At 38.2% G+C, this 71,724-nt stretch overlaps 5 protein-coding genes and 2 pseudogenes across 7 annotated transcripts in view; 6 read left to right on the top strand and 1 right to left on the bottom strand.

Annotated features, from left to right (window-relative positions):
* LOC149044766 (uncharacterized) overlaps positions 1 to 1,376 on the top strand; it is a 4,450-nt gene extending 3,074 nt beyond the window's left edge. Inside the window, exon 3 of the mRNA XM_089206781.1 lies at positions 1 to 1,376. This exon is cut by the window's left edge and continues 367 nt beyond it. Within this exon, the coding sequence (XP_089062907.1) occupies positions 1 to 232 (232 nt within the window). The 3' untranslated portion in view covers positions 233 to 1,376.
* An 8,187-nt stretch (positions 1,377 to 9,563) lies between these two features.
* LOC149044765 (uncharacterized) lies at positions 9,564 to 22,740 on the top strand. Its single transcript, XM_089206155.1, has 16 exons — positions 9,564 to 11,430; positions 11,625 to 11,945; positions 13,155 to 13,284; positions 14,068 to 14,140; positions 14,636 to 14,703; positions 15,216 to 15,294; positions 16,052 to 16,071; positions 17,123 to 17,210; positions 17,967 to 18,004; positions 18,791 to 18,932; positions 19,236 to 19,475; positions 20,424 to 20,655; positions 21,027 to 21,118; positions 21,418 to 21,594; positions 21,809 to 22,033; positions 22,467 to 22,740. The coding sequence occupies exons 2-16, from the start codon at positions 11,632 to 11,634 to the stop codon at positions 22,712 to 22,714; spliced, it is 2,166 nt and encodes a 721-aa protein (XP_089062281.1). The 5' UTR covers positions 9,564 to 11,430; positions 11,625 to 11,631; the 3' UTR covers positions 22,715 to 22,740.
* Positions 22,741 to 24,983: 2,243 nt separating this feature from the next.
* Positions 24,984 to 29,838, top strand: LOC149044764 (uncharacterized; annotated as a pseudogene). The gene is made up of 4 exons (XR_016186655.1): positions 24,984 to 25,186; positions 25,943 to 26,290; positions 26,994 to 27,101; positions 27,544 to 29,838. The product of XR_016186655.1 is annotated as an uncharacterized LOC149044764 (transcript).
* Positions 29,839 to 34,878: 5,040 nt separating this feature from the next.
* LOC149044763 (uncharacterized) lies at positions 34,879 to 36,425 on the top strand. Its single transcript, XM_089207457.1, has 2 exons — positions 34,879 to 35,138; positions 35,235 to 36,425. Exons 1-2 carry the CDS (start codon positions 34,955 to 34,957, stop codon positions 35,528 to 35,530), a joined length of 480 nt encoding a protein of 159 aa, XP_089063583.1. The 5' UTR covers positions 34,879 to 34,954; the 3' UTR covers positions 35,531 to 36,425.
* A 7,374-nt stretch (positions 36,426 to 43,799) lies between these two features.
* Positions 43,800 to 57,181, top strand: LOC149044762 (uncharacterized). The gene is made up of 16 exons (XM_089208261.1): positions 43,800 to 43,930; positions 45,955 to 46,275; positions 47,492 to 47,621; positions 48,408 to 48,480; positions 48,972 to 49,039; positions 49,552 to 49,630; positions 50,387 to 50,406; positions 51,458 to 51,545; positions 52,304 to 52,341; positions 53,127 to 53,268; positions 53,572 to 53,811; positions 54,760 to 54,991; positions 55,351 to 55,442; positions 55,742 to 55,906; positions 56,121 to 56,345; positions 56,762 to 57,181. Exons 2-16 carry the CDS (start codon positions 45,962 to 45,964, stop codon positions 57,007 to 57,009), a joined length of 2,154 nt encoding a protein of 717 aa, XP_089064387.1. The 5' UTR covers positions 43,800 to 43,930; positions 45,955 to 45,961; the 3' UTR covers positions 57,010 to 57,181.
* Positions 57,182 to 59,241: 2,060 nt separating this feature from the next.
* On the top strand, positions 59,242 to 63,993 carry LOC149044761 (uncharacterized; annotated as a pseudogene).
* A 1,426-nt stretch (positions 63,994 to 65,419) lies between these two features.
* Positions 65,420 to 71,724, bottom strand: part of LOC113676956 (uncharacterized) — a 15,100-nt gene continuing 8,795 nt past the window's right edge. For both annotated transcript variants that reach the window (XM_027193698.2, XM_027193697.2), the window contains exons 7-9: positions 67,570 to 71,724; positions 66,763 to 66,815; positions 65,420 to 66,168 (exon numbers count right to left, since the gene is read on the bottom strand). The exon at positions 67,570 to 71,724 is cut by the window's right edge and continues 414 nt beyond it. In XM_027193698.2, coding sequence (XP_027049499.2) covers positions 66,057 to 66,168; positions 66,763 to 66,815; positions 67,570 to 71,724 — 4,320 coding nt within the window. In that variant the 3' untranslated portion in view covers positions 65,420 to 66,056. The remainder of the gene's footprint in view (positions 66,169 to 66,762; positions 66,816 to 67,569) is intronic.

The following is a 71,724-nucleotide window of genomic DNA, read 5'->3' as shown; positions in this document are numbered from 1 at the left end:
TGAATTAGTGCATTGGCCAACGGTCGAAATTTCAAACGAATATTTCCGAACAAAGATTTCGAAAATTAAGAACGCATTTCATGAACTCGGCTTACGAGAACCTGAAATCCCGGGACCTGAGATAGGGTTCTCACCGGAAGAGTTTATAGCTGCGCTGGAGGAATTAGGTGACATTAAAAAGAAGGTTGAAGAGTTGGAAAAGAAATTTGTACGAAAATTAACCACATTTTAGATGATGAGTGACGAACTTCGTGAAAAAGAGGAACTATATGTTCTTAAAGTTCTGTTTGAGGCAGTACAGTGTTAAAAATTTGCAGCAGAAATTTATGTCCTAAAGTGCAGACCTAATCATATTGATGTGACATATAGCCAGCATAAATTAGTTCACTTAGAGCGAAGGGTGGAAAGAGATGAGTATTTCCAGCTGTTTCTCAGGAGAAACGGACAAAACATGTACATATAACCGTAATGACAAGCGTGATCATTCAAAAATATGATGAGTTTTCAATTTTTTTTGATCTCTCTGACGCCTGTGCTTAGTAACTTAAAGGGGAGATAACGCTATCTAACGGATAAATCGCTATTCAGCGGATAAGAGTAGACAAAATTTACTGCACTAAATACCAGACAGAAATTTATCCATTGGATTGCGTTATCTATCCTTTAAGCAAACGCGGCCTGCTGGATCGTAACACCATATAAGGCAAGTGCCTTGTAATAGGCATTTCTGTTTGTATTTGTTAATGTTGAACTGATTGTAGATTGAGTGGAGACTAGGACAAAGACAGAGCGAATTCATCATTGATCTGAGTTGAAATGTTTAACGTTTTTCTCGTCGTTTTCTCCGTGGCTACTAAGCATGCGTAGCTGTGTGACAACTTGAATGGTTTTAGACAGTTTTTCCTTAGAAATAACCAGTCGGTCGTGGGGTAACACTAGTTAACTTTTATTTGAGAAGAATTCCAAAAGACCTTTAAAGTTTGAAACAAGGGTCTTAACTATATTGCTACCATTTTATCAGGTTGTTCTCCATTGACAATTTTGTGAAATAATTAGATCTGATGTCATTAGAAAAGAGAATCAGCTCATTTATTAGAGAGCTTTTTTACTGTTCTTAACCCGAATTTTTTAACTGGGTAAATAAGCAAGGCGGCTTAAGTATTTTAAGTATTTTTAAGTAGCTGAAGTATTTTTCAGGTATTCATGTAATCAACATGTAATTGTTTTTATCACTAATTTTTGTAGTAGGTAAATAATCAAGGCCTATTTTAAAGGAATCTTCGTGTTCTGTTTTAAGCTGTCCTCAAATTGATTGAATTGACTTGTTCAATGTAATTAATTTAGAATTTGTATTAAAGATAAAGACTACCCCTAGACATGAAGGCATTGAGAGAAGGTAATTCAAATTACATGATCTAAATGGAGATTCCACACATCATGGAGTTATTGGTATCTTAATACACCATAAAAGAAAAAAATGTATTTTACACTGTACTGCGTGACATATTTATTTGTATGGATATCTTTTTTCTATATCGCCGGGAGAGGGGGGGGGGGGGGGGGCAAGAATTCGAAGGATTTTGGTCGTCACATTCTGATCCTCCTTTAAGGCTCTATTGTACTCTAGTAATCCCACCTCATTGGCAGTCAATTTTCCCCTCCCCTAACCCAACATTAACCCAAACTCGTTATCAATTGACTGTTGTTAAGCTAGGGGAGGGGACTATGTTTGAGACGACAGATCCCTGGTATGGCTGAAGCACAAATTCTACAGGACGAAATTTGATGAACACGACGAATACGAAAGTCGTTCTCTTAATAACGTTGCTTGAAAGCCACCCTGGTTAGTGCATCAATTTACGCGCATCTTATTCTTTAAAAATGCTTCACAGAGTACTCAACCTCAAATTCCTCCTAACATCCGGTTGAGAGTAGTCCTGAGGACGTATTCACAACACGAGCGGAAGTCAACATCAGAATCAACTGAAGAGTGGTTGTCAGTCCAGTGTAATAAGTCTGCTTCGTGCAAACTGATTGGGCAGTTTAACCGTGATATTGTTGGCTGTAAGACTCAACTGACCAATCAGGACGGACTTGCACCACATGAGGCTAAGGTCGTCGAATAGTAGGTCTCTACTACCGACAACAGTCCTTCTCAGGACTACACCCACCCGGACGATCAGACTACACGCTCAAACTATTTGGAATTAGTGGCCCGATTTCTTCCTGCGTTATCAAGCGATGGTAATACTATCTTTACAGTCTCGAGAAACAAACAAACAAAAACAACAAAGCAAAACAACAGGGGAGCCAGCCGCGCGCCGATAGAGGCCTTTGAATACCGGCCAATCACAGCTGACCATGATGGTTCATAATATGGCGGGTAACCACTCGACCTCATCGCCTGAGGAAGACTCTTAGCATGCTGAGGGTGTGCGCACTCTGATTGCCTCGCATCATGGTCGTAAAAGAGAAAGTAAGTCATTTGCATCCAAGGATAATTTGGTATTAGCAACCGAGTTGATAACGTAAATTGGCTACTGTAAAGAGTTTCAAAGCAGACATCTCGAGTGTTAGCACTTCGTCAAAGCGAAAGACGTTCCTCGTAATGACATGATTTTTCTCGTGCAATTTGGAATAAATAAGCACAAGTAAATTTTTTCAGACCAACAAAATTGCACTCGCCCTACGGGCTCGTGCAACTTGTGGTCTTTGAAAAAAATTAACAAGTGCTTATTTATTCCGAATTGCACGAGAAAAATCATGTGATTACGTATTAATAATATACATGAAAAAATACGAGATAGTTTATCGTGATTATGCAGAAGCAAAGCGCGCGCATCAAGTGCAAAAATGATTTATTTTAAACCCTGCAAGTGAATTTTGTGCGTTCGGTCAAAACAACCGCGTACGATCAAAACAATAATATACAATGATATTGTCACATCTTTAAGGCGCAAAAAGTTCAAAGTCCGGCTAACAGGTTAAGGAATTGTTCAGTCTGTGTCCGAATCACTTTCGATGAAATGGAATCGTCGTTTGCGAGGTTTAACCATGTTTGTTATTTATTTCGGCGTAGAATCGCTCGAGTAAAGTGATAAGCTGGGTCGGCTCGTAATTTTCGATTTCCTTGGCAATTCCCTTATCTAAACACCACTTTTTCCAAACTGACAATTAAAAAGCAGTGTTTACAGTGTTTTTGTTGTTAGAGCTGTTTTTCAGCTGCTGAATTGTGATTGAGGTGGCGAAAGAAAACTTACTTGAAACGCCGGCCACTGTTTAACTCGCAAATTTTCAGCGTATCCAAATGTTGCGACATCCAAGGCTCGCATTTGATTGGCTATCTGTGAGTTTCTTTGATTATTGACTAATCAAAATGTCTGGTTTGTTACTTCTTTGTACTGAATTGACCCTCTTCTGCACTGAATTAACTCTCTTCTGCTCTCAATTACCTGAAAAATGCATTCTTAACCAATCAGAACTGAGTAATTTTTTCATGTATATTATTAGTGCTCCAATCGGGTTGGTGATAACTAATCACGTCCGAGAATTTTGTTTTAGTTTTGATTAGAGTCAATAATTCTTCGTTCCTCTTTATTTTCTAAATCATTGGTGAGTCGTGAACATTGGATACTAAATGTGGTGTCTTTGAAATGTTCTACCAAAGTATTTGGAACATTCATTCCATTTGAACGTTTGAATAAAGCACAAATCATGGATTCAGTTTTTGCTTTGTGGGAAGAAGTCATCGAGAAGTTTGAATGAGTTTAAAACGGACTTTTGGAACCAGTGAATCTTGTGGCGATCTTATTACTTGCATATCGTTACTGTGCATATTTCACACGTTACTAGCGCGCACCCAATGATTAAAAATGGCGGCTTTTTCTCGATAGTGGCGGGGCACAATGACCTATCATTTTTCCTCTTTCTTGTTGTCAAGCAATGAGTTTTTTCCGTAAAATAGATGCAAATTAATTTTCAATTTAGGAAAAGGAACAACTCTCGGAAACGCGAATTAAGCAAATACTCGTAAATATAATTGTCATGATATTCTTACATTATTCAACTGAGTTGATAATGTAAATTAGCCACCGTAAAGAGCTTAGCCTTGAAAGTCTTTACTGAGACAAATTTACGTTATCAGCTTAGTTGATAATACTAAATTACCTTGTTATACTCAAATAACAAAGCGCGCGAACTTGACATGATTACTCTTAGAAATAATGCACCGCGGTCATTCATGACATGATTACCCGTTACCTTGAGTTTCCTTGACATCATTATTGTATAATCTGCAGCAAGATGACGTCCCAGGTGCTGATTTCGAAAATCCACCGTTCGCTTTTGGCCAAAACGTATAATAATGGGAGTTATATGAATATCTATACGATACTTCAATGACCTCCTTAACGAACACAGGGACCCTCCTTTTTTATTGCAAATTTACTTTCATGACAGGACGGAAAAACGCGTGGACTGTAAGTACCTCCCGTTGTCCCATACAAAGCCTTAGAAAACTTTTCTAAGGCTTTGTATGGAACAACGGGAGGTACTTACAGTGCATGCATTATCCGTCCTGTCATGCTATAAGATAAACAACCAATGGATAAAGTTTGAAAAGAATTTCAGCGCAGGTTTTATTTCAGAGGAACGACCTTAAAGGCGTTTTCGTTAATGAACCTTGAAGGAAATGATTTTCCTTAGCTTATTGCCAACCAATATATCCTTCACTACAGCAGAATTTTAATAAACTATACACAGAAATCGCTGTATCACAGCTACATTAAATATAAGTTCATTCCTTTTCATTTTTTTCTTTAACCATTTCTAGTGACTGTGCTTTGCATATCATAGGGATTTCAACATATCAAACCTTTTCAATTGTTGGTGAGTCGGATATCCCTGTCGTGTTCCTTGATTATCTCTTGCGTAGGTCTGCCACTTCCGCTAATGAAGACCTTCCCGCCCCCACAGGGAATCTTATAGACTACGCCATCCTGTTTAGCCAGGTCGATGGCATTCTTCGGGTGTACTCTCTGACTTGAAAATGGCGCGTATGCCTTGTTGTTGTGGACAGCGGCCTTTGACATAGGCAGGACGCAGGGCCTTTGAAATGGACCAGCAGTATGCAGTCGAAACGTCGCGGTCCAAATCCAAAAGGACCACATCGTGAGACAAACGTTAACATTTCTCTTTCGAAAGTGTTATTTACCACGAAGACTGACCAAACCAGTCACCAGTCTTGCGAGACTGGCGACTGTGTTTGTGACTTCAGTTAAATCTTGCAAAACATTGTGATAGATTTAGTACTCCCGCACAGGTCTTGCAAAATTGACGATTGCGTTTTTGACTTTGGTTCGATCTGATGAAACATCGTGATGCGTCTGTGACTCATGTACTGGTCTTGCACAACTCGCGATTGTGTCTCTGACTTCAGTTCGATCCTGGAAAAAAGAATAGGTCGCCAATTTATCAAAAACTTCACTTGTTTTCTTGTACTGGGGTATGCGATAGCGAGAGAGCGGAACCTCTTCCTGCTATCTTAGAGAGAAGAAAACGAAGATACAGTCTAGAAAACCTGAGCAAACGTTAGCACCTGTTGGTGTTACTAATCTTCACCTCTAAATGTGTGGCTGAGTCAGTTACTGTACGCGCGATTGCGCCCACTCTCTTTCGTCTGCAGTTCATTTTCCTTTCATCCCCTTTCCCCACCCCAGGAGGGGATTTTTTTTTGGGAAGGAACGTTGGCTAAATTCCAAAAAGCGGCTTTTCGTCTAGACGGAAGGTGTTTTATGAATTTTCTCCTTTTTCCTTTTATTTTGAGTGATGTTTAATACGTTTTGAGGAATGATTATGGAGAGACTCTGAAAATAAGCCCGCCCGTGATCATGATCGGTTCTCCGAGATACCAGCTGAAAAAAAAATCAAAGCAAACAAACAAATAAATAAATGGGGTATTTTGGTAGTAGCAAATTGAGTTGATAACGTAATTTAGCCACCGTAAAGAGTTACAAAGCTGACGTTTCGAATATTAGCTCTTTGTCAGAGCTAGCCCTTCTCGTTGGCCCTTCGTCTTTCACTCTGACGGAGGGCTAACGCTCGAGAAGTCTGCTCTGTAACTCTTTATGGTGACCAATTTACGTTATCAGGGAGTTTAACGGCAACGTCAACGGGAACGTCACTAAACAAAAGGTTTAATGAGCATGACAATGGTCGTGCAAGTGCTTTGTAAATCTTTGTAAAGATCTTTGCTTCCTCTGCAAAACAACGTGAAACGACAAAACTTAGCAATATCTGGAGCACGAGAACGAAGACGGATTTCTGATTTTCCGCTGTGTTCCATATCCGGTTTCGAGATAGTTTGGACAGCGCGAAACCAACTAAATGACTTTAGAGTATTACGAGATTCACAGGTAAAATATAAGTTTCTTAACCTTCTTATCAACTCAGTTGATACTACCAAAATACCTTGTTATACTCTCCCACCGAAATTTTTTGGTGCAAACCCTGTACAGAGGTGAAAAAGGTTGTATCAGCGCATAATTTATGATGAAGATCTGAAGTTAAAAAGTAAATGAATACACCATGAGAAGTACCATTCCAGGAGACGTACAGACAAAAACATTTTACAGTTTATTTAGGGCACATCTGACAATGACAGTCTTTCTCACTTGTAAGAAATAACAATTTTCGTACTGTGAGTACTAATTACAACTGACTGATTATAATCTTCGCTCTGGTTTTCGTCTAAAACCTTTTCGCTTAACCCCTGTAACCCTGTTTCTTCCCTTTGTCCATCGTCTTCCGAAGAATCCTCCATCAAGCTTCAAAATAGTAGCAACTCTTTGCCTTCCAACAAACAACTCAAATAACCAAGTGCATTGCGTTAATATACAATGCAAATTACGTTTGCATGAAATTCAATCACACACCTGAAAGATGTGGAAAGTTACATAATCTTTACAAGGATTTAACAATGACTAAATTCCGGGAAATGAAAAGGGTTATGTAATTTGTATAACTACTAGACAATACGTGCTAATTGCATTGTTGGAGAGAGAAAATAGTAGGATTTCATGAGAGTCAATGATTATATCATCTTTGCAAGTAGTTAACAATGGCTGAATTGGGGAATGAAAAAGGATTATGCAATTTGTATTATTACTGGACAATGCTTGCCAGTTGCATTGTTGGTGTACCAAAACATCAATATGAAGGGGCGACTGAAATCGTCGATGTAATGCAGAGAGAGAACAATAGGATTTTATGAGGGTCAATAATTATAATAGTTAATTACTTCGGTTCGCAGCATTATTGGGTATAATGCTGCGAACCTCAGTAATTATCTATTAAATAATGTAAGTGCCTTGAAATAGGTGTTATCCGGTTTCGAGATAGTTTGGACAGCGCGAAACCAACTAAATGACTTTAGAGTATTACGAGATTCACAGGTAAAATATAAGTTTCTTAACCTTGTGAAGTTTATATGAAATAATTCATATTTGTACTGCGGTTGTAGATGAAAGTGAAATGTGATCATCGCAGTAAATTTTCCAATTTAAGCAATTGGAAAGAAGAAGCCTGAAAAAAAAAAAAAATCAGGACTTCAACGGGATTCGAACCCGTGACCTCCGCGATACCGGTGCGATGCTCTACCAACTGAGCTATGAAGCCACACATTGGGAGCGAGGTCAATTTATTGACTTCATATCTTCCCGTGCAGTGAATCTACGTGCATCTACAACCGCAGTACAAATATGAATTATTTCATATAAACTTCACATCATTTCACTGCACGGGAAGATATGAAATCAATAAATTGACCTCGCTCCCAATGTGTGGCTTCATAGCTCAGTTGGTAGAGCATCGCACCGGTATCGCGGAGGTCACGGGTTCGAATCCCGTTGAAGCCCTGATTTTTTTTTTTTTTTTTCAGGCTTCTTCTTTCCAATTGCTTAAATTGGAAAATTTACTGCGATGATCACATTTCACTTTCTTAACCTTCTTATCAATTCAGTTGATACTACCAAAATACCTTGTTATATTCTCCCAACGAAATTTTTTGGTACAAACCCTGTACAGAGGTGAAAAAGGTTGTATCAGCAAGCAAACACCAATATAGTAGGTATAAGTGAGTAAAGGGAACTTATTTTTGCGTAAGATTTTGTACCGCATCAGTCTTCTTGTCTTACGATAATTTCACGATTGTCGCAAGCGTTTGCGTTACTCCTGTCGCTTGTACGGAAAGAGGTCACGCACGCTCTAAAGACAGCGAATTCATCATTGATTTGAGTTGAAATGTGTAACGTTTTTCTTGTCGTTTTCCACGAGGCTACTAAGCATGCGTAGCCGTGTGAAAACGTCACTAATAATTCCTTATATGGCTGAGATATATGATATATGATATATGATGATATATGATGATATATGATGATATATGATGATATATGATGATATATGATGATATATGATGATATATGATATATGATATATGATATATGATATATGATATATGATGATAAGGAACTCGCTGTCAAGATTCTGCCAGATGAAATTCATTACTTGTCTGGCAGTTATGCGCGTGTGATAGGAAGTGGACGAAGTCAGCTCCTTCAAGAGCACTAGATCAAGGGTAGAAAGAAGTAAGTGGGATCTATGGTTTTTGAAAATCTGCCTGATAATTGCTTCGAACACAGTTCATTTAAATATTTAGGTTTTTTTTTCAAATATACATGGGGGTTTGACTCAGCTTAACTTAACTATACAACTGAACTATCAAAATAATCTTCGCGAGAGCTCTCATCCTTTGGACTTGTTAAGTATGCCAAATAATGTCTATACAGTGGCTTAATGCTCAGCAGCGGAACACTTTTGAATGGCGGACATTTAGTCCATTTAAGACCATACCCGGCGGTCGGGCATTTCGCCTCTTCAATTCTGTTTTACGAAACGGTGTATCCGGAGTTTACTTATCGAACACATAGCCCAGGGAGTTTTTCGGTGTCATAAAAGCCTGTATTTGCTGCGGTCTATTTACGATCTCGAAAACTTATTCATCGACCGGTACACGCATTTCTGAAACAAAATAAGAATCGATGAAAACTTGCTTAGCAGAATGTGGTATCAATTTGTACGTGTGTAAACGTGCGTGCAAATTTCAATTTGATACACACCAGAGCAGAATGAGCAGAATTCATGAAGGTTGTATCAATCATCCAACAATGATCCGTTTAAATGGTTAAGAATATATGAAAGTCATATATTTATTTATATATGATATATATGATATGATGATATATATGATATGATGATATATATGATGATATATGATATGATGATATATATGATGATTTATGATATATATATTATATATGATCCGTTTACGCATATCTTTCAATTTGCTCGAGTGGTAGAATAGTATGCAAATATGTTTTGATACATACCCTGTGCAGAGGTCAAAAAGGTTGTATCAGCGAGCAAACATCAATCGGTCTGCTTATTTCTATTGACTCTTGGAAACTAAACCGCGTCTCCTTACTCTCCATTAATTAGCGGCGGTCAGATTAGTTTTCTCCGAGAAATTAGGAAACCCGTGCGAGAAACAAAGTGAGTATACTAGGACTATTTTTTTGTCCAAGGAAATTATTTCTCAGAGGCTGGTTATTAAATTGAGAACTTAATTGTCTAAAACGTCAAGTTTCATATCTTTCACACATGAGTTGTATTTCATTTTTTGGGGAAACCTTATGCTCGACTTTTTTGTTATTTTTTTTGTTTTGTCTTGTACTCTTTTTTTCATCATCTACAGCTACATCAGTGCTGTATTTTTTCCTGGATTACTCGTTGTACACATGCATGCATTTATTTTCGGCACGATTTCTCCTTGTATCAAAGTTTTTTAATAGCTCACTTTTCCCCCAGCTCCCGACCACCCCAAAAGCCTCACTATTTGTACTGGCGAGTGAACACCAGGGCAGTTCAAGTTTTGCTTGTGATCTGTCTGTGACTATTAATTGATCGAAGTTAATCTCTGGAGAAAATCACTACAGAGGAGGGGGCTTACTAGGACCGTCACGATACCATCAGTACGTGGTTGCTGTATCATGGATCACGAACGTCGTATCAATATGACTGCGCGCGCATTATAATTTGCTGACTTAGTGTTTGTCTGTCCTTAGTTGTTTGTTCCTCGTGCGTGTGTGTATATTTATGTTAGGAATTATACATAACATTTATTTGGATGGTCAGTTCATGGGAAAGAACATAATTTAGGTTTCTAAGCTTGACTAACACGCTTACTGATAAATTTGAAATTTTGATGTCATCGAACGGAGAGCTAGACGCCAGCAATGGAACGCAACAAAACGACAAGGAAGTAAGAGGCTGACTTATTTTGTGCCTGCGTTTTTGTTTAAAACCATCTAGTATTTTTGTGATTGCGTTTATCGATCGATCTTTTCAGTGAAACGCAGAGATTAGCGTCGCACGGGAAAATGCAAATAAGCTAGAAAAGAGAAAGAGAGCATGCGTAACTTCACGCAGGCCTGTCAATCCGACTGTCAATCATGTAATCCCCCGTGTACGCAGTGTTCGAAAGTATTGTTTCTTGTGCAGACAACCGAAACGTAGCGCTTTTCATCGAAGAAGAATAGACGTAATTAGTGGCGTTATCTTGATTAGGTTATATTGTTTAAAAATCGGTCAGATGTAAAATTAAATTACCTTTCAAATGCCGGGTTTTCAATTTGTGTTAAGACTCAAATTCGGCAGATTTGCGAGGTTCGACCATCAACTTCGCCAAGAAAGCAAAACATCACAGAAATATTCCTTTTAGTAAAATTTCCGTACTGCCCCATACTATCATAAAACAAATCTGTTTTCCCAATGGTAAAGTATTGTTTTTGTCACTCTATCCAAGAACTGAACGTATAATGTAGTGTGGGGCTGTGCGGAATTTTACCTTCCTTTTTGGCCCGTTATTGCCGTCAGTTTCAGATAACACGTCGGTAGTCTAATTACTTTTCGAAAAGCTTAAGTATACGTTGTAGATTCCCGCTCCACATAGGTGCACGCTCACGCTCATAAGCTTACGGATGAACACTTCACGCTCTTTTGATATGCAAACGCGGCCCTCGCTCTTTACCGACGAAAAGAGCATTTCGTCACTTTGAAACAATGCTAATTGCTCCAATTGTATCTCCATTGTCTCTAAACGGACGCAAAGCGAAATTTTACAACTCCCGTTTGGGAATTTGTCAATTCAGATCTAAAGCGACCGAAGTTGGCGGTGAGCGTTTGCAACCTCATTCCTAGGTCATTGCGCCCGCAAAGCATCATGGGTACCCCACTTTTCTCGGGCGACGCTTTTCAATGGGCGCGATTCCGTAAGTGGTGTCTTCACTGAGAACTTTGTTGCAAGGAAGTTGATTAGTATGTTATCTCCTCACTCAAAAATTAAGATTTCTTCACAAATTGTTCTTACGAAGTGTTAATATGGGTTTGATTTCTACACTGTAGAAAGTTTAAGATTTCTTCATTGCTTGTTGTGAAGAAGTTGAAATTATGCAAGTTTGAACTTTAAAGGTTTTCATAGGTTTTTGAACTTCTTTTACTTTAATTTGCAGTTCTAAGATGGAGCGCTCTCGAAGTGGAGAAGATGTATCAAGTAGCAACGAGTCAGATGCTGAAAGGCACATGAGTGATAACTCTGGCTCTACAAAACCAGAGACAGAATCAAACTTGAAAAATGTTATGGTGTTATTGCGCCGTGATGTGCACGAAAATCACGGTAAAGTCTACATGCCGAAAGCCAAAGAAATGACTCAATTAAAGAGGCCCGAAAAAGAGCAATATAAAACGGGCATCAAGCTCACATGGAATATGACAGAAAAGAATGTGGACGAAGAGCTCCGCCATCGTTTCCCGATTTTAGGAAATAATGGAAGGTAAATTGTAATGGTTGTCAGTTATTTATGCAGCTTAACGGTTGAGGCGGGAATGGGGTATGTATAAAATTGGTATTGGATCAACTAATAATCCCCTTAGTAATATTTTTGCTTATTCTTATCACATGTGTGGTTGATATTGTATTGATGACGATACTGTCAGGAGAAATTTTATTTTGTTCACACACGGGAGTTAAGGGAATGAAGGACCCATACAGCGAAAAATTAAAGTGATAAGGGAGGAATAGATTTGTTGGCAATTCTTATGGATTATTTTAGTCCTTCCAAACATGACTATGGGGAAATCCATTTATACTTTAAAATGATAGACAAACAGTTTTTCACATGTATAAACAACATGGCTGCCTTTATTTTGACGCAAAATTATGAGAAGGACAACGGCATTTTTCAAGTTAGCCACAAAATTTATTGCTCATGGGCTATCATTTCTGATCTGAGACAGATATTTATCCTAAAATCTCAAAGTAGATTTATCCAATGGAACTGCAAAATTTGGGGTAAAGAAACTGCTAACATTTGCGAAACTTTTCGTCATAGTGCGTCAATTTTTTTCTGCTGAATTTGGACATGATAAGATGACAAAGGGCAAGAATATATTTTCTTTTGAAAAAGCCCTTTTTTTTTTTTCATGTTGAGACACACTCTGGTAAAAATGTTCAGCAGTGTATGCAAAATCTTAATTAAGTACTGTTTCCATTATATAAGGTTAATTCTGGAAATTCTATAACCATCAGCACAATTCTGATGTTATTTTCGGAATCTATGATGTATTCTGTATGATCTCTGAAAATTAAGGTTATTTCATTTAAAACCATAGACCACGTCAAATGTTACAAAGCGGAGCAAAAAACAGTCAAATTACACCTTAAGTAATAATGATAGTTGTGTTTTTTTTAAAATTTGAATTATACTCTTTTTTGCAAAAACAAAAACATCAGTTACACAAATTGTCCCACCTTAACCTGCCAATCCAACAAAAATAACTCTTGCATGCACAGCATGCCTATGTTTTAAGGATTGTTCATTAATACTATTAATACTCAACTTAAGTCTAGCAGTTCAATATCTATAGCAGCCTAAACTGATGCAGTAGTGCTCTGTTTATGCTTCAACCCACTATTGTATAATTGATGTTTTTTTTCCTGTTTTAAATTTTTTTTCCAATTCATTGTAACCACAAATTTTTAGATTAAGCTGTGCCACAGCTGCAGATAAAGGAACAAGACTGGAGTTCCACAACAGCCAAGGAAAAGTATGGGATGGAAGCAAGATTAACAGGCTTGTCAGGGGGAATCGTGTCCTTTATGTACTTTTTGAGGTTTGAATTAAAAAAAATGCTTTGCTCTATAGCTGTGCATATGTATAGATTTTCAAGGTAATTCAATAAGTTATTCACATGATAAAATTATGGGATCTCTTTTATTGGTACATTGGAATTATAGCTTAAAAGTTAGCTCTCAAGCCAGGAGCATAAGCCTTAAGCAGCAAGGGGTAGTCAGGTACTCTCCCTGCTTGGGGTGCTAGTTCCTGACAGGTTCTGCCCAATCATATTTATTTCAAAATAAAACTTTTAGTTCTAATTTAATGGTGCAGTCCTCCCTATATAAATGTGACAACTACACCAGAAATGTTAGCCATCAGAAGGATAATTTTTTCTTAGTGATTCCAGAAAACATTCTTATACAACATTGTTTTGGGAGATATCTTGGAATTTTGTGAAAAGGCTGAGAGTTGCTGGTGTTTTTGAATTTGAAAGTTACCAGTTCTAATGAGAGGTAAACTATTGAGGCCACTTAAAAGTCGTAATAGTCCATTTCACAGTTCTGTGCTTGGTTGCCAAGCCTTTAACAAGAGTTAGGCTAAGGGTGACCTTGTTATGATACAAACCTTGCTGCTTCTCAAATGTAAATTGCCTAGTTGTCATGCTAACTAGGACTCTAGTCGCTATCACAACAAGGTCATTATCAGCCTCACTCCAAATCAAAGGCTTGCAACTAAGTATTCAATTGTAAAATGGCCTTTTTGGTATTTGCACAGATTTTTTAGTTCATCTCTTTTGTCCCAGAATTTAATGAAGAATATCTGTTTTCACCCTGACCAGGAAACTTCTGAATCAGTCTTTGAAAGACCAGATTGTTCTCCACAACTGCAGACACCCACAGATGAACCTATGGGTAAGATCAAATACATATACATGTGTAGTTAGACTACAAAATGATTGTAATAATAATTTATGATTATTCCACTATTACACCATTTTACAAGATGGTGGCAATTATAAATTGAACAAGCAAAATATGCTAGAGCATTACACAATTGAAAACACAGGAAATATATTTTCGAAAAAGTGTGCTATGAAATGGCTGCACTTATTGATCCAAACTTTTGTTTTTTACATGTAGTTATAATTGTCTCTTAAGCAACAAAGTTTGAGGTGAAGAGGATTTTTTTAACGGTCATGAGGAATACTTTAGGGTACTCGATCTATGCCATTAATGAGCTGCTTGGATAGAACTACAAGAAGAAGTTTTTGAAAACCAAGTGCTGAAATACTGGAAAAGTATAACTGCTCTTCATAGCAAAAGGACAAGTTCTGAAAGAATATCAAGAGCATTCATTTGACAGTTGTGTTGTAAACTAATACATTTCTTTATTTATTATCCATATAGAGATATTACACAATGATCCCTCCAAACAAACAGCTGCAACTGCAGATCCACCACCCATCTCACATGAGGTATTTTATCTTTGGCATTTGGCTATTTTTGGATGAGTTATGGTTCCACTTTCTTTTGTCAAAAACCTTCATTTTGATAGCAGTGACTTGGGGGCAATTTTGGATATCCTAAATTATCTTTTGTGGGCCCCTCTGCCTTCTTCAGTCATAAATTAAACTAGCTTAAGGACAACTAAATTTTACGGGGTGTGGCTCCCTCACTCTACTATAGATTACTGGTCAGTTCCTCTCATTGAAAGCCCATCTGTTTCTAAACATGCACTTCTCCCTAAAGAACATGTTTAGTTTCAAGCAGCCTGAGTAAGCTGCAGTCTTAGGTCTCAAGGGTAATTTGCTTATAACTTATTCTGTCCATCAAAAAACTGCAGCCCCCTGATTTATAAATTCAGTAATTAAGGCTGCAAACTACACTACCTTTTTCTCAGGTTTTATACTTCAAGAGTTAAAAATGTGCAAGTTGAAATGGTTTTTCTTTATTGATTTCTGAATTTAATCTCTTCTCAATTGTGTAGTCAGACTCTGGGTTGAGTTCAACCAGGAACAATGACGTGGGTGTGGCTATAGCTAGTAACTCTGCTGATCAGTCAGAAGGTAGGGTAATTGGTCATGTACAATGTCCTTTGACAAAGTGGGAGAGCTGGAAGGAAAATATGTGGGTTAAGGTCATGACTTTAGGAAGGAAAGCAGTTAGGTACAACCATCTGACCCAGAGTGAAATATTTCTCTGCCTAGACAGACCAGTCAATAAGTGTTATATTACAAATAAGGCTTGGCTTGTTTAAACCTTAACTAAGGATGAGTATACACATGAAGGAACATTGGATTACCAAAAAAAGGATTATAAATTTGTGAAAACGTTTACTATACGTATGTGCATCAAAAAATGTGACCTGGTCATTTTCCCATTTCTATCATATTTTAAGTTTAAGTCCACAATAGGAATCCATGCTCTCAGAAAATTCAACAGAGTAGTCCAGGTGCCACACAGCTTCTTATGGACCAGCTCACTACAACCTTTCAGTTTAGTACACATCAGATTCCATCGTTGTTTCTAAATAACATTGCTCTCATATTGGCCATTTTAGTCAAATGATGAATTGTGTGATTTTGATAAAGAGCAAAATATAATTTAATGGGATTTTCAGGATGTACATACATGTGTGCTTGATATATTTGCAATGAATTTATTACTTGCAAGTTTTAGCGTCAATGCATGTGTTTGTCCTGATCTTCATTTATTAAGTGATAACGTTTGATTGTTTGGTTATTTTGCTTCGTAAATATGACTGTAGCATTAATTATTTATTTTAAAAATGTATCGACACAGATAATTCTTTTCATCCCATAGATACTAGCACTCTTCCTGAGGTAAGTATCATCCACCTAAAGGTGACTTAACATATAAATTATGAAAGCTCCCTTTTGAATGACACCCTCAGCTTAGGGATTAAGGGAGACAAAATTAGGTACTGGTGAATGCACATTTGGAGGGAAAGTATTAGGCTTTCACATAGTGGTAGGTTGCAAGGGATAAGTTTATGTTTGACTTCTAAATGTCTGCTCAGCAAACAAAATTGTACGAGAAAATGTGCCAAAACAATTTCCTACAACTGCATCCTTAGTCTGGTCTTCATTCTCAGGAACTTAAAGCCTGATCAATTCATGTTCATTTAGAGCATCTGGGTGGATAGAGGTTAACAGCGTGGCAGTTTTCAGCAATTTACATTTTCATAAGAGCTTTCACAATCAATCTTTATGACTTGCAGTAATTTCATATTTATCCCAAGAATGAACATGCAATTTCTTTAATTTTGTTTCCAAATTAAGTGAACTCATTTTTGAGAGTATTCAGATTTTTATTGAGATTTGTACCAAATTTGATCGTGTAAGAGAGATCGAGTTGGAGATTTGTTGCTTACACCCTCATGCCTCATAATGGCACAATTGATATATGGACCTGAAATGTCCTATCTTCTACGGGAAAAAAAGGCAATTCCAACTCCAGGGTCATTCTTAATTTTTTTAGTGCGCATGTATGTTAGTACCGTAATACTTGGTACGGACAACTCATCTTATCTTATCAACTTATCTTCTTCTTAACTGATTATTTCATTAATGAATAATTCTTCAGCACAGATGTAGATAAACAGATAAAAGAAAGATAAAGTTCTTGGGCTTATAATGGGCAAGAACAATACAAGAATAAAAAAGCAAAATAAATAAGTCTGATCAAATTAGCTTAATTTTTACAGTATCTTAATCATCCATCCTAAACAAAAAAACTAGAAAAATGATTCCTATTTTGGGCATGGTATAGCCTTTTGTGCTACTGCATTACTACTCAAACTTGAATAGTGAACTAACTAAGTTAACTAGGAAAAAACTCAGTACAAAAAATTAATCTCTTTTCTTTAAACAGATATTTAGTTCATCTGAGGATGGTGAATCCGCTTTGGAGGAGATACCGTTTGAATACCAGATATTAATACCAGATAATACCAGCGGAGGTAAGAGTTGGATTGAAAATTTACAACAAAGGTATGGTTAAATAGATGAAAATATGATGTCAACCAGAGATCAAAGATGAACATTATATGAACAGTTATCACATGTTTTCCACAACATAAAAAAAAGGTGCTGATGTTCTGATAGTAGCTAAGTAACTCAAAGGTGAAAGGCTAAGTCTCTAAGTCTCTCTCACACCTAGGGGTAAAGCTGAGGAGAAAATAAATTATTCAATAAACATAGTGGCTGTTCCACAAAACTGAAAAATAATGGGGAGTAAGGGTTTTTTTTGACAGTTTGTACTTCTTGATGAGTAATTATCTACCAAAATTAACTCTAGCTAATGGAGTGCAAGGGCTGTACTGGTCATAATCCCATGTGCTGCTTGAGCAAGATACAGCTACTATAACCAATTTATTACGTAATATCTCATAAAGCACTGGGGCCATGCTTGTCCATTTTTGTTGAAGCATGTACAACTAAGCTCACTTGAATTTTAAGGGTTCTTCTCTAACAATTGGTCTGTTGCCTCATGGATTTAAGACAGAACAAGCTACTCTGTTCAAGTTTTGAAATCGACAAAAGGTTTTTTTTATGTTTCCTTCAATTAAATTTCTGATTGGTTCTTTCCTTTAAAATTGTAAGTCCAAACAAACAGACATGATGCCTTTTTTGTTCACTCCCCCCATTAACTGTACAGATGGTGTAAAATTGTTATGGAGATTTACTTTTTAATTTCCGTGTCTTAATTGTTGCAGTGGTCAAAGAAATATTTCCTTCATCCGGACCCATACTGGTAATCCATTGTTGATTTGATTGTAATACTTTGCTTTGAACTCAGGGATTTGCTTGGAACAGTGTAACTAATTTGCTATTAATTTAGACTTATTTTTTGTAACTTTGTCTATGTTGTGCTGGTAAGCCTTGTGTGGAGGTTTTGGTTAAGTTTAACTAACAATTAACCCAAGAAGTGGAGGTGAATAGTGGTGGATATTTACCATTAGCTGCGAAGCGGCCAGGTAAATATCCACCACTTTCACTGACACTGAGATGGATAACTGTCTTAGTAAATCACACAGAAACCAAAACTTACGATCTGGCAAATCAACGCGCACAAAAAAAACTATTTACCTGTATGATACTATAAACCAACATTGGATATTATTAGCTGATTATAAGTTTCTGAGGTTCTACATTTTATTTTTACTCGTACCGGTCTGAGCAGCATTTGCATCATATTTTTATTGGATTCCTTTTTTTTTTTGCCGTGCTTCTAGTGCTTCTGGTTCAATAGATGAGCTTAGACTTGCAGCTGTATATTATATATCATGCCTTCTAGATGTCATCTCCGCCTGTATTTATTGTGATATTGCGTTGCGCATTTAAACCATACTCTGGATGTGTAAGCTTGAATTATTAGAATAACTTCTCTTTGATTTTTCTCTACTTACACAACCATATGCTTTGAAGAGGAAGTAATGTATTTACTATCAATTTACCCTTTACGAAACTATGAGTATTATTTGTAAATATTTCTTTAAATTGAATAAAAGATTGCTTTGTTTTTAATAAAAACTCCTAGGAAAATATACCCTTCTGCATCACTTTGACACTAAAGTTGCCTAGGAATTACAGAAAGTTACAATTTAAGGCCAACTTTGAGGGTATTGGTGCTGTACCTTTGGACATACAAACCGGTAATGCAACCCTCACTGGAAATATAAGTAAGTAAACATTTGTTTATCTATATGTAAAGTTCGAGTGTGTACATACAGTGAATTGGAATAACATGCTCAGCTGTCAGATATATATGTGTAAATACATATCTGCAGAAGAGAAATAACTCAGGCTTGTCGACATCAAGGAAGTTTTTCTTCATTCAAAACTTGTTTCTAACCGGCCCGCCTTTCAAAATAAATAGTACGAAATAATGACGAGACAGTGAAATATCACTTAACTGTAGTAGATAGTTAATCTACTTACGATATTAAATCTACTGACACCTGGCTGCCTTTCATTTTCGTCAGCATCTCATGTGGTTGGAAAAGTGAAGGTAACTGTGGAGTATGAGGGTTCAAATGGAAACTCAATTGGTTTTACCTTTTTCGAATTTACCAAGAAAAATGATCAAGTCATACTTGGAGAGCTCTCGGAAGTTAAGCTGGGCCAGTCTATGATTTTCAATGTGTTAAAGAATGTTCTTGGAAGTATTGAATCAAGTGGCAGTGGTATTCAAGAGGCAACCCCTTGTGGTGCAGGAGGAACAGGTATATAGTTAGTTTATAAATATGCAAGGAATCATGCGTAACTTTTATTTCTATTTCTACTGTCACGAATTCGATTGAAAATTTTGATAAGTAATGGATACCCTCGTCTTAGTATGGTGGTATATCTTTCAAGTTTTGTGGTATCATGATAATCGTTGCTAGTCCTTAATTCACGAAGGGATGGATTCTATTAAAAGATACATTGCCATGCTCCCCTAAAAGGGCTGGCAGGCAGTCTTAACATACGTAATCGCATTAGGGATCTTCTTAAACTAAAGGATTCATAACTGAGATGCAGTTGAATCCCACATGAATCGGGAGCCCCCAGGATGATATTGGCCAGTCGAAAGTACTGTTATTGGGTTGAAAAGAATTCTCTTTTAGGACAATTGGAAAATAATTTTTTAACCTCGCTAAACAGGTCTCTTTTGTTTGGAGAAATCTTGTCAATTACATTTGTAGAGAACCAAAAATTAGAGCTGACTATTTTACGACATACAAGACACACTACTCACAATTCCTCCATTCGCTCTGACGAAGGGCTAACGCTCAAAATTTCAGCTTTGAAACTCCTTGCGTTGTTCAATTTACGTTATCAACTCAGTTGTTAATACTTAATTACCGTATTTTACGACATTGACTTTCTCGTGGAATTCACAAATAGTTTAGTATTCTCGTATACAGTAGGAGTATATTCCGTAGCCTCTTGGCAACATTCTGAGATTTATCAAACTACTCAATTTATACTCTTACCGACTGACACAAGAAAAGTGCGCTTTCTACCGTGAATGTTTTGTGAACTAAGAGTAATTTTGAATTGAGTGACAAAAGGGATTACACTGGTCGCTCATTAATTTGAGCTGGACTAGTTTAGAGAACTCACGACAGTCAATCTCTTTAAAGTACATTTCTTATATAACCATGCATTGCATGTGTTTATTTCACCAGGAGTATCGAATATGACTAAGAGGGGTTACGCTCTACCGGAAAAAATCCTTACACTACTTGTTTACAAAGCTGCTGAAATAAATGGCCGTGAATTTCTCGAAATGGTCTTTAACACGTCAGCTGGAAAAGTAGTATTTAATTACTACAGGAAAAGTTCTACATTACCCGAAGATGTTGCTAGAGCAAATGGACATATCATTTTAGGAGACTTCCTCGAGGATGTGAATGAAAGGTAATAATTTTACAATTCTTTCCCTGGTTATTTAGAGCCTTAATGCCACTCAGAAAATAATGCTGACATTAGGGTTAGGGTTTAGGTTAGGGTTTAGGTTAGGGAAGTCAACGACCTTTATATGCTAAGGTAAAATAAACTTGGACAACATTATAATCTTTACAATGAACTCCAGATCGAAAGATTAAGGCCGCTGTGTCCCCGTGTTTTTTTCCAGTGAACTTTTTACAGTATCTTTCTCCACCCATACGTTATACGTGTAGTTTGTCTAAGATGATCCAATGTATCTGAAATGTCGCACAGAAGTTGCAAGAATATGCAATAGAACTCAATAAGAAAGTACACGGTACATCATTTTGTCATTCTTACAGGCTATCAAAGGAAGTTTGCAGTGAAGACAGCTATGAAACCGTTAATTGGTTAGAGCTTAAGTACGCTGTGGAGAAGAAAGTTTGTCTACCTTGTAAGTTTTCACTTTGATCTTAAGATACGGGTATGTAGCACAGCATATCTCCTGCAGTAGAGGTTTATTGCAAACAGTGAGGACGGCTATACTGACCATCAGCAGATCCTTTAAGAGTCTTTTTAAGGGCGGGTTTTGGAGTACCTATACTCGATCCTAGCCAGTTCCAAACCAGGAGATCATGAAATACATGTAACCCTATTGTCAGGAATTTTTTGAAATTTTTTTATTGGCTATAGAAGTGTGGCAAGAATTAGGTTTTAGCAGACTATAATTGATGTTTTATTTATTCACATCAGGTACCGATGCTGCCCAACTGGTGAATTCTCCAGATGGTGATGATAATCAGAGTGACTACGAAGCAGATGATGAAGCATCACTACTGCCATCACTACTGCCATCACCCGCTGACGCTAATGCAAATGGTGGTGAACTAGATGATTCAGAACATGGAGACATAGGGCAAATTACTTTAGGTAATTTTTGAGGGTTTCTATTCGAGATTTTTGCCATACCAATTCTACTCCCACTTTGTTGTTATGCTATCACTCAGGCTTTCAGAATCATTTCAACATAGCTGTTGTTCATTTTGATTAATTATATATCGTTATACATCTAAAATTCATTTTGAAGACCATGCAGTATCTTTTGATAAGGTTTCTAGCTAACCATGTTGTTCCTTATCACTAGATAAGAATGATTCTCGTGATTCAATCGCGACCGAAGCCGAAAGTCAACGACATCAGACAGGAACAGAACGACAGGCGGAGGGTGGATCTTTATTCACAAACAGAGATGATTCTGAGATGGAAATGGAATCCTTGTCTCATGGTACAGATAATGTGGAGATAAAGAGTAATCCCAGAGTTTCCTACACTGATTATTCCGAAAAATCTGTCGTAAACTCGGCTCAAGGTAAAATGGATCTAGCATTATCTGTTATTATTTGAATTGAGCAAAGATGCTGATCAAATGTACCTGTACTTTTTAAAAGCAACAAAGTCTAAACCTGTTGATTAATCAAGTAACATGAAAGACGTAGTACAAGTTGATTATACCCCAGATTTAAACAATCCATAGGACTTCTAATTGACGCAACTTACATAAGCAGTTCCACCAATAGTTGTAATGCAAAGATTCATCACCCGCAAAAGCTTTATCAAGCAATAACTGCTGTCCCAGATACTTTCAAATCCTCACAGTAAAACTCCTGAAAATGTCCACGATAAGAAATGGCATCTCAGCGTGGAGTTGACAAAGAATGCAAACTTATCTTGAATCGTGAAACTTTTCTCGATAAGAGATTGTCAATTGCATCACAAACAGGAGGTACTTGTGTTTGTTTCAGACGCTGTTACAAATGTTGCATTGCATCCAAACCAAGAAGGAGCAGACCCTGCAGATGACCATTTTGTCAGTTCTGCTGTTATGAGTGTCGCTGGAGAGACTTCAAATGCTATCGAATTAAGCTCTGAAGGTGGAGCAAACAGCAGTGCCGAACGCCAAAACCAAGAACCCACAGACAGTATGACCATATCGCTCCCATGTGAGATCAATACTGGCCGCTCTCATAAGGCGAAAAATACCACCAGCTAGCTAATAAAGACTTCCAAGTCCATGCCGATATTGACAGACTATGCTGATGTGTGTTTGTATTCGAATAAATGTCGAGAAAAGTATTTTTCATCGTAGGCTTTAGGATTACCCAAGCCAATTGGATTTCTTTTACCAAAACCTACCTGTCAATTAAAATTTGAAGGTTTGATTAGCTGAAATGATGTTTAATATTATATAATAAGTCGCTTTTATGAAAATGTCTTGCTATTTCAGTAATGAAGCCAAGAAAAGTGGTCCTACAATAGCAAAAAAGCCATAAAGCTATCCTTTTCTAGAAAATATATAACGCAATAGGAACTGTTTGGTACAAGAGTATTTTTGTAAAATGCTAAGCTTTAAAGTCAGAGGGAAGTTCTAAGATAAGATCAGGTAAAAACTATTTCTTTTGTAGGCCACGGGGGATTCCAGCGGGCCAAAACGTATGGCCAGTTGGGACCGATTGTGTGCTTACTTAGGTCGTGAGGCCATTTGTTGAACCCCGACTCTTTACTGTACCTACAAAAACTTTGAGCACTTGATTATGCACGAAGACTATGATCAGTTTGCGTAAAGCGAAACCGGAGTGATTTTCGCCAAGTGATTGTCGCCGGTGTTTACTGAACCGCATGATATTCACTTCAAACGAAAAGTAAGATAAAGTAGTATATTATGACATTAATAGCGCATTTTGGGCAATTTGAGCACTTGTTAACTCATCAGCCGTCGCCATTGAATTTGGGAAATTTAACAGCCAAAATTTTGTTTTGCGTTTCCTTTAGGGTGTGCTCTTTAATCCAAAAAATCAGATTTTAGAAATCCAGAGAAAGAACCTTTTAACGATTATACTTCCTTCTGCAACGATTTTGATAAAAAATTTCTATTGCGGCCGTCGGAGGGAACATCGCTGACAACATACTACTTACTATTCTAATTAATTCAAAGTTTGATCCGTTTGCCCTTCAGGGACCCCTTGAGGACGCCAAGTCGCTTTCAGCAAAATTGCGCGTACACTCTCCATTTCGCATTATCGACACTAAAAAATTAGTAAAACTTCAAAATTTAGGCTTTCATATTATGTGAGTTTCAAATTCTAATTGTGTTTGTAAGGAAAAAACTCGTGTTAAAGGTACCGTCGACATTCTTGTGCTCTGAAGAATGAAAAGACGCCAGTCCGTTTCTGTAAATATCGCTGAAGTGGTGCGCGCTCTTTGTCGAAATATACTACTACTTCTTGGCTTTTATTTTATGTCAGTTGCACACGATTTCACAAAAATCGGCGAAAATCACTTGGCGAATATCACTATGGTTTCAGTTTACGCAAACTGATCATAATCTTCGTGATATCAACAAGTTTTATTTCATTTAACGGTTTACTTCCCATAATTGAAAGGCTTTACATATCTGCTGTCAGTCTCTTTCCCTTTTCGCAATGTACTACAACATCTTAGCTTTTATTTAATGTACGTTTCATACGAGAGGCTGACGAAAAAGTCAAATCGCCACCGGTGGCGATTTGGCTTTCAGTGATGGCAAGTTTTGTGGAGGCGAGTTTGTTGCGGTGGCGAATTGACCGCAAACCCTAAGCCAATTGACTGTCTTTCACCCAAACCTACCTGTCAATTAATATTTAAAAGTTTGAAGGGCTAAAATGGTGTTTAATATTACATAATTTTAATAAATCGCATTTATGAAAAGTGTCATACCATTTCCGTAAATCGAGAAAAGTGGTCCTACAAAAGCAAGAAAGACCGTAAAGCTATCCTTTTCAGAAAATATATAACGCAACTCTTTCAAATTTCTTTCTTCAAATTTGCTGCGAGCAGAAGATTAAACTAGCTACAATCAGTTATATGAGGACTGTTATAACTAGCGGCTTTGTATTCTCGCCAAGTCGCTAGCAGTCAACACAGTCAGAAGTTTGCATTCACTTCAAACCTTGTTTTGATTTTGTCAATCAGTCTGCATGTTGATTGAAAGAAGTTGCAATTTAGTCAGGTAAGGAAAAATTTCTATCGTAAGGAACTGTTTCAAAGATTAGGCGCAAACTGATAATTGTGGGGGCACACCTGTTACATGTGATAGGGCGAACCTGCAATAAAGCGAAAATTTATCGTTTGTTTCGTATAATGTGGTTAGCTAATCTTTTTTAAAAGACCTGTTCATGGTAGAGGCATTGTAGAAGTTATTTGGTTTTTGTAGTTAAACAGGGTACACTAACATATGAAGAATTGCAAGAATTAGCCAACCATGTTGATTCAAAGTGGAAAAATCTTGGGCGTCTCTGTGGGGTCAAGGAGCCAAAACTACATGATGTGGAGCAAAGGCACTGGCAGCTGTGTGCGAGGGCATATCAAATGATAATGGACTGGAAAGAGGAGAATGGTTGTGCAGCAACTTACCAAGTATATGCTGCATTACAGCATAAACTTGTGCAGCGCAAAGAAGTAGCTGAACAAGTTTGTTACAATCATGGTAATTAATGTCAGCAATAGTAATTGACTGGACATGATTGCAATATATCATACCATCTCAGTGAAACTTGTATTAATCCTTTAACTCCCAAGATCTAATCGTTAATTCTCCCCCCTCAGCTGCTATACGTTTCCTTAAAAATTCCTTGCGAGAATTTGGTGATAGATCAAGATAAAAACTTCTTTCTGACGACTGATCACATCTAGGAGTTAAAGGGCTAAGCGGACACCAGCCAAAGTTTGGTTTTGTCTCGTCACACAGACACTACAAGAAGGCCCATCTGTGACCCAAAATCAAGTTGTCTTCGCTAGATTTGTCGACAAGGCATGTTCAGCTTAAGCAATTATGGAACGACATTTAAAAAAACATGGTAAACGGACAGCCTGTTTTCTCAAAGGCAGCGGAGCATTTAAAACAAATGTCAGAAGAGACGTAGTCATCGTTTATTATGCCCCAAATTAAGACTATAAACAGTTGATAATCACCGCTGTTGCGTGGCTGTAATTACAACTCACCTCCACCCCCCTCCCCCCCCCCCAAAGAAACTTGGATTGATGTTTGTCATAGAATAATATATTGTCCCGAGAAGCTCTATCAGACTAAAACTGTTGTCGAAGTTTCATATCTTTATGTTGAAGCTTCTGAAAGTGGATCCAGTTGACGATGAAATTACAGCTGGATGTTGAGCATTTGTAATGCTGCGGATGATATATATGTTAACTTCAGTTCTGACAATGAAACTCTTCTCTGTTTCAGACAGTGAATTAAATCTCAGTCAGAAAGAAATGGCATTTGCTTCAGAAGGGATCACAAATCTCGCACCCCTCTTCAACCAAGAAGGAGCAGTCTCTGATGGCGACTCTCTTGTCTCGTATGATGTCGTTCCTGGTGCCGCAGAGATTGTAAAGTCCTCAGTATATTTCGGAGGTGCAAAGAACAGCAGAGCTTCACACCTCGACCAAAGGCCCCTTGTTGCTGCGGCATCAGTGCCTTTATATGGAAATAAACCACAGAGGCTGGTGGGTCCTTTTACCCAGACGTCAACTAGTCCTCGCTCTGAAACAGATCGTAAGGAAGCCGTAGATTGCCACGAATGGCTTTTAAGTGAGTGATTTCTCTATAATTATTGACTAATTTGTTGCTTTTGATAGTTAAGTTACTCAATCTTTATTCTTTTAAGTGACATGCAATTTCGTAGTGTAGTAGTACAATTCTAATTGTCAATTCACGAAATGGCATTCTGTGATGCCTCTCTGAGAGAATTTTGAAGTCATACCCGTGTTCAGTGCCCATCCCTGTGAAATGGAAGGCCCTAGGGAGAGTATACAAAAACTTTCAAAGCTAAGTAATTTTTCAGATTGGTTTTCCCTATTTTCATTTCTCGTACATTTGCAAAAAGTGTCAGTTTACGCCTTTAAAGAGTGAGCATGCGTGAGATCGCGTGAAATCGCGTGAGATCACGTGAGATCGTGTGAGATCACTTTTCTTGATTGTAAGGAAGGAGATTCGGGCCTTAAGTACGAGACTTCTAAAGCTTCGTGAGTTGACTGGTATGCGATATCTGGTGATAGTAATGTGTTTGTGGAAAAGTAGGACTTGCTGATCATGGGGGGGGGGGGGGGGCTGTTAGGGTAGGGCTTAGGTCTTGAGGCCATTATTGAACGCCGACTCTTTACTGTCATTTTAAGAACTTTGAGGTATTGATTATGTCTCTGTACATTTGTGGAGGGAACTAGACGAGCGGTTAAAAAGTCAAGGAAGAGTATTACGAACTGATTTCTTTTAACTGACTACGTTGTGTCCACAGGTCGTGGAATAACTTGGCCCTTTATAAAATCAAAAGAACAACAAGATCAATCAGCAAAAACAGTCCAAGAAAGGAATTGGTCTGTTTTCACAAATGAAGTTGATTTAGGTAAGAAAATGTAACATTTGCCGTATGGTGCATACAATGTGAAGAAATTAGCTCTTCACTGGGCTGAACTTGTCGACGAAAGTATGGCGGAAAAACAACTGGCTCACCTGAGTAGGGCATCCACTGTTTGCAGCCTTCGAGGTGTCATTTTGCGGAAAATGACCAACCCAATGGATGGGGCAATAGAATAAGGCTTTTCTTATCTTTCTCGTGTGCGGAAAGTAAATCTTACAGAGAACTTTGGACACTTTTTATCTGTCAAAGAAACATTTTGCTTTAACTTAAACGGAAGCTCTAGTGGAACTATAAAGAATGGTGCGAATCTTCCATCTTTCATAAAAGCGTGAACAGATAACGCTGAGTGAAATACTGTTATTGCTATCGTCAGAAAAAAGTTCTGTTTCTGATTATTTTTCAAGCCTATCATGTCTCTTCTTTTCAGGTGTTTCTTCTTTAAGGACGTTTGATGTGAGCACCTGTAGAAGAAAACTTGCAGAACATTACAGAAGAACCACCGCAGCTCAAACTTCTGTGTGGGGTGGTACTACTGTCTACCTCGACCAAATCTATTGTCGACTCTCTTGGGTGAAAGAGGAACGAACCCCAGCTGGGTCCCTACAGTCTGAGCTGTTTCACTACACTGATCTTCTCAATGAAGACAAGAACGGATTTAGATCCAAGAGGATAGTTGTGCAAGGGCCTCCGGGTATCGGCAAAAGCACTTTTGTGAAGAAAGTGGCTCGTGAGTGGTCTGCAGTTGTCGACGAAAGTGTTATAGAGAAGCACAAAGGTGCCTTGAGAAAGTTCGAGCTGGCTCTTATAATTAATCTGAGGGAAGTAGCCACTTTTCGAAACCTCCGAGATGTCATAAAAGGCAGTCGTATATTTTCTGTAGAAGACAGACCCCTAACAGAACAGCTCCTAAGCTACATTGCCACAAACCAAGAGAAAGTTTTGTTTGTGTTTGATGGCTACGACGAGTATCGCCCAAGGCACGACTCTGAAATCTTTGAGATATTCCAAGGAAATAAGCTGAAAGATTGTTGTGTTATGATAACAACTCGAACTTCCGAAAGGGACGAGCTGGTTGCACATGCAGACACGTGTGCCGAGATCACAGGGTTCAATGCAGAATACAGAACGGTCTTCATAAACAGAATTCTTGGTTGCAAAACAGATGCCGAGTCAGGCACTCATGGATTATATTGCACAAGAAGACCTTGAGGATCTGGCGAGAGTTCCCCTGCTTCTTCTCTTCCTTTGCACACTGTGGAAAAAAGCAAACTTTAAGAGCCTTCCAGAATCCAAAACGAAATTGCATTATGCAATCGTTCAGGGCGCTATTGGTCGTGAGGAATGGAAGCCTTTCCATGGTATCTGTCGCAACGTTGAAGATTTTGAACAGAGCCTGGTTGATATGGGAAAGGTGGCCTTAAAATGTCTTCTAAGGGGCGATATTTTATTAGATTATGACCAATTACCGACTGCCATAATTTTACCAGAAAGTAGCAGTGGTGGTTTGCTTCAAGGCTTTCATAACACAGAATGCTCACAACCAAGGCAGACGGGTGTCTTTATTCACAAAACCTTTCAAGAGTTCTTCGCAGCGTTCCACATCGCCTACAGATGTGTTCCTGAAGGACATCTTGGTGACGTTCAACAGCACATCTGCAACTTGCACGACTGTGAAGCTTTGAGGAATGTACTCCAGTTCGTTTGTGGTTTGTCTGATAATGGAGCAGTGAAGGTATTTGAGCTTTTGAGGTCAGTCAGAAATTCTCACCCAGAATTGGATTTTCGTAAAGCAGTTCCTAAAGAAAAACACCGGACAGTCACGCGTCTGTGCGACTTATCGAACCAGCAGTACAGGTTTATTGACCTAGTTTACAATTGCTTCGAAGAAGTTCAGTCGAAAAATGAACTATTGAAACTTTGTGTTGAATGTGCTGGGGGAATATTCCTGGTTGACAATCGGTTCATTAATCTTTTACGAAAGATGAACGTGAACGTGAAAGAGCTAACTCAACTAAGGGAGTCAGTTTTCTTCGTTGTCATTGTTGATGCATTAAACATTTCGATGGTTCATGACTTGGTAGAACTTCTGGATGTTCTTGATGTCCCTCTAAGGATAACGGAGAACTCTACACCTTTGCCACTTGGAGACTTCCTAAAGAAGTTTGTGAGTACGAGTGGATGCCAAAAGTGGGGATTCAGTTCCATTATTTATTTCCGGCTTGGCAAAACTCAGGCGCACATCACAGAATCGGAGTCGTGTTGTGATAATCACTGCAAACTATTCGCTGGAGACAGTGCTTGCTTCAAAGAAAAGCCCTCAAAACATTCATGGTTCACGGGACTCTCATCATTCGTGAATTTTCATTTACCCAAAATAAGAACGGTAGCACACGACGTGAAGTGGAGGAAACGTCTTCTTAGGATCGAACACTATGGTTCACCTGGATCAGATTGAAACTGGAAGGCCAGAATTCGTCTAGGATATGAAGAGTTTTTTACACGATGAATCATTTGAACCCAGTGTGACCTTTTATTTGTCAGATAGACTGAAACTTGAAGTAATCATTTAAGTTTCAGGATTTATCAAATTACAATAGTCTTGATTTTGGCATGAGTGATAACTGTTCACTGTCAGTGTAGCTCAAGAGAAGAGACAAGAGATCGGTACCTCTGAGGTACCTGAAATGCCGATCTGAGCAACACTCAAGTAGCCGGAGTGAATGTAAGCACTCGGCAGCGAAGGGGAATCAGGCGCTGTCTGGAGGTCTCTTCATTTTCAGGAGCTCTTAACTTTAATAATATGTATTATCAGCGGGTAATCACGTGAAGAAAAACAAACAACAACAGTGAAAATACTTTTATTTATCAATGATAATTTAGTTACACGGACATTTACGTAAATTTACAATAACGTGATCTTCTCTGCTTGCGTTTTCATTTGATTGTGATTTCGATACAGAAATTTGATTGACGCTTGCAAACTAACTTACTAAGTATGTGCCATTAAAGGAGTCTAGGTGTTTTACTACCAAAAAGGAACAGCGCGCATTCTTAAATAGTATATATGTTTCGGGGTGGGCCTGCCTCTTCAGCTCTTGCACACTCTGTCCTATTACCCGCGAGGAGCAACACACAGAATCCTGTAACAAGCTCTCCAATATTTGGTCATTGCTGGAGAGAATGTTTCGCACAGCTGATCATAATCTCTTCTACATCGATAATTATGAGGTACTCCTGTTTGTAAACCTTAAGAAAAAAGAAGAGGTTGAAAAACAAAGCACCATAAATAAATTATTTAGTTGGAGAGGTTAATGAAAGTCGTCTTTTAGATCTCGTCAAACATTTTGAGAGCCACAACTTCTTGCATGGTGTAAAGTTTAACAAGTTTGTGACGGGTTAACTGGAGTGCGCTGTTGAACGGCCCGCAGCACAACTAAATCCACTATAAATGGATTCTGGCTTCCAGCCAGCGAGATCTTTCCTCTCTTTCCTCGTGTCTCTCTTCTTTATCATTCGATCCTTTCAAGGAACGCTAGCCTCTCAACCCCCTTAAAGAGAATGAGTACCTCAGCAAGAACGTTGTTGCTGCACTTTGGCGTACGCATGCGTTGTGAACGTTGTACTCATTTGCTTGCCTTTTCAGCAAGTTGATTAAGTTGACTTTGCTTCCTCCTTCTTTTTCATATAATTAGCTTGATATATCAAGTTACGCTTCGTAAAATTGTGCTAGAGTTCTTTTACGAACTGACCCGCGAGATGGTAGCCCTTCAACGAGATACTATTGGATACTTTTGTCACTGATTTCTTTCATTTAGTTTGACTCTTTAAAAGACAGAAGCTGGTTGACAAGTGAAGTGAAATCTCTCATTTTAACGTTTTTTGGACATAAAATTTGCTTATGGTGTCACATCTTAGTGTTACATTTCGCACCTTTTAGGCAACGCATGATGACGAGCTTTTCATGTTTAATACTTAATCCTTAACAGCCGCGAACGAAAATCCAGGCAATATTACGTTCAAAAATAATCTTTATTGGAAATTCATCATTACTTTGATAAAACATGCCTTACAAAATTACAGCTCATAAAACTTCGAAACTTCGATTGGACTTCCATAACTCAACGATGCTGTTTCTTTTGATTATGTCGCGTATGCGTAACCACGAATAGGGAATACAAAAGCATACAAACCAATCCCAACGCACATGCGCTTCACGACTCTGGGTAAACATTTATTGACCTTTGACAAGGTCAATACATTTTAACCCTTTAACTCCGAGGAGCTGATGATTAGTTTTCCTCTCCAGCTGCCACACATTTCCTTTCCAATTAGTTACGAGAATTTAGTGTTAGATCAACATAACTTTTACCTGAGTTTAAGTATTCTCATTACCTGTTTGCTAAATAATGTATGGATAGTATGGGGAGAAGCTATGTGTTAATCACTCCTGGGAGTTAAAGGGATCAGGCACTGCACTGCACTGAACTGCACTGATCAGGCCCCAAAGGCCAAAAAAGAGCTGTCTGCTGTTAGTTTAATTTTTGTCATTTCTATTGATTTATTTTATTTATCAATGTTTCTTTGAGTTATAATTCATTGACCTCTTTCAATAGTGCAGGTTCGCTCGTGTAACCTAATCCCACATGTATGTATGTACAATCTCAGTTGAAATTTTGAGTGGCAGGCAAGCTGGCAATAGTAATAGGCAGCAGAGGCCAAATCTTGTCCTGAATAGAAGTCTGACATGTGTGAAATTGGCAGCTATTTCATTGTAGGTGGCCAAATTGTTGGCTGCAGCACATTTTGACCTGGCTGATTGTGTGTGTGTTATGTATGTGTTCTTCTTTTTAGGTGTTAAACAGGTGAAAGTACCGAAAAAATCCTCTGTGATAACTTGGTAGTCTAAGATGTAAAAATTTTTAATAATAAGGTAAAGCTTGATCATTCTTAAGAGTTTGCATCTGTTCTAAAAGTTTTGGGGAGAGTTAGGGGAGCATTATTTATACAAATGTATTTAAAAAGTAACAAAAAATAAAAAGAACTAGGGCAAAATCCCAATTTGCTTTAAAAGTTTATTTTATTAAGAGCATAATTCTGGATATAGCTTGGGATTTGTGTGATTTTCACAAATTGTTAGGTTGTTATGTAAACTTAATTTACAGGAACCTTGTTAGTTTTCAGCTTCAAGAACAAGTACATAATTGCAGGAAAAGCTTGAAGCTTGAAAAATTGACTGATGAAACTGGAACAGATGTCATGAGATTTGTACAATAGGTTGGCCTGGGAGGGACCAAGAGTTAAAGAATTCATTGATTCTCTTACACCTTTTGTCTGCATAGTGTGCTTCTGTAGAGCTTAGTTATTGCTGTAGAAAACGTTTTTGGAGGGCCCTTGAGATCACTCACTTTTGAGCTAGTTGCCCCTAGGGAAGAGGATATCTGTACTTATTATCTCCCTTGGGGGGGGGGTGAAGGGTTAAAGACTGATTCTTCTCCAGTAGCCACAAGTACCCCTGCATATGGAAATTTTGAACACTATTAAAGGGCTAGTACCCTCATTTCATACTTGAATTTCTAATTTAGTGTAAGTTATGACAAATAATGATTGTAAATTCATCTGGTTGTACAGGTTATATCCAGCAGTCCTTAAAAAAAATAAAAAGGTATTTTTCTGAATTAAAAAAAAGTGTTCTTGCTTCAAAGTAAGTGCATGATATGTCATTCAATTAATGCTCTAGCAGAGTTTTTGTTTGAAATGCCAAAATCAACTTCATGAGTAAGGACAAAAAAAAAAGGCAATAAGCAAATGTTCCTCTGTATCCTTTATGTCAATTTGGGCTGAAAAACAGGTTTTTTTCCTTTTGCAAAAATTAGCTTATTTCACGACCAAAAACGATGCAAACAAGCTGAAACGTTATGTTTTCAGCAAAACAGCGATAGAATCTGCGAAAAAACAATGGAGACAAGCTAACACACAGTGTTCTAAGTAAAATTTGGGCAAACAAAACCTTAAAAACCAAAAAAAAAAACAATTGCGCTGACTTACCCATTTTTTGCCAAGATAACTGCCAAAACACTGAAAACTAGCTTGAAACTACATGTTTTTCACAAGATCGCGACGAAATCTGTCTAAAAACTCCAAAATACGGCAGAAATGTACGATTTTTGCAAAATTTTTCGCTAAAGTTGACAAAAACACTAAATTCGACTGAAAAACACGTTTTTTTTTTTTGCAAAAATAAGCTTATTTCAGTTTTAAAAACGCTGCAAAAAATGTTCTCAGCAAAATAGTTTAAGAGTCTGTGGGAAAACACAAAAACCAAGCTTAAACCAAGTGTAAAGCACCTTCAGGTAGATTACAGCAAAGCAGACTTTGTACCAAAACACTTTGCATTAAGTACATCATTACCCTCTACAGGTATTTCTAGTTTACATGTGAAAATCCCACAAATCTCAAGGTATATTACATCGTACATGTTGACAAAGCAATCAGGGGTACATTTTTCATAATAGGATGCAATGGTCTTCAGTATCAAGATTATTTGGTACCTAAATAGTAAAATGTTCGAGAGAAGAAATAATCATAAACATTTTTTCTTTCTCATCAGCATCGACTTCCAAAAGTAATGGATAATGACCACCTAAAACAAAGAAGAAATAAATCAAATTTGTGATTTCACAGGGCTTCAATACGAAACAACTATACATATCTTTTATTTCCTACCACTTACAAGTGGCAGGAATGGCTGAAATGGCCTTCACGTGAACACAACAGAATCCTATGCGTGTGTAACCATGTAGAACTATTTATTCGGTATCGAAATTACATCCCAAATGTCATGATATTTGACTGAAACTCAGCTTACCCATCTTTCGTTTAGACTTCGAAACTTGCTGCTTTTTACCACCGTTTCAATGTTTTCTTGTTGTTCAAAAGGTGGTAGGGCCATTGCAGACCGTGATTTTTTTTTTACTTGAGAACCAGAGTACAACACCCAAGCCTTTTCACGCTAAATATTAAACTACTGAGATTTCCTTCGCCGCCGTAAGCCGCCATTTTATCTTTCCCTGAATACTAGTTCCCAAGCTTCGAGCCCGAAGGTCTCAGACATGCACTGAAATTATGATATTCGTTATTTCAGGGCCAATTTAGAAATAACGGTAATCGTTATTTTGGTGTCGAGACCATGCTGATCACAACTGAACGCACATTTACCCCTTTCCTCCGCCATCTTGAATGTTGTAAGACAGTGGAACCGAGTCCTTCTCTTTATTTAACACGTGTAAAGAGCATTGGTAAAGAGTGTCACGAAATTACTATATCCATAAATTTGGTGCCAATTTAGAAATAACGATAATCGTAATTTCGGTCTCGAGATCATGTTGTGAATTCTCCAGATGGTAATGATAACCAGAGTGACTACGAAGCAGATGATGAAGCATCACTGTTGCTATCAAATGCTGACACTAATGCAAGTGGTGGTGAACTAGAAGATTCAGAACATGGAGATATAGGGCAAATAAGTCTAAGTAATTTTGAATTTTTTTCCTTCGAAATTCTTGTTCTGCCAATTCTACCCCCATGTTGTTGTTATATTATCACTTAGTCACGGCAAAACTCCTGAAAATGTCCATGGTAAGAAATGGCATCTCAGCGTGGAGTTGACAAAGAGAGCAAACTTATCTTGAATCGTGAAACTTTTCTATGTAAGAGATTTTCAATTGCATCACAAACAGGAGGTAATTGCGTTTGTTTCAGACGCTGTTACAAATGTTGCATTGCACCCACACCAAGAGGGAGTTGACCGTGCAGAGGGCCATTTTGTCACTTCTGCTGTTATGGCTGTCGCTGGAGAGACTTCAAATGCTATCGAATTAAGCTCTGAAGGAGGAACAGACAGCAGTGCCGAACGCCAAAACCAAGAGCCCACAGACAGTATGACCAGAGTGCTCCCATGTGAAATGTGGTATTGTGATAAACCAGATCAAAAGGAAGAAGAGGACGACCTTAAAAAGCCTCTGGGTAAGTAGTTGTTTACGCTCATCAATGTGATTGGCCTAAATCGGTCAAGCCACGTTTTCTTAGTTCTTTTGAATGAAATTATTTTCTACTGGTCAGATTGCAACCAAGAAGGAGCCGGCCCCCCCAATGACCATATTGTCACTTCTGCTGTAACAATTATTGCTAGAGAGACTCCAAATTCTTCTGAAGTTGGAAAAAACAGCAGTGCTTCACGCCTCATTCAAGGGCCTGTATCCGGTATAACTAAAGTGCCACCGTATGGAGACAATGAGGAGAGAGAGGCTGGTCCCTTTATCATAATGAAAACGGGAAACACCCTTAGGGAACGTAATTGTGGTGGAAAAGATCAAGAGGAAGAACTGAAAAACGTCGATAAGCCTCCAGGTAAGTAATAGTTTGCATTCTTGGCACAGCTTTTGTAGAGATATTAATTCCACAATCTGATTGGCTTTTATCGCCCAAGTGTTCTCTAGAATAAAATTACCGGTATACTTTGCCGTACAGGTCAGGTAATGTATCACTTTGTTAAAGAACTGGTTACTTAACCTCAAAAGGTTCCACTCATGATTGCTCGAGATGAAGAAGGTTAAACTGTGACAAAATTACTCCTTAGGAACTCGTAGTTAAATTAGAGATAATGTTCACTAGAACTGCCCCTGCGCTTGAACACCTGTTTATGACGATGTGTATTGAATATAAACACTGTAGATACGGCTGTCGAAAATTGGACTCGTCAAAAATTTTGTTGAAGTTAACCTCCATGTTAGCAGACAACATTTTTTCCCGTACATTGGAAAATAAAACATATTATAATCATACAGTATTGTATGAATATTCTGTTTAACAGCAACGTATTGTATGTTAATAAATTTGTGTAACTTTTTGCGAGAAAAAAAGTCACCAATAACCATTACAACAATAATAACTAAACCCGCAACTCTTTATCGCTCGAAAATATAATGGTTCACAATCTAATTATCCATAAACCAGGCAATATAAATCTATTACAAACATACAATATACCATTTGATTTTCTTCTAACAACAACGTTTTGTATTATAAAAATATGGTGGTTTCCTCTTGCAAAAAATCGATTTTTTAATTAGGTGAGTAATTTGCAAAAAATGTTAACAATAACGAAAATAATAATTATCAAGCCATCATCAACATATCACTAGAAAAGATTGTGATTAATTGTACGCTTGTTTCCATTTAGAGCTAAACTCACAATTTGTAGTTAGCTACAGTTGTAATTAAGCTCTTTAACAGCCTATCATAAAATTGTAACTAAGGCTAATTAGAACAAATGAATCAAACTGTCCACGTTTTGGTTGACGAATCATTGATAACGAACCTTCAACTCAATTGACTGAACACTCGAAAATAGTTTAAAAGTTTAAGAATCTCATGAAAACTGCTTACCACTACACCATGTTCAGTTATCACTAGTGTCTGTCTTACTTAACCTTTTAACTCCCAACATCTAATTCTTAATTCTCCCCTATACTGGCTACACGTTCCTTGTAAATTGGTGACAAGTGTTTGGTTTTAGATCAAGACAAAAACTTGTACCTGATAAGTTTTGGTATTCTCATTACCTGCTTGCTGGATAATGTCTGGATATTAAAGAGAGAAGTCACATGTAAATCACTTCTGAGACTTAAAGGGTTAAGGCTTCACATTTTGTTTTTACCAGATAGTTTTTTGTTCACTTTCGCTGTGTAGATGAGGTATGACTTTTCATATTTACAACAAGTTTGTTATTCTGAGAAAGCTCAAAATCAACATTTTTGAACAACAACAACTTCTGGGTCAAGTCGTCAATGTTGTCCTTGTTCTCACAATTTTTGGAAATGCTGTCACTGATAAGTGCTGCCCCTGTTTTTCTAGATGAAAATTAATGTTCATCTCAATATAACAGTTCTTTAGAGGCATTGCTCTGTTGCAATGTACAACGTACAATCCTAGACCCAGGATTTTCACTAATTTTTGTGCTACGGTCTTTGTGTGGCACACTGGATAAATAGTTGGATAAACGTTCATACTACTTGGACAGCAAACCCAGTTTGGCTGGTTCTGTGATGGCTTAACATGGGAGATGTCCTGCTCTTATGCTTTGGTAACTGTTGTGTTTACTGGCAAGGCGTTTTCCATGATGCTGCTCGAGCTTGCAGTAGGTGACAGTGTAAAATTTTTTCCCTTCGATCTACTGGATGTGGCTATCCCAGACTGATAAATTAATAGCTCCAGTAGGGCTGGTGATTTTAGCTTCTTGCACCATTTTAGTTTAAGCGTCCAGGTTAGTTATAGTCTGCATACTTGGCACAGCTTTTGTAGAGATATTGATTTTACAATCTGATTGGCTTTTATCTCCCAAGTTACCTCTTCTTTGTTCTCTAGAATAAAATTATACTTTGCTGGACAGTCAGGTAATGCATTACTTTGCTAAAGAACTGCTTACTTAACTCCAAAAGATTCCACTCGATGTTGATTGCGACAAAATTATGTCCAAGGGACTCGTAGTTAAAAAAAGAAAATGATTATAAAATAACAGCGGGTGCTAACGAGTAAAACAGCTATTTATCATGATGTTTTAAGTCCGTCATGGGAAACTGGCCGCTCTCATAAGGCGAAAAATACCATCAGCTAGCTAATAAAGACTTCCAAGTCCATGCCGATATTGACAGACTATGCTGATGTGTGTTTGTATTCGAATAAATGTCGGGAAAAGTATTTTTCATCGTAGGCTTCAGGATTACCCAGGCCAATTGGATTTCTTTTACCAAAACCTACCTGTCAATTAAAATTTGAAGGTTTGCTTGGCTGAAAGGGTATTTAATATTATATAATATTAATTAATCGCTTTATGAAAAGATATAATGGATGTAACCAAAGAAGTTACAATTCATAGACCCAACGTTTCGACATTCCTGTCTAGTGCCTTCATCAGGGGTGATCTAAACGCAGCAAAAAGAGGTCCTTTTATAAGATCACTAATTAGCTGCCTTTTTTTTCTGACGAGGTGTAAATAGGCGTAGGGAAGTAAGCCGCCATCATCACGATTTAAAGGAACGTGGGCAGAGTTAAATAACGCCAGGTGCTGAGCATTTGTAATGCTGCAGATGATATTTATGCTAACTTCAATTCTGACAATGAAACTTCTCTCCGTATTAGACAGTGAATTCAATCTCAGTCTGAAAGAAATGGCATTTGCTCCAGAAGGGATCACAAATGTCACATCCCTCCTCAACCAAGGAAGAGGAGACTCTGATGGCAACCCTTATGTCACGTATGATGTCTCCTCTGTTGCCGAAAAGATGGAAAAGTCCTCTGAATTAGCTTTCAAAGGTGCAAAGAACAGCGAAGCTTCACACCTCGACCAAGGCCCCATTGTAGGAGGAAGTCATCGCGCAGTTTGAATGAGTTTAAAACAGATTTTTGGAACCAGTGAATCTTGTGGCAAACGTATTGCTTGCATATCGTTACTGTGCATATTTCACACGTAACTAGCGTGCATACATTAAAAATGGCGGCTTTTTCTCGATGGTGGCGGGGCAATTTAGGAAAAGGAACAATTCTCGGAAACGCGAATTATGCAAGTACTCGTAAATATAATTGTCGTGATATTCCAGGAATTAGGGTAATTTGGTATTATCAACTGAGTTGATAACGTATATTGGCCACCGTAAAGGATTTAGCCTTGAAAGTCTTTACTGAGACAAATTTACGTTATCAACTTAGTTGATAATACTAAATTACCTTGTTATACTCAACACAAAGTGCGCGAACTTGACATGATTACTCTTAGTAATAATGCACCGCGGTCATTCATGACACGATTATCCGATACCTTGAGTGTCCTTGACATCATTATTGTATAATCTGCAGAAAGATGACGTCCCAGGTGCTGATTTCGAAAATCCACCGTTCGCTTTTGGCCAATCAGAAAAGAGATATTGAGTTAAACGTATAATAATGGGAGTTATATGAGTATCTATACGATACTTTAATGAGCTCCTTAACGAACACAGCGACACTCCATTTTTACTTCAAAATTTACGTTCTTATAAGATAAACAACCAATGGATAAAGTTTGACAAGAATTTCAGCGCAGGTTCTATTTCAGAGGAATGACCTTAAAAGCGTTTTCGTTAATGAACCTTGAAGGAAATGATTTTGCTTAGCTTATTGCCAACCAATATATTCTTCACTACAGTAGAATTTTAATAAACTGTACACAGATATCACTGTAATACAGTTATATTAAATATAAGTTCATTCCTTTTCATTTTTTTCTTTAACCATTTCTAGTGACTGTGCTTTGCATATCATAGGGATTTCAACATATCAAACCTTTTCAATTGTTGGTGAGTCGGATATCCCTGTCGTGTTCCTTGATTATCTCTTGCGTAGGTCTGCCACTTCCGCTAATGAAGACCTTCCCGCCCCCACAGGGAATCTTGTAGACTACGCCATCCTGTTTAGCCAGGTCGATGGCATTCTTCGGGTGTACTCTCTGACTTGAAAATGGCGCGTATGCCTTGTTGCTGTGGACAGCGGCCTTTGACATAGGCAGAACACAGGGCCTTTGAGATGGACTAGCAGTATGCAGTCGAAACGTCGCGGTCCACATCCAAAAGGACCACATCGTGAGACAAACGTTAACATTTCTCTTTCGAAAGTGTTATTTACCACGAAGACTGACCAAACCAGTCACCAGTCTTGCGAGACTGGCGACTGTGTTTGTGACTTCAGTTAAATCTTGCAAAACATTGTGATAGATTTAGTACTCCCGCACAGGTCTTGCAAAATTGACGATTGTGTTTTTGACTTTGGTTCGATCTGATGAAACATCGTGATGCGTCTGTGACTCATGTACTGGTCTTGCACAACTCGCGATTGTGCCTCTGACTTCAGTTCGATCCTGGAAAAAAGAATAGGTCACCAATTTATCAAAAACTTCACTTGTTTTCTTGTACTGGGGTATGCGATAGCGAGAGAGCGGAACCTCTTCCTGCTATCTTAGAGAGAAGAAAACGAAGATACAGTCTAGAAAACCTGAGCAAACGTTAGCACCTGTTGGTGTTACTAATCTTCACCTCTAAATGTGTGGCTGAGTCAGTTACTGTACGCCCGATTGCGCCCACTCTCTTTCGTCTGCAGTTCATTTTCCTTTCATCCCCTTTCCCCACCCCAGGAGGGGATTTTTTTTTGGGAAGGAACGTTGGCTAAATTCCAAAAAGCGGCTTTTCGTCTAGACGGAAGGTGTTTTATGAATTTTCTCCTTTTTCCTTTTATTTTGAGTGATGTTTCATACGTTTTGAGGAATGATTATGGAGAGACTCTGAAAATAAGCCCGCCCGTGATCATGATCGGTTCTCCGAGATACCAGCTGAAAAAAAATCAAAGCAAACAAACAAATAAATAAATGGGGTATTTTGGTAGTAACAAATTGAGTTGATAACGTAATTTAGCCACCGTAAAGAGTTACAAAGCTGACGTCTCGAATATTAGCTCTTTGTCAGAGCTAGCCCTTCTCGTTGGCCCTTCGTCTTTCACTCTGACGGAGGGCTAACGCTCGAGAAGTCTGCTCTGTAACTCTTTATGGTGACCAATTTACGTTATCAGGGAGTTTAACGGCAACGTCAACGGGAACGTCACTAAACAAAAGGTTTAATGAGCATGACAATGGTCGTGCAAGTGCTTTGTAAATCTTTGTAAAGATCTTTGCTTCCTCTGCAAAACAACGTGAAACGACAAAACTTAGCAATATCTGGAGCACGAGAACGAAGACGGATTTCTGATTTTCCGCTGTGTTCCATATCCGGTTTCGAGATAGTTTGGACAGCGCGAAACCAACTAAATGACTTTAGAGTATTACGAGATTCACAGGTAAAATATAAGTTTCTTAACCTTCTTATCAACTCAGTTGATACTACCAAAATACCTTGTTATACTCTCCCACCGAAATTTTTTGGTACAAACCCTGTACAGAAGTGAAAAAGGTTGTATTAGCGCATAATTTATGATGAAGATCTGAAGTTAAAAAGTAAATGAATACACCATGAGAAGTACCATTCCAGGAGACGTACAGACGAAAACATTTTACAGTTTATTTAGGGCACATCTGACAATGACAGTCTTTCTCACTGGTAAGAAATAACAATTTTCGTACTGTGAGTACTAATTACAACTGACTGATTATAATCTTCGCTCTGGTTTTCGTCTAAAACCTTTTCGCTTAACCCCTGTAACCCTGTTTCTTCCCTTTGTCCATCGTCTTCCGAAGAATCCTCCATCAAGCTTCAAAACAGTAGCAACTCTTTGCCTTCCAACAAACAACTCAAATAACCAAGTGCATTGCGTTAATATACAATGCAAATTACGTTTGCATGAAATTCAATCACACACCTGAAAGATGTGGAAAGTTACATAATCTTTAAAAGGATTTAACAATGACTAAATTCCGGGAAATGAAAAGGGTTATGTAATTTGTATAACTACTAGACAATACGTGCTAATTGCATTGTTGGAGAGAGAAAATAGTAGGATTTCATGAGAGTCATGATTATATCATCTTTGCAAGTAGTTAACAATGGCTGAATTGGGGAATGAAAAAGGATTATGCAATTTGTATTATTACTGGACAATGCTTGCCAGTTGCATTGTTGGTGTACCAAAACATCAATATGAAGGGGCGACTGAAATCATCGATGTAATGCAGAGAGAGAACAATAGGATTTTATGAGGGTCAATAATTATAATAGTTAATTACTTCGGTTCGCAGCATTATTGGGTATAATGCTGCGAACCTCAGTAATTATCTATTAAATAATGTAAGTGCCTTGAAATAGGTGTTATCCGGTTTCGAGATAGTTTGGACAGCGCGAAACCAACTAAATGACTTTAGAGTATTACGAGATTCACAGGTAAAATATAAGTTTCTTAACCTTGTGAAGTTTATATGAAATAATTCATATTTGTACTGCGGTTGTAGATGAAAGTGAAATGTGATCATCGCAGTAAATTTTCCAATTTAAGCAATTGGAAAGAAGAAGCCTGAAAAAAAAAAAAATCAGGACTTCAACGGGATTCGAACCCGTGACCTCCGCGATACCGGTGCGATGCTCTACCAACTGAGCTATGAAGCCACACATTGGGAGCGAGGTCAATTTATTGAGTTCATATCTTCCCGTGCAGTGAATCTACGTGCATCTACAACCGCAGTACAAATATGAATTATTTCATATAAACTTCACATCAGTTCACTGCACGGGAAGATATGAAATCAATAAATTGACCTCGCTCCAAAGGTTGTATCAGCAAGCAAACACCAATATAGTAGGTATAAGTGAGTAAAGGGAACTTATTTTTGCGTAAGATTTTGTACCGCATCAGTCTTCTTGTCTTACGATAATTTCACGATTGTCGCAAGCGTTTGCGTTACTCCTGTCGCTTGTACGGAAAGAGGTCACGCACGCTCTAAAGACAGCGAATTCATCATTGATTTGAGTTGAAATGTGTAACGTTTTTCTTGTCGTTTTCCACGAGGCTACTAAGCATGCGTAGCCGTGTGAAAACGTCACTAATAATTCCTTATTTGGCTGAGATATATGATATATGATATATGATATATGATATATGATGATATATGATGATATATGATGATATATGATGATATATGATGATATATGATATATGATATATGATATATGATATATGGTGATAAGAAACTCGCTGTCAAGATTCTGCCAGATGAAATTCATTACTTGTCTGGCAGTTATGGGCGTGTGATAGGAAGTGGACGAAGTCAGCTCCTTCAAGAGCACTAGATCAAGGGTAGAAAGAAGTAAGTGGGATCTATGGTTTTTGAAAATCTGCCTGATAATTGCTTCGAACACAGTTCATTTAAATATTTAGGTTTTTTTTTCAAATATACATGGGGGTTTGACTCAGCTTAACTTAACTACACAACTGAACTATCAAAATAATCTTCGCGAGAGCTCTCATCCTTTGGACTTGTTAAGTATGCCAAATAATGTCTATACAGTGGCTTAATGCTCAGCAGCGGAACACTTTTGAATGGCGGACATTTAGTCCATTTAAGACCATACCCGGCGGTCGGGCATTTCGCCTCTTCAATTCTGTTTTACGAAACGGTGTATCCGGAGTTTACTTATCGAACACATAGCCCAGGGAGTTTTTCGGTTTCATAAAAGCCTGTATTTGCTGCGGTCTATTTACGATCTCGAAAACTTATTCATCGACCGGTACACGCATTTCTGAAACAAAATAAGAATCGATGAAAACTTGCTTAGCAGAATGTGGTATCAATTTGTACGTGTGTAAACGTGCGTGCAAATTTCAATTTGATACACACCAGAGCAGAATGAGCAGAATTCATGAAGGTTGTATCAATCATCCAACAATGATCCGTTTAAATGGTTAAGAATATATGAAAGTCATATATTTATTTATATATGATATATATGATATGATGATATATATGATGATATATGATATGATGATATATATGATGATATATGATATATATATTATATATGATCCGTTTACGCATATCTTTCAATTTGCTCGAGTGGCAGAATAGTATGCAAATATGTTTTGATACATACCCTGTGCAGAGGTCAAAAAGGTTGTATCAGCGAGCAAACATCAATCGGTCTGCTTATTTCTATTGACTCTTGGAAACTAAACCGCGTCTCCTTACTCTCCATTAGCGGCGGTCAGATTAGTTTTCTCCGAGAAATTAGGAAACCCGTGCGAGAAACAAAGTGAGTATACTAGGACTATTTTTTTGTCCAAGGAAATTATTTCTCAGAGGCTGGTTATTAAATTGAGAACTTAATTGTCTAAAACGTCAAGTTTCATATCTTTCACACATGAGTTGTATTTCATTTTTTCGGGAAACCTTATGCTCGACTTTTTTGTTATTTTTTTTGTTTTGTCTTGTACTCTTTTTTTCATCATCTACAGCTACATCATGATCAGTGCTGTATTTTTTCCTGGATTACTCGTTGTACACATGCATGCATTTATTTTCGGCACGATTTCTCCTTGTATCAAAGTTTTTTAATAGCTCACTTTTCCCCCAGCTCCCGACCACCCCAAAAGCCTCACTATTTGTACTGGCGAGTGAACACCAGGGCAGTTCAAGTTTTGCTTGCGATCTGTCTGTGACTATTAATTGATCGAAGTTAATCTCTGGAGAAAATCACTACAGAGGAGGGGGCTTACTAGGACCGTCACGATACCATCAGTACGTGGTTGCTGTATCATGGATCACGAACGTCGTATCAATATGACTGCGCGCGCATTATAATTTGCTGACTTAGTGTTTGTCTGTCCTTAGTTGTTTGTTCCTCGTGCGTGTGTGTATATTTATGTTAGGAATTATACATAACATTTATTTGGATGGTCAGTTCATGGGAAAGAACATAATTTAGGTTTCTAAGCTTGACTAACACGCTTACTGATAAATTTGAAATTTTGATGTCATCGAACGGAGAGCTAGACGCTAGCAATGGAACGCAACAAAACGACAACGAAGTAAGAGGCTGACTTATTTTGTGCCTGCGTTTTTGTTTAAAACCATCTAGTCTTTTTGTGATTGCGTTTATCGATCGATCTTTTCAGTGAAACGCAGAGATTAGCGTCGCACGGGAAAATGCAAATAAGCTAGAAAAGAGAAAGGGAGCATGCGTAACTTCACGCAGGCCTGTCAATCCGACTGTCAATCATGTAATCCCCCGTGTACGCAGTGTTCGAAAGTATTGTTTCTTGTGCAGACAACCGAAACGTAGCGCTTTTCATCGAAGAAGAATAGACGTAATTAGTGGCGTTATCTTGATTAGGTTATATTGTTTAAAAATCGGTCAGATGTAAAATTAAATTACCTTTCAAATGCCGGGTTTTCAATTTGTGTTAAGACTCAAATTCGGCAGATTTGCGAGGTTCGACCATCAACTTCGCCAAGAAAGCAAAACATCACAGAAATATTCCTTTTAGTAAAATTTCCGTACTGCCCCATACTATCATAAAACAAATCTGTTTTCCCAATGGTAAAGTATTGTTTTTGTCACTCTATCCAAGAACTGAACGTATAATGTAGTGTGGGGCTGTGCGGAATTTTACCTTCCTTTTTGGCCCGTTATTGCCGTCAGTTTCAGATAACACGTCGGTAGTCTAATTACTTTTCGAAAAGCTTAAGTATACGTTGTAGATTCCCGCTCCACGTAGGTGCACGCTCACGCTCATAAGCTTACGGATGAACACTTCACGCTATTTTGATATGCAAACGCGGCCCTCGCTCTTTACCGACGAAAAGAGCATTTCGTCACTTTGAAACAATGCTAATTGCTCCAATTGTATCTCCATTGTCTCTAAACGGACGCAAAGCGAAATTTTACAACTCCCGTTTGGGAATTTGTCAATTCAGATCTAAAGCGACCGAAGTTGGCGGTGAGCGTTTGCAACCTCATTCCTAGGTCATTGCGCCCGCAAAGCATCATGGGTACCCCACTTTTCTCGGGCGACGCTTTTCAATGGGCGCGATTCCGTAAGTGGTGTCTTCACTGAGAACTTTGTTGCAAGGAAGTTGATTAGTATGTTATCTCCTCACTCAAAAATTAAGATTTCTTCACAAATTGTTCTTACGAAGTGTTAATATGGGTTTGATTTCTACACTGTAGAAAGTTTAAGATTTCTTCATTGCTTGTTGTGAAGAAGTTGAAATTATGCAAGTTTGAACTTTAAAGGTTTTCATAGGTTTTTGAACTTCTTTTATTTTAATTTGCAGTTCTAAGATGGAGCGCTCTCGAAGTGGAGAAGATGTATCAAGTAGCAACGAGTCAGATCCTGAAAGGCACATGAGTGATAACTCTAGCTCTACAGAACCAGAGACAGAATCAAACTTGAAAAATGTTATGGTGTTATTGCGCCGTGATGTGCACGAAAATCACGGTAAAGTCTACATGCCGAAAGCCAAAGAAATGACTCAATTAAAGAGGCCCGAAAAAGAGCAATATAAAACGGGCATCAAGCTCACATGGAATATGACAGAAAAGAATGTGGACGAAGAGCTCCGCCATCGTTTCCCGATTTTAGGAAATAATGGAAGGTAAATTGTAATGGATTGTCAGTTATTTATGCAGCTTAACGGTTGAGGCGGGAATGGGGTATGTATAAAATTGGTATTGGATCAACTAATAATCCCCTTAGAGTAATATTTTTGCTTATTCTTATCACATGTGTGGTTGATATTGTATTGATGACGATACTGTCAGGAGAAATTTTATTTTGTTCACACACGGGAGTTAAGGGAATGAAGGACCCATACAGCGAAAAATTAAAGTGATAAGGGAGGAATAGATTTGTTGGCAATTCTTATGGATTATTTTAGTCCTTCCAAACATGACTATGGGGAAATCCATTTATACTTTAAAATGATAGACAAACAGTTTTTCACATGTATAAACAACATATGGCTGCCTTTATTTTGACGCAAAATTATGAGAAGGACAACGGCATTTTTCAAGTTAGCCACAAAATTTATTGCTCATGGGCTATCATTTCTGACCTGAGACAGATATTTATCCTAAAATCTCAAAGTAGATTTATCCAATGGAACTGCCAAATTTGGGGTAAAGAAACTGCTAACATTTGCGAAACTTTTCGTCATAGTGCGTCAATTTTTTTCTGCTGAATTTGGACATGATAAGATGACAAAGGGCAAGAATATATTTTCTTTTGAAAAAGCCCTTTTTTTTTTCTTCATGTTGAGACACACTCTGGTAAAAATGTTAAGCAGTGTATGCAAAATCTCAATTATGTACTGTTTCCATTATATAAGGTTAATTCTGGAAATTCTATAACCATCAGCACAATTCTGATGTTATTTTCGGAATCTATGATGTATTCTGTATGATCTCTGAAAATTAAGGTTATTTCAGTTAAAACCATAGACCACGTCAAATGTTACAAAGCGGAGCAAAAAACAGTCAAATTACACCTTAAGTAATAATGATAGTTGTGTTTTTTTTAAAATTTGAATTATACTCTTTTTTGCAAAAACAAAAACATCAGTTACACAAATTGTCCCACCTTAACCTGCCAATCCAACAAAAATAACTCTTGCATGCACAGCATGCCTATGTTTTAAGGATTGTTCATTAATACTATTAATGCTCAACTTTAAGTCTAGCAGTTCAATATCCATAGCAGCCTAAACTGATGCAGTGGTGCTCTGTTTATGCTTCAACCCACTATTGTATAATTGATGTTTTTTTTCCTGTTTTAAATTTTTTTTCCAATTCATTGTAACCACAAATTTTTAGATTAAGCTGTGCCACAGCTGCAGATAAAGGAACAAGACTGGAGTTCCACAACAGCCAAGGAAAAGTATGGGATGGAAGCAAGATTAACAGGCTTGTCAGGGGGAATCGTGTCCTTTATGTACTTTTTGAGGTTTGAATTAAAAAAAATGCTTTGCTCTATAGCTGTGCATATGTATAGATTTTCAAGGTAATTCAATAAGTTATTTCACATGATAAAATTATGGGATCTCTTTTATTGGTACATTGGAATTATAGCTTAAAAGTCAGCTCTCAAGCCAGGAGCATTAAAGCCTTAAGCAGCAAGGGGTAGTCAGGTACTCTCCCTGCTTGGGGTGCTAGTTCCTGACAGGTTCTGCCCAATCATATTTATTTCAAAATAAAACTTTTAGTTCTAATTTAATGGTGCAGTCCTCCCTATATAAATGTGACAACTACACCAGAAATGTTAGCCATCAGAAGGATAATTTTTTCTTAGTGATTCCAGAAAACATTCTTATACAACATTGTTTTGGGAGATATCTTGGAATTTTGTGAAAAGGCTGAGAGTTGCTGGTGTTTTTGAATTTGAAAGTTACCAGTTCTAATGAGAGGTAAACTATTGAGGCCACTTAAAAGTCATAATAGTCCATTTAACAGTTCTGTGCTTGGTTGCCAAGCCTTTAACAAGAGTTAGGCTAAGGGTGACCTTGTTATGATACAAACCTTGCTGCTTCTCAAATGTAAATTGCCTAGTTGTCATGCTAACTAGGACTCTAGTTGCTATCACAACAAGGTCACCATCAGCCTCACTCCAAATCAAAGGCTTGCAACTAAGTATTCAATTGTAAAATGGCCTTTTTGGTATTTGCACAGATTTTTTAGTTCATCTCTTTTGTCCCAGAATTTAATGAAGAATATCTGTTTTCACCCTGACCAGGAAACTTCTGAATCAGTCTTTGAAAGACCAGATTGTTCTCCACAACTGCAGACACCCACAGATGAACCTATGGGTAAGATCAAATACATATACATGTGTAGTTAGACTACAAAATGATTGTAATAATAATTTATGATTATTCCACTATTACACCATTTTACAAGATGGTGGCAATTATAAATTGAACAAGCAAAATATGCTAGAGCATTACACAATTGAAAACACAGGAAATATATTTTCGAAAAAGTGTGCTATGAAATGGCTGCACTTATTGATCCAAACTTTTGTTTTTTACATGTAGTTATAATTGTCTCTTAAGCAACAAAGTTTGAGGTGAAGAGGATTTTTTTAACGGTCATGAGGAATACTTTAGGGTACTCGATCTATGCCATTAATGAGCTGCTTGGATAGAACTACAAGAAGAAGTTTTTGAAAACCAAGTGCTGAAATACTGGAAAAGTATAACTGCTCTTCATAGCAATAAGGACAAGTTCTGAAAGAACATCAAGAGCATTGACAGTTGTGTTTTAAACTAATACATTTCTTTATTTATTATCCATATAGAGATATTACACAATGATCCCTCCAAACAAACAGCTGCAACTGCAGATCCACCACCCATCTCACATGAGGTATTTTATCTTTGGCATTTGGCTATTTTTGGATGAGTTATGGTTCCACTTTCTTTTGTCAAAAACCTTCATTTTGATAGCAGTGACTTGGGGGCAATTTTGGATATCCTAAATTATCTTTTGTGGGCCCCTCTGCCTTCTTCAGTCATAAATTAAACTAGCTTAAGGACAACTAAATTTTACGGGGTGTGGCTCCCTCACTCTACTATAGATTACTGGTCAGTTCCTCTCATTGAAAGCCCATCTGTTTCTAAACATGCACTTCTCCCTAAAGAACATGTTTAGTTTCAAGCAGCCTGAGTAAGCTGCAGTCTTAGGTCTCAAGGGTAATTTGCTTATAACTTATTCTGTCCATCAAAAAGCTGCAGCCCCCTGATTTATAAATTCAGTAATTAAGGCTGCAAACTACACTACCTTTTTCTCAGGTTTTATACTTCAAGAGTTAAAAATGTGCAAGTTGAAATGGTTTTTCTTTATTGATTTCTGAATTTAATCTCTTCTCAATTGTGTAGTCAGACTCTGGATTGAGTTCAACCAGGAACAATGACGTGGGTGTGGCTATAGCTAGTAACTCTGCTGATCAGTCAGAAGGTAGGGTAATTGGTCATGTACAATGTCCTTTGACAAAGTGGGAGAGCTGGAAGGAAAATATGTGGGTTAAGGTCATGACTTTAGGAAGGAAAGCAGTTAGGTACAACCATCTGACCCAGAGTGAAATATTTTTCTGCCTAGACAGACCAGTCAATAAGTGTTATATTACAAATAAGGCTTGGCTTGTTTAAACCTTAACTAAGGATGAGTATACACATGAAGGAACATTGGATTACCAAAAAAAGGATTATAAATTTGTGAAAACGTTTACTATACGTATGTGCATCAAAAAATGTGACCTGGTCATTTTCCCATTTCTATCATATTTTAAGTTTAAGTCCACAATAGGAATCCATGCTCTGAGAAAATTCAACAGAGTAGTCCAGGTGCCACACAGCTTCTTATGGACCAGCTCACTACAACCTTTCAGTTCAGTACACATCAGATTCCATCGTTGTTTCTAAATAACATTGCTCTCATATTGGCCATTTTAGTCATACGATGAATTGTGTGATTTTGATAAAGAGCAAAATATAATTTAATGGGATTTTCAGGATGTACATACATATGTGCTTGATATATTTGCAATGAATTTATTACTTGCAAGTTTTAGAGTCAATGCATGTGTTTGTCCTGATCTTCATCATTAAGTGATAACGTTTGATTGTTTGGTTATTTTGCTTCGTAAATATTACTGTAGCATTAATTATTTATTTTAAAAATGTATCGACACAGATAATTCTTTTCATCCCATAGATACTAGCACTCTTCCTGAGGTAAGTATCATCCACCTAAAGGTGACTTAACATATAAATTATGAAAGCTCCCTTTTGAATGACACCCTCAGCTCAGGGATTAAGGGAGACAAAATTAGGTACTGGTGAATGCACATTTGGAGGGAAAGTATTAGACTTTCACATGGGGGTAGGTTGCAAGGGATAAGTTTATGTTTGACTTCTAAATGTCTGCTCAGCAAACAAAATTGTACGAGAAAATGTGCCAAAACAATTTCCTACAACTGCATCCTTAGTCTGGTCTTCATTCTCAGGAACTTAAAGCCTGATCAATTCATGTTCATTTAGAGCATCTGGGTGGATAGAGGTTAACAGCGTGGCAGTTTTCAGCAATTTACATTTTCATAAGAGCTTTCACAATCAATCTTTAAGACTTGCAGTAATTTCATATTTATCCCAAGAATGACCATGCAATTTCTTTAATTTTGTTTCCAAATTAAGTGAACTCATTTTTGAGAGTATTCAGATTTTTATTGAGATTTGTACCAAATTTGATCGTGTAAGAGAGATCGAGTTGGAGATTTGTTGCTTACACCCTCATGCCTCATAATGGCACAATTGATATATGGACCTGAAATGTCCTATCTTCTACGGGAAAAAAAGGCAATTCCAACTCCAGGGTCATTCTTAATTTTTTTAGTGCGCATGTATGTTAGTACCGTAATACTTGGTACGGACAACTCATCTTATCTTATCAACTTATCTTCTTCTTAACTGATTATTTCATTAATGAATAATTCTTCAGCACAGATGTAGATAAACAGATAAAAGAAAGATAAAGTTCTTGGGCTTATAATGGGCAAGAACAATACAAGAATAAAAAAGCAAAATAAATAAGTCTGATCAAATCAGCTTAATTTTTACAGTATCTTAATCATCCATCCTAAACAAAAAAACTAGAAAAATGATTCCTATTTTGGGCATGGTATAGCCTTTTGTGCTACTGCATTACTACTCAAACTTGAATAGTGAACTAACTAAGTTAACTAGGAAAAAACTCAGTATAAAAAATTAATCTCTTTTCTTTAAACAGATATTTAGTTCATCTGAGGATGGTGAATCCGCTTTGGAGGAGATACCGTTTGAATACCAGATATTAATACCAGATAATACCAGCGGAGGTAAGAGTTGGATTGAAAATTTACAACAAAGGTATGGTTAAATAGATGAAAATATGATGTCAACCAGAGATCGAAGATGAACATTATATGAACAGTTATCACATGTTTTCCACAACATAAAAAAAAGGTGCTGATGTTCTGATAGTAGCTAAGTAACTCAAAGGTGAAAGGCTAAGTCTCTAAGTCTCTCTCACACCTAGGGGTAAAGCTGAGGAGAAAACAAATTATTCAATAAACATAGTGGCTGTTCCACAAAACTGAAAAATAATGGGGAGTAAGAGGGTTTTTTTTGACAGTTTGTACTTCTTGATGAGTAATTATCTACCAAAATTAACTCTAGCTAATGGAGTGCAAGGGCTGTACTGGTCATAATCCCATGTGCTGCTTGAGCAAGATACAGCTACTATAACCAATTTATTACGTAATATCTCATAAAGCACTGGGGCCATGCTTGTCCATTTTTGTTGAAGCATGTACAACTAAGCTCACTTGAATTTTAAGGGTTCTTCTCTAACAATTGGTCTGTTGCCTCATGGATTTAAGACAGAACAAGCTACTCTGTTCAAGTTTTGAAATCGACAAAAGGTTTTTTTTATGTTTTCTTCAATTAAATTTCTGATTGGTTCTTTCCTTTAAAATTGTAAGTCCAAACAAACAGACATGATGCCTTTTTTGTTCACTCCACCCATTAACTGTACAGATGGTGTAAAATTGTTATGGAGATTTACTTTTTAATTTCCGTGTCTTAATTGTTGCAGTGGTCAAAGAAATAATTCCTTCATCCGGACCCATACTGGTAATCCATTGTTGATTTGATTGTAATACTTTGCTTTGAACTCAGGGATTTGCTTGGAACAGTGTAACTAATTTGCTATTAATTTAGACTTATTTTTTGTAACTTTGTCTATGTTGTGCTGGTAAGCCTTGTGTGGAGGTTTTGGTTAAGTTTAACTAACAATTAACCCAAGAAGTGGAGGTGAATAGTGGTGGATATTTACCATTAGCTGCGAAGCAGCCAGGTAAATATCCACCACTTTCACTGACACTGAGATGGATAACTGTCTTAGTAAATCACACAGAAACCAAAACTTACGATCTGGCAAATCAACGCGCACAAAAAAAACTATTTACCTGTATGATACTATAAACCAACACTGGATATTATTAGCTGATTATAAGTTTCTGAGGTTCTACATTTTATTTTTACTCGTACCGGTCTGAGCAGCATTTGCATCATATTTTTATTGGATTCCTTTTTTTTTTGCCGTGCTTCTAGTGCTTCTGGTTCAATAGATGAGCTTAGACTTGCAGCTGTATATTATATATCATGCCTTCTAGATGTCATCTCCGCCTGTATTTATTGTGATATTGCGTTGCGCATTTAAACCATACTCTGGATGTGTAAGCTTGAATTATTAGAATAACTTCCCTTTGATTTTTCTCTACTTACACAACCATATGCTTTGAAGAGGAAGTAATGTATTTACTATCAATTTACCCTTTACGAAACTATGAGTATTATTTGTAAATATTTCTTTAAATTGAATAAAAGATTGCTTTGTTTGTAATAAAAACTCCTAGGAAAATATACCCTTCTGCATCACTTTGACACTAAAGTTGCCTAGGAATTACAGAAAGTTACAATTTAAGGCCAACTTTGAGGGTATTGGTGCTGTACCTTTGGACATACAAACCGGTAATGCAACCCTCACTGGAAATATAAGTAAGTAAACATTTGTTTATCTATATGTAAAGTTCGAGTGTGTACATACAGTGAATTGGAATAACATGCTCAGCTGTCAGATATATATGTGTAAATACATATCTGCAGAAGAGAAATAACTCAGGCTTGTCGACATCAAGGAAGTTTTTCTTCATTCAAAACTTGTTTCTAACCGGCCCGCCTTTCAAAATAAATAGTACGAAATAATGACGAGACAGTGAAATATCACTTAACTGTAGTAGATAGTTAATCTACTTACGATATTAAATCTACTGACACCTGGCTGCCTTTCATTTTCGTCAGCATCTCATGTGGTTGGAAAAGTGAAGGTAACTGTGGAGTATGAGGGTTCAAATGGAAACTCAATTGGTTTTACCTTTTTCGAATTTACCAAGAAAAATGATCAAGTCATACTTGGAGAGCTCTCGGAAGTTAAGCTGGGCCAGTCTATGATTTTCAATGTGTTAAAGAATGTTCTTGGAAGTATTGAATCAAGTGGCAGTGGTATTCAAGAGGCAACCCCTTGTGGTGCAGGAGGAACAGGTATATAGTTAGTTTATAAATATGCAAGGAATCATGCGTAACTTTTATTTCTATTTCTACTGTCACGAATTCGATTGAAAATTTTGATAAGTAATGGATACCCTCGTCTTAGTATGGTGGTATATCTTTCAAGTTTTGTGGTATCATGATAATCGTTGCTAGTCCTTAATTCACGAAGGGATGGATTCTATTAAAAGATACATTGCCATGCTCCCCTAAAAGGGCTGGCAGGCAGTCTTAACATACGTAATCGCATTAGGGATCTTCTTAAACTAAAGGATTCATAACTGAGATGCAGTTGAATCCCACATGAATCGGGAGCCCCCAGGATGATATTGGCCAGTCGAAAGTACTGTTATTGGGTTGAAAAGAATTCTCTTTTAGGACAATTGGAAAATAATTTTTTAACCTCGCTAAACAGGTCTCTTTTGTTTGGAGAAATCTTGTCAATTACATTTGTAGAGAACCAAAAATTAGAGCTGACTATTTTACGACATACAAGACACACTACTCACAATTCCTCCATTCGCTCTGACGAAGGGCTAACGCTCAAAATTTCAGCTTTGAAACTCCTTGCGTTGTTCAATTTACGTTATCAACTCAGTTGTTAATACTTAATTACCGTATTTTACGACATTGACTTTCTCGTGGAATTCACAAATAGTTTAGTATTCTCGTATACAGTAGGAGTATATTCCGTAGCCTCTTGGCAACATTCTGAGATTTATCAAACTACTCAATTTATACTCTTACCGACTGACACAAGAAAAGTGCGCTTTCTACCGTGAATGTTTTGTGAACTAAGAGTAATTTTGAATTGAGTGACAAAAGGGATTACACTGGTCGCTCATTAATTTGAGCTGGACTAGTTTAGAGAACTCACGACAGTCAATCTCTTTAAAGTACATTTCTTATATAACCATGCATTGCATGTGTTTATTTCACCAGGAGTATCGAATATGACTAAGAGGGGTTACGCTCTACCGGAAAAAATCCTTACACTACTTGTTTACAAAGCTGCTGAAATAAATGGCCGTGAATTTCTCGAAATGGTCTTTAACACGTCAGCTGGAAAAGTAGTATTTAATTACTACAGGAAAAGTTCTACATTACCCGAAGATGTTGCTAGAGCAAATGGACATATCATTTTAGGAGACTTCCTCGAGGATGTGAATGAAAGGTAATAATTTTACAATTCTTTCCCTGGTTATTTAGAGCCTTAATGCCACTCAGAAAATAATGCTGACATTAGGGTTAGGGTTTAGGTTAGGGAAGTCAACGACCTTTATATGCTAAGGTAAAATAAACTTGGACAACATTATAATCTTTACAATGAACTCCAGATCGAAAGATTAAGGCCGCTGTGTCCCCGTGTTTTTTTCCAGTGAACTTTTTACAGTATCTTTCTCCACCCATACGTTATACGTGTAGTTTGTCTAAGATGATCCAATGTATCTGAAATGTCGCACAGAAGTTGCAAGAATATGCAATAGAACTCAATAAGAAAGTACACGGTACATCATTTTGTCATTCTTACAGGCTATCAAAGGAAGTTTGCAGTGAAGACAGCTGTGAAACCGTTAATTGGATAGAGCTTAAGCATGCTGTGGAGAAGAAAGTTTGTCTACCTTGTAAGTTTTCACTTTGATCTTAAGATACGGGTATGTAGCACAGCATATCTCCTGCAGTAGAGGTTTATTGCAAACAGTGAGGACGGCTATACTGACCATCAGCAGATCCTTTAAGAGTCTTTTTAAGGGCGGGTTTTGGAGTACCTATACTCGATCCTAGCCAGTTCCAAACCAGGAGATCATGAAATACATGTAACCCTATTGTCAGGAATTTTTTGAAATTTTTTTATTGGCTATAGAAGTGTGGCAAGAATTAGGTTTTAGCAGACTATAATTGATGTTTTATTTATTCACATCAGGTACCGATGCTGCCCAACTGGTGAATTCTCCAGATGGTGATGATAATCAGAATGACTACGAAGCAGATGATGAAGCATCACTACTGCCATCACCCGCTGACGCTAATGCAAATGGTGGTGAACTAGAAGATTCAGAACATGGAGACATAGGGCAAATTACTTTAGGTAATTTTTGAGGGTTTCTATTCGAGATTTTTGCCATACCAATTCTACTCCCACTTTGTTGTTATGCTATCACTCAGGCTTTCAGAATCATTTCAACATAGCTGTTGTTCATTTTGATTAATTATATATCGTTATACATCTAAAATTCATTTTGAAGACCATGCAGTATCTTTTGATAAGGTTTCTAGCTAACCATGTTGTTCCTTATCACTAGATAAGAATGATTCTCGTGATTCAATCGCGACCGAAGCCGAAAGTCAACGACATCAGACAGGAACAGAACGACAGGCGGAGGGTGGATCTTTATTCACAAACAGAGATGATTCTGAGATGGAAATGGAATCCTTGTCTCATGGTACAGATAATGTGGAGATAAAGAGTAATCCCAGAGTTTCCTACACTGATTATTCCGAAAAATCTGTCGTAAACTCGGCTCAAGGTAAAATGGATCTAGCATTATCTGTTATTATTTGAATTGAGCAAAGATGCTGATCAAATGTACCTGTACTTTTTAAAAGCAACAAAGTCTAAACCTGTTGATTAATCAAGTAACATGAAAGACGTAGTACAAGTTGATTATACCCCAGATTTAAACAATCCATAAACTTACATAAGCAGTTCCACCAATAGTTGTAATGCAAAGATTCATCACCCGCAAAAGCTTTATCAGGCAATAACTGCTGTCCCAGATACTTTCAAATCCTCACAGTAAAACTCCTGAAAATGTCCACGATAAGAAATGGCATCTCAGCGTGGAGTTGACAAAGAAAGCAAACTTATCTTGAATCGTGAAACTTTTCTCGGTAAGAGATTGTCAATTGCATCACAAACAGGAGGTACTTGTGTTTGTTTCAGACGCTGTTACAAATGTTGCATTGCATCCAAACCAAGAAGGAGCAGACCCTGCAGATGACCATTTTGTCAGTTCTGCTGTTATGAGTGTCGCTGGAGAGACTTCAAATGCTATCGAATTAAGCTCTGAAGGTGGAGCAAACAGCAGTGCCGAACGCCAAAACCAAGAGCCCACAGACAGTATGACCATATCGCTCCCATGTGAGATCAATACTGGCCGCTCTCATAAGGCGAAAAATACCACCAGCTAGCTAATAAAGACTTCCAAGTCCATGCCGATATTGACAGACTATGCTGATGTGTGTTTGTATTCGAATAAATGTCGAGAAAAGTATTTTTCATCGTAGGCTTTAGGATTACCCAAGCCAATTGGATTTCTTTTACCAAAACCTACCTGTCAATTAAAATTTGAAGGTTTGATTAGCTGAAATGATGTTTGATATTATATAATAAGTCGCTTTTATGAAAATGTCTTGCTATTTCAGTAATGAAGCCAAGAAAAGTGGTCCTACAATAGCAAAAAAGCCATAAAGCTATCCTTTTCTAGAAAATATATAACGCAATAGGAACTGTTTGGTACAAGAGTATTTTTGTAAAATGCTAAGCTTTTGAGTCAGAGGGAAGTTCTAAGATAAGATCAGGTAAAAACTATTTCTTTTGTAGGCCACGGGGGATTCCAGCGGGCCAAAACGTATGGCCAGTTGGGACCGATTGTGTGCTTACTTAGGTCGTGAGGCCATTTGTTGAACCCCGACTCTTTACTGTAACTACAAAAACTTTGAGCACTTGATTATGCACGAAGACTATGATCAGTTTGCGTAAAGCGAAACCGGAGTGATTTTCGCCAAGTGATTGTCGCCGGTGTTTACTGAACCGCATGAAATTCACTTCAAACGAAAAGTAAGATAAAGTAGTATATTATGACATTAATAGCGCATTTTGGGCAATTTGAGCACTTGTTAACTCATCAGCCGTCGCCATTGAATTTGGGAAATTTAACAGCCAAAATTTTGTTTTGCGTTTCCTTTAGGGTGTGCTCTTTAATCCAAAAAATCAGATTTTAGAAATTCAGAGAAAGAACCTTTTAACGATTATGCTTCCTTCTGCAACGATTTTGATAAAAAATTTCTATTGCGGCCGTCGGAGGGAACATCGCTGACAACATACTACTTACTATTCTAATTAATTCAAAGTTTGATCCGTTTGCCCTTCAGGGACCCCTTGAGGACGCCAAGTCGCTTTCAGCAAAATTGCGCGTACACTCTCCATTTCGCATTATCGACACTAAAAAATTAGTAAAACTTCAAAATTTAGGCTTTCATATTATGTGAGTTTCAAATTCTAATTGTGTTTGTAAGGAAAAAACTCGTGTTAAAGGTACCGTCGACATTCTTGTGCTCTGAAGAATGAAAAGACGCCGGTCCGTTTCTGTAAATATCGCTGAAGTGGTGCGCGCTCTTTGTCGAAATATACTACTACTTCTTGGCTTTTATTTTATGTCAGTTGCACACGATTTCACAAAAATCGGCGAAAATCACTTGGCGAATATCACTATGGTTTCAGTTTACGCAAACTGATCATAATCTTCGTGATATCAACAAGTTTTATTTCATTTAACGGTTTACTTCCCATAATTGAAAGGCTTTACATATCTGCTGTCAGTCTCTTTCCCTTTTCGCAATGTACTACAACATCTTAGCTTTTATTTAATGTACGTTTCATACGAGAGGCTGACGAAAAAGTCAAATCGCCACCGGTGGCGATTTGGCTTTCAGTGATGGCAAGTTTTGTGGAGGCGAGTTTGTTGCGGTGGCGAATTGACCGCAAACCCTAAGCCAATTGACTGTCTTTCACCCAAACCTACCTGTCAATTAATATTTAAAAGTTTGAATGGCTAAAATGGTGTTTAATATTACATAATTTTAATAAATCACATTTATGAAAAGTGTCATACCATTTCCGTAAATCGAGAAAAGTGGTCCTACAAAAGCAAAAAAGACCGTAAAGCTATCCTTTTCAGAAAATATATAACGCAACTCTTTCAAATTTCTTTCTTCAAATTTGCTGCGAGCAGAAGATTAAACTAGCTACAATCAGTTATATGAGGACTGTTATAACTAGCGGCTTTGTATTCTCGCCCAGTCGCTAGCAGTCAACACAGTCAGAAGTTTGCATTCACTTCAAACTTTGTTTTGATTTTGTCAATCAGTCTGCATGTTGATTGAAAGAAGTTGCAATTTAGTCAGGTAAGGAACAATTTCTATCGTAAGGAACTGTTTCAAAGATTAGGCGCAAACTGATAATTGTGGGGGCACACCTGTTACATGTGATAGGGCGAACCTGCAATAAAGCGAAAATTTATCGTTTGTTTCGTATAATGTGGTTAGCTAATCTTTTTTAAAAGACCTGTTCATGGTAGAGGCATTGTAGAAGTTATTTGGTTTTTGTAGTTAAACAGGGCACACTAACATATGAAGAATTGCAAGAATTAGCCAACCATGTTGATTCAAAGTGGAAAAATCTTGGGCGTCTCTGTGGGGTCAAGGAGCCAAAACTACATGATGTGGAGCAAAGGCACTGGCAGCTGTGTGCGAGGGCATATCAAATGATAATGGACTGGAAAGAGGAGAATGGTTGTGCAGCAACTTACCAAGTATATGCTGCATTACAGCATAAACTTGTGCAGCGCAAAGAAGTAGCTGAACAAGTTTGTTACAATCATGGTAATTAATGTCAGCAATAGTAATTGACTGGACATGATTGCAATATATCATACCATCTCAGTGAAACTTGTATTAATCCTTTAACTCCCAAGATCTAATCGTTAATTCTCCCCCCTCAGCTGCTATACGTTTCCTTAAAAATTCCTTGCGAGAATTTGGTGATAGATCAAGATAAAAACTTCTTTCTGACGACTGATCACATCTAGGAGTTAAAGGGCTAAGCGGACACCAGCCGAAGTTTGGTTTTGTCTCGTCACGCAGACACTACAAGAAGGCCCATCTGTGACCCAAAATCAAGTTGTCTTCGCTAGATTTGTCGACAAGGCATGTTCAGCTTAAGCAATTATGGAACGACATTTAAAAAAACATGGTAAACGGACAGCCTGTTTTCTCAAAGGCAGCGGAGCATTTAAAACAAATGTCAGAAGAGACGTAGTCATCGTTTATTATGCCCCAAATTAAGACTATAAACAGTTGATAATCACCGCTGTTGCGTGGCTGTAATTACAACTCACCTCCACCCCCCTCCCCCCCCCCAAAGAAACTTGGATTGATGTTTGTCATAGAATAATATATTGTCCCGAGAAGCTCTATCAGACTAAAACTGTTGTCGAAGTTTCATATCTTTATGTTGAAGCTTCTGAAAGTGGATCCAGTTGACGATGAAATTACAGCTGGATGTTGAGCATTTGTAATGCTGCGGATGATATATATGTTAACTTCAGTTCTGACAATGAAACTCTTCTCTGTTTCAGACAGTGAATTAAATCTCAGTCAGAAAGAAATGGCATTTGCTTCAGAAGGGATCACAAATCTCGCACCCCTCTTCAACCAAGAAGGAGCAGTCTCTGATGGCGACTCTCTTGTCTCGTATGATGTCGTTCCTGGTGCCGCAGAGATTGTAAAGTCCTCAGTATATTTCGGAGGTGCAAAGAACAGCAGAGCTTCACACCTCGACCGAAGGCCCCTTGTTGCTGCGGCATCAGTGCCTTTATATGGAAATAAACCACAGAGGCTGGTGGGTCCTTTTACCCAGACGTCAACTAGTCCTCGCTCTGAAACAGATCGTAAGGAAGCCGTAGATTGCCACGAATGGCTTTTAAGTGAGTGATTTCTCTATAATTATTGACTAATTTGTTGCTTTTGATAGTTAAGTTACTCAATCTTTATTCTTTTAAGTGACATGCAATTTCGTAGTGTAGTAGTACAATTCTAATTGTCAATTCACGAAATGGCATTCTGTGATGCCTCTCTGAGAGAATTTTGAAGTCATACCCGTGTTCAGTGCCCATCCCTGTGAAATGGAAGGCCCTAGGGAGAGTATACAAAAACTTTCAAAGCTAAGTAATTTTTCAGATTGGTTTTCCCTATTTTCATTTCTCGTACATTTGCAAAAAGTGTCAGTTTACGCCTTTAAAGAGTGAGCATGCGTGAGATCGCGTGAAATCGCGTGAGATCACGTGAGATCGTGTGAGATCACTTTTCTTGATTGTAAGGAAGGAGATTCGGGCCTTAAGTACGAGACTTCTAAAGCTTCGTGAGTTGACTGGTATGCGATATCTGGTGATAGTAATGTGTTTGTGGAAAAGTAGGACTTGCTGATCATGGGGGGGGGGGGGGGCTGTTAGGGTAGGGCTTAGGTCTTGAGGCCATTATTGAACGCCGACTCTTTACTGTCATTTTAAGAACTTTGAGGTATTGATTATGTCTCTGTACATTTGTGGAGGGAACTAGACGAGCGGTTAAAAAGTCAAGGAAGAGTATTACGAACTGATTTCTTTTAACTGACTACGTTGTGTCCACAGGTCGTGGAATAACTTGGCCCTTTATAAAATCAAAAGAACAACAAGATCAATCAGCAAAAACAGTCCAAGAAAGGAATTGGTCTGTTTTCACAAATGAAGTTGATTTAGGTAAGAAAATGTAATATTTGCCGTATGGTGCATACAATGTGAAGAAATTAGCTCTTCACTGGGCTGAACTTGTCGACGAAAGTATGGCGGAAAAACAACTGGCTCACCTGAGTAGGGCATCCACTGTTTGCAGCCTTCGAGGTGTCATTTTGCGGAAAATGACCAACCCAATGGATGGGGCAATAGAATAAGGCTTTTCTTATCTTTCTCGTGTGCGGAAAGTAAATCTTACAGAGAACTTTGGACACTTTTTATCTGTCAAAGAAACATTTTGCTTTAACTTAAACGGAAGCTCTAGTGGAACTATAAAGAATGGTGCGAATCTTCCATCTTTCATAAAAGCGTGAACAGATAACGCTGAGTGAAATACTGTTATTGCTATCGTCAGAAAAAAGTTCTGTTTCTGATTATTTTTCAAGCCTATCATGTCTCTTCTTTTCAGGTGTTTCTTCTTTAAGGACGTTTGATGTGAGCACCTGTAGAAGAAAACTTGCAGAACATTACAGAAGAACCACCGCAGCTCAAACTTCTGTGTGGGGTGGTACTACTGTCTACCTCGACCAAATCTATTGTCGACTCTCTTGGGTGAAAGAGGAACGAACCCCAGCTGGGTCCCTACAGTCTGAGCTGTTTCACTACACTGATCTTCTCAATGAAGACAAGAACGGATTTAGATCCAAGAGGATAGTTGTGCAAGGGCCTCCGGGTATCGGCAAAAGCACTTTTGTGAAGAAAGTGGCTCGTGAGTGGTCTGCAGTTGTCGACGAAAGTGTTATAGAGAAGCACAAAGGTGCCTTGAGAAAGTTCGAGCTGGCTCTTATAATTAATCTGAGGGAAGTAGCCACTTTTCGAAACCTCCGAGATGTCATAAAAGGCAGTCGTATATTTTCTGTAGAAGACAGACCCCTAACAGAACAGCTCCTAAGCTACATTGCCACAAACCAAGAGAAAGTTTTGTTTGTGTTTGATGGCTACGACGAGTATCGCCCAAAGCACGACTCTGAAATCTTTGAGATATTCCAAGGAAATAAGCTGAAAGATTGTTGTGTTATGATAACAACTCGAACTTCCGAAAGGGACGAGCTGGTTGCACATGCAGACACGTGTGCCGAGATCACAGGGTTCAATGCAGAATACAGAACGGTCTTCATAAACAGAATTCTTGGTTGCAAAACAGATGCCGAGTCAGGCACTCATGGATTATATTGCACAAGAAGACCTTGAGGATCTGGCGAGAGTTCCCTTGCTTCTTCTCTTCCTTTGCACACTGTGGAAAAAAGCAAACTTTAAGAGCCTTCCAGAATCCAAAACAAAATTGCATTATGCAATCGTTCAGGGCGCTATTGGTCGTGAGGAATGGAAGCCTTCCCATGGTATCTGTCGCAACGTTGAAGATTTTGAACAGAGCCTGGTTGATATGGGAAAGGTGGCCTTAAAATGTCTTCTAAGGGGCGATATTTTATTAGATTATGACCAATTACCGACTGCCATAATTTTACCAGAAAGTAGCAGTGGTGGTTTGCTTCAAGGCTTTCATAACACAGAATGCTCACAACCAAGGCAGACGGGTGTCTTTATTCACAAAACCTTTCAAGAGTTCTTCGCAGCGTTCCACATCGCCTACAGATGTGTTCCTGAAGGACATCTTGGTGACGTTCAACAGCACATCTGCAACTTGCACGACTGTGAAGCTTTGAGGAATGTACTCCAGTTCGTTTGTGGTTTGTCTGATAATGGAGCAGTGAAGGTATTTGAGCTTTTGAGGTCAGTCAGAAATTCTCACCCAGAATTGGATTTTCGTAAAGCAGTTCCTAAAGAAAAACACCGGACAGTCACGCGTCTGTGCGACTTATCGAACCAGCAGTACAGGTTTATTGACCTAGTTTACAATTGCTTCGAAGAAGTTCAGTCGAAAAATGAACTATTGAAACTTTGTGTTGAATGTGCTGGGGGAATATTCCTGGTTGACAATCGGTTCATTAATCTTTTACGAAAGATGAACGTGAACGTGAAAGAGCTAACTCAACTAAGGGAGTCAGTTTTCTTCGTTGTCATTGTTGATGCATTAAACATTTCGATGGTTCATGACTTGGTAGAACTTCTGGATGTTCTTGATGTCCCTCTAAGGATAACGGAGAACTCTACACCTTTGCCACTTGGAGACTTCCTAAAGAAGTTTGTCAGTACGAGTGGATGCCAAAAGTGGGGATTCAGTGCCATTATTTATTTCCGGCTTGGCAAAACTCAGGTGCACATCACAGAATCGGAGTCGTGTTGTGATAATCACTGCAAACTATTCGCTGGAGACAGTGCTTGCTTCAAAGAAAAGCCCTCAAAACATTCATGGTTCACGGGACTCTCATCATTCGTGAATTTTCATTTACCCAAAATAAGAACGGTAGCACACGACGTGAAGTGGAGGAAACGTCTTCTTAGGATCGAACACTATGGTTCACCTGGATCAGATTGAAACTGGAAGGCCAGAATTCGTCTAGGATATGAAGAGTTTTTTACACGATGAATCATTTGAACCCAGTGTGACCTTTTATTTGTCAGATAGACTGAAACTTGAAGTAATCATTTAAGTTTCAGGATTTATCAAATTACAATAGTCTTGATTTTGGCATGAGTGATAACTGTTCACTGTCAGTGTAGCTCAAGAGAAGAGACAAGAGATCGGTACCTCTGAGGTACCTGAAATGCCGATCTGAGCAACACTCAAGTAGCCGGAGTGAATGTAAGCACTCGGCAGCGAAGGGGAATCAGACGCTGTCTGGAGGTCTCTTCATTTTCAGGAGCTCTTAACTTTAATAATATGTATTATCAACGGGTAATCACGTGAAGAAAAACAAACAACAACAGTGAAAATACTTTTATTTATCAATGATAATTTAGTTACACGGACATTTACGTAAATTTACAATAACGTGATCTTCTCTGCTTGCGTTTTCATTTGATTGTGATTTCGATACAGAAATTTGATTGACGCTTGCAAACTAACTTACTAAGTATGTGCCATTAAAGGAGTCTAGGTGTTTTACTACCAAAAAGGAACAGCGCGCATTCTTAAATAGTATATATGTTTCGGGGTGGGCCTGCCTCTTCAGCTCTTGCACACTCTGTCCTATTACCCGCGAGGAGCAACACACAGAATCCTGTAACAAGCTCTCCAATATTTGGTCATTGCTGGAGAGAATGTTTCGCACAGCTGATCACAATCTCTTCTACATCGATAATTATGAGGTACTCTTGTTTGTAAACCTTAAGAAAAAAGAAGAGGTTGAAAAACAAAGCACCATAAATAAATTATTTAGTTGGAGAGGTTAATGAAAGTCGTCTTTTAGATCTCGTCAAACATTTTGAGAGCCACAACTTCTTGCATGGTGTAAAGTTTAACAAGTTTGTGACGGGTTAACTGGAGTGCGCTGTTGAACGGCCCGCAGCACAACTAAATCCACTATAAATGGATTCTGGCTTCCAGCCAGCGAGATCTTTCCTCTCTTTCCTCGTGTCTCTCTTCTTTATCATTCGATCCTTTCAAGGAACGCTAGCCTCTCAACCCCCTTAAAGAGAATGAGTACCTCAGCAAGAACGTTGTTGCTGCACTTTGGCGTACGCATGCGTTGTGAACGTTGTACTCATTTGCTTGCCTTTTCAGCAAGTTGATTAAGTTGACTTTGCTTCCTCCTTCTTTTTCATATAATTAGCTTGATATATCAAGTTACGCTTCGTAAAATTGTGCTAGAGTTCTTTTACGAACTGACCCGCGAGATGGTAGCCCTTCAACGAGATACTATTGGATACTTTTGTCACTGATTTCTTTCATTTAGTTTGACTCTTTAAAAGACAGAAGCTGGTTGACAAGTGAAGTGAAATCTCTCATTTTAACGTTTTTTGGACATAAAATTTGCTTATGGTGTCACATCTTAGTGTTACATTTCGCACCTTTTAGGCAACGCATGATGACGAGCTTTTCATGTTTAATACTTAATCCTTAACAGCCGCGAACGAAAATCCAGGCAATATTACGTTCAAAAATAATCTTTATTGGAAATTCATCATTACTTTGATAAAACATGCCTTACAAAATTACAGCTCATAAAACTTCGAAACTTCGATTGGACTTCCATAACTCAACGATGCTGTTTCTTTTGATTATGTCGCGTATGCGTAACCACGAATAGGGAATACAAAAGCATACAAACCAATCCCAACGCACATGCGCTTCACGACTCTGGGTAAACATTTATTGACCTTTGACAAGGTCAATACATTTTAACCCTTTAACTCCGAGGAGCTGATGATTAGTTTTCCTCTCCAGCTGCCACGCATTTCCTTTCCAATTAGTTACGAGAATTTAGTGTTAGATCAACATAACTTTTACCTGAGTTTAAGTATTCTCATTACCTGTTTGCTAAATAATGTATGGATAGTATGGGGAGAAGCTATGTGTTAATCACTCCTGGGAGTTAAAGGGTTTAACAGTCTTTGTTTGGACTGACAGACAGACACCCTCTACACTGCCGATGATAATCTTTCAAGAAATTCTTACTGGTGTTAATTCCATTGTAGAGCAACGTTACATCCCCTTTCGATTTCCATATAAACTCGCTACTCTTGAAAGCATTGATGAGGACTGAGCTAATAAGAAAGCGAAGGAATCTATGTTCCAGGACGAGCCTGCTTCTCAAGCTCTTGCACACATCTTCGTCCCATATCCTGCAAGGTGCGACGCACTGCATTCTGTAACAGACCTTCCAGTCTTGGATCATTCCTTAAGGAGAAAAGGAACAAAAATAGTTTAATTCGTTAGTTAAAGGCGGGAACCTCAAATTAATCAGTTCTGTGAGTCTAATAGTTCCATGGTATTCGTTTGACAAACAAAATTAGGCATTCCTTTATGATAACTAGTAAGCGCGCTTTTCGATTGAGTGTCTTATAACCAAAACCAAAGTCATCACAACAGCCAATGGGAAAAAAAGGAAAATACCTTTCCGAGCCAATGGGAACTCAAAGTAGAGACGACAAAACCGCCTAGAGCGCGGGAAAACGCGGGTGACCAGGTCGGTTTTAGTTTTGCATCTGATTGGTTACGAGAGTGGCGCGGATTTTTCGGGACCAATCACAGAGTAAAGTAAAGCAAAATCAATGCAGTCTCGGATTACTTTCGACACTGAATTGAAAATTAATCTTCAAACCCGCTTTCGTTTTAAATTAACATGCTGGTGAATAATTCTTTTCATTGTGTACACCCTTCACAAAGTGCATCCCGCATGAAGAACTAATAGCTAATTAAATTAGAACGTTGCAAAATACTTAAAAATGATTTAGATGTTCGAAACTCATTAAAAACGATTTAGTTCCTCACCTCACTAACATCTTAACTACACTTATCACTGTTTCGCATTCCTGCTTGTAAACCTACGAAAGGCAAAATCACAAACAAAAGCTCATAAAACTAGTGATAGAGACAGAGTTAAGTCTACATAAAGTGAAAAAAGGTAGGTAGCAATAGGTAGTTCATATTTCTTTTGCAGCATCTTTAAGCGCGTCCCTAATTAATTGACGTTTTGATGTATTTCCTGAATGTCTTTCAAGCGATATCGTTCTTAAAGATCTGGAACAAAATACCAGATGTCTTAAAAGCTGCTGTGATTTGACAATAATAACCTTTCAGACTCAATTCGACCGATAACTGCACACCACGCATAATGCTTAGGGACTCGGGCGTATCTGTTTCATATTGCGGAAAACGTCCCAAAGATTTTCTTATAGCGCTTAAGGCAAGAATTACTCACCGTGAAAAGCGCGCAGGGCAGCCTCTAACGAACAAAAACTGATCATATGACGACGAACGACTTCATTGCGCATCGGGCAGAATGAAATGACATCATTAATTATTAATAACTGATGAGGCGGCAAATTTTAAGGGCGACCTCGCTCAAAATTAGAGAAGAATTGGCCAAAACTAACCAAACGGACCTCGTAAAACTGAGATTCACTAAAGAAAAGTTCAACTTTCACACACTGATTTTTGAAGATTAAGGATGTACCTTTAATTTGCACCAATAATAAGGGAGAAATGCACAAGATTCGGGCATTTCTATTTTGAAGCAATTTTTAGAGTGATTTTTTTCAGTTTTCGGAATGAAAATAGCTCGAGGGGATTACTCACCTGCTCTATCTCCTCTTTCTTTTTTCGAAGCTTTTCCATCTTGAAAGCAACCTGCTCAGTTTCTTTTCTTCTACAGCTAGCTTCAATGTCCGACAAGATCCTCGTGCCTGTGTGATCTTTGACACTAATATCAGCAACAAATGACTGAGTTTGCATGTGACTTTCGATATTCGTCGTTGGCGGTGACATACCAGTTTTCAGCGCAAGAGTAAAACCGTCATTCTTGAAAGTGTGACTGTCTCTGTTGTCTATGCTGATATTCCTACAACTGGAATCATTTTCTGCGCACACATCATTACCAACATGATTTCGTTTATTAGTGAAAAGGGCATCGCCAACCACAACGTGCGCAGGGCTTCTCTCTGCGACGATAGCCAAGTCAGCGGAAGTCATTGTACAAGAGCTGGTCTTCTTAGAATATCTTGTGAAGAGAGCAGAATTTGGGTTCGCCTTCCCACGGGGATTAGGAGTTCGATCTGTTGGCATGATAAGTTTGAGAGCTTTCCGAGCCACTTTACTGGTGTGAAAAGGTTCTTCACTGGAGTCAGGGCGGGGCCTCTTAATGTTAGCAGGGGTTGAATGACATGTGTTGTCTCCATTTTGATTAACTGAAGCCTGCCGTTGGATTCCTCCCAAAGAGAATTCAGTTTGAAAGTCATTTTCATTTTTACCTTGCATCTCCGCATTTGCACTCTGAATATCATCGGAACACATCAGCAGAGACACTATCTGGTCGTCACGTCCACATGCAACAGGCATATTGCCGGTCACTACAGAGGTTATCGAAGGCTCATCAGGCCTTAAGTTGTCATTACTGATATCAGAAATAGCCAAGTTTGATACCGATTTTGTTGTTTTGGCTACTTGCGACGAGGTATTAAGATGATGGTCAGTAGCTGGGGAGAAGTCTTTGTTATTCGTCCCACATAGTGCTTGGATATCTGACGACACCTCATTATGGGACAAGCAGCTCGGCGAGTTTCTTCCGTCATTTTTAACAGGCGCCTCTTTATCTGTCGGCTGCAATGGCGTCCGTATAGGTAATGACTCTTCATTTCCCTGATCTGAGCTGAGAGCCAAAATAATGTCACCTGAACTGGGAGAAGAGGTAGTTGACGCTGTATTTGCACTCATTGTCACTCTTGCATCGGCACAATTATCACGTCCTAGATCCGGTAACACAGCCATGTTATCAGACCCTAAATTGACGAATAAACCACGGACTAGAGTAACACTCTGATCACCATCCTCAGACATATCTCCGTTAAGTTTTAAAGGCGAATCCCAGCTACATGGCCCACTAGACAACGATGGTTCGACAAGACTATCAGGATTTTCCTCCTCCCTTCTGATTGTTATATCAGCTCTTTTAGCAGCTGATTGCCGTCGTTCCTCTTCATTGTTTGATGATGCTTTGCTAGGGCCTTGTTCAGGGTTCTCATCCGAAGACCACGCTGTATCCAAGGAGAGAGACCTCGCAGGTCTAGCAGTAGTGTCGTTAGTAGCATAAAATATGCGGGGTTTGTGCCGAGTTCCGCTGTCAGTGTAAACGAGGTAAGTTCTGGCGGAGGTTACATATGCTTTCTTAGGTATCACATCCATGGTAGCAGAGGTTGGCAAACTTTGCGTTCTCTCTTGGCATCTCAAAGACTTCCGGTCATCGTTATAATTCATTTCTTTAACAGAATTTTCTAACAAAACTTTAACATCCTCAGCTTTATGCAGCTTTGTGGCTGTTATATATTCTATTTTAGGCTTGACATCCACAGAGGCAAGTGGTACAAGGCCATTTGTTCCCTCTTGATGTTTCATATACCTCAGATCGTCTTTAGAAATCTTTTCCGTGCCTGGGTTATTGGACAAAATCTCACTATCGTTGCCAAGGCTGTCTTCATCACACTTACCGTTCTCGTCCTTCACTTTGCGGTTTTCTATCTTGCTATTTGGTATCACAGGTCTTCGTAAAATATTTTCCTCAGTTATATCGAGTATTGATTGCCCTTGAAGTAATTCAGATTCAGATTTTGGTGAGCTACAAAATATGAAAGAACTTGTAAATGGCCCTTTTGTGATGCCACTGTTGACCGTAACATTTTCCTTCTCTGGTAAATCACAACCCACCTCCATGGAATCAAACACTGGTTCAATGCCATCATAGTTACGGTCCTCGTTAGACAAGTCCTCGACGATGATACTTCGTTGTGCGTCACTTCCGTTCACGCTTGTTGGGCGACTCGGGGAATAGAGCGACATGTCATCTTTTGGGAGTGGGGAGCGGTGTTCCTCACTTGTCCAGGTTGGACTGCTGGGAGAATAAGGTCTATTTCCATCACCATCCTCAGCAACGGTGTCATTATCCACACGCAGTGATAACTCTTTCGAAACGTCAGGAATCTCCCCTTCTAAGCTTATTTCCATATCAACACGTTGAAGATCTGCAGTCCCTGAGAAGATATCGTCTTTCACAGACGGGAAGACCTCTTCGCTTCGCCTACGGCTTTCCAAATCTTTTTCTTCTCGGGAGTTAGAAACGTCACGAGAACCTACCTTTGTTTTGGTGTCATTTAAAGTTTCCGCATGGTGCATTGCATGTTCTTGACCGAGATGATCCTCAAAATCGTCACTGTCTCCGTCCAAACCATTTTTCACAACAGCTCCCTCTTTAGGCAAATCTTGTTCTCTGTCCGAAGTAGAGCCTTCAGGTAGTCTAACATCTTTCACATTCCAGTTATGAACGAGACCATCTTCGTTGTTATGACAGACTTCTTTTCGTGCTACCCGAGCTTCTCCAGGGATATAAACTTCTCCTTGCTTGCACAAAAACTTATCTTGGAATGTGGCATACGTAATAGTATCTTCACGTTTTTTAAGGGGCAGCACTCTACGAGAGGTTTCCGTCTTGACATCACTTTTGTTATTGATAAGTGGCTCCAAATCACAACTTTTTACGTTTCTTTGGTCTCTCTTATCCTCATTATCAGCACCATTAGAATGTTTCCGGTTATTACTCTTTAGCTCGTATTGACCTTCTTTCGTTCTTCTTATGCTGTCACGTACACGCTCGCTTTCAGTGGTACATACTGCTAGGTTTTCACTCCCGTTGCAATAAGATTTCTCCTCGTTATAACTTCCCTCATTTAAGGGACCTGAATTGTCCTTCGCACTGTTGCAGCTTGTTACTGAAAGAGGCACTTTAGGACCGCTCCTCCTGTCTATAAATTGTGGGTTAAATTTGTCATCTCGCCTGTAATCAGTTTCTGTGTTACTTAACGTACCAGGGAAACAAGAAATCTTAGTTGACGAGGTTCGATCACAGGTAATATCTTCTGGAACAGACTCCACATCAGCCTCCTGATAGTTTTCCTTACTTCGGTACATTGCCTCGCGCTCCTCCTTCTGGCATAAGCTTCCATCAGCCTTGTCTTCATCACGAGTCAATACGTTGTCGGGTGACATGTTCAAAACTTGGGTCCTTGACGATACTTCCACAGAAAGTGCCTGGCTTGCGTTCTTACCCATGTTACATTTCGCATTTAGATGACAAGATTCTTTACCTTCTTCCCATTCAGGTGGCTTCCCTTGAACAGAAGAAATATCCCCGTGAGCATGATGTGCAGTTGTTGACATACTTTCCTCCTGTATGACATTTTCTGTGTGCTCCTTGACCTCCTGTTTGAGAATCAACTCTTGAAAGGACTCATCTGAGTTCGTTACTTGGTCATCGTGAGAGGTTTTGTTTTCTTTTTCTGACAACGTCTCAACGTAATCCAGTTTTTCCAAAGTCTCAAGAGACCGGAAATCACGCAAATCCGCAGTGTGAACAACTTCCATCAATTCTTCTGCCAAGTTCAGTTTCGAAAATTCCTCATCTGAAGAAGAGTTGTTACGTTGTAATCCTTTCCCCGTAATCTCGAAGTGATCAGCATTTTCTGAATTTCCTGTCGACAATTTAGAACATTCGCTGCATTCATCAGTTCCGTCTCCATCAATGTCATTGATTTCAGGCATGTCATCATCAATCTCATCATCAATAACAGAACTTAAGTCTTCATCTACGTCCAAAAAGTCATCTTCGAAAGAGATACTATTCTCATATGAATCCGCACGTTCTGAATCATCCTCCGACAAATTGGAACTTTCATTTCCGTCAGTTTC

Source organism: Pocillopora damicornis, chromosome 5, assembly GCF_964200805.1.
Source record: "Pocillopora damicornis chromosome 5, jaPocDami1.2, whole genome shotgun sequence".
NCBI lineage: Eukaryota > Metazoa > Cnidaria > Anthozoa > Scleractinia > Pocilloporidae > Pocillopora > Pocillopora damicornis.
This window is presented reverse-complemented; position numbering and strand designations above follow the sequence as displayed.

Coding starts and splice junctions, on each gene's coding strand:
- LOC149044763 (XM_089207457.1), top strand. CDS start 34,955: ATGGCTGTCGCTGGAGAGACTTCAAATGCTATCGAATTAAGCTCTGAA. Junction 35,139..35,234: donor CGACCTTAAAAAGCCTCTGG/GTAAGTAGTTGT, acceptor TCTACTGGTCAG/ATTGCAACCAAGAAGGAGCC.
- LOC149044762 (XM_089208261.1), top strand. CDS start 45,962: ATGGAGCGCTCTCGAAGTGGAGAAGATGTATCAAGTAGCAACGAGTCA. Junction 51,546..52,303: donor ACCAGATAATACCAGCGGAG/GTAAGAGTTGGA, acceptor TAATTGTTGCAG/TGGTCAAAGAAATAATTCCT. Junction 53,269..53,571: donor AACCCTCACTGGAAATATAA/GTAAGTAAACAT, acceptor CATTTTCGTCAG/CATCTCATGTGGTTGGAAAA.
- LOC149044765 (XM_089206155.1), top strand. CDS start 11,632: ATGGAGCGCTCTCGAAGTGGAGAAGATGTATCAAGTAGCAACGAGTCA. Junction 18,933..19,235: donor AACCCTCACTGGAAATATAA/GTAAGTAAACAT, acceptor CATTTTCGTCAG/CATCTCATGTGGTTGGAAAA. Junction 21,119..21,417: donor GAAGAAAGTTTGTCTACCTT/GTAAGTTTTCAC, acceptor TATTCACATCAG/GTACCGATGCTGCCCAACTG.